Source organism: Plecotus auritus (assembly GCF_963455305.1).
Source record: "Plecotus auritus genome assembly, chromosome: 13".
NCBI lineage: Eukaryota > Metazoa > Chordata > Mammalia > Chiroptera > Vespertilionidae > Plecotus > Plecotus auritus.
Genome location: NC_137779.1, coordinates 28075196 through 28146216, shown reverse-complemented (window position 1 = coordinate 28146216; position 71021 = coordinate 28075196). Strand labels below are relative to the sequence as shown.

General features: G+C 45.7%; 2 protein-coding genes across 5 annotated transcripts; one reads left to right on the top strand and one right to left on the bottom strand.

Moving 5' to 3' along the window:
- Nucleotides 1–29673: 29673 nt before the first annotated feature.
- Nucleotides 29674–33918, bottom strand: TUG1 (taurine up-regulated 1; the record flags this gene model as incomplete). The annotated part of the gene is made up of 4 exons (XM_080649895.1): nt 29674–29975; nt 30752–30869; nt 31066–33398; nt 33798–33918. 2 exons carry the CDS (start codon nt 33916–33918, stop codon nt 32944–32946), a joined length of 576 nt encoding a protein of 191 aa, XP_080506021.1. The 3' UTR covers nt 29674–29975; nt 30752–30869; nt 31066–32943.
- Nucleotides 33689–70816, top strand: MORC2 (MORC family CW-type zinc finger 2). Of its 4 annotated transcripts, none has more exons than XM_080649841.1 (27): nt 33695–34884; nt 42020–42073; nt 45061–45095; nt 48695–48763; nt 49281–49371; nt 52521–52629; nt 56220–56379; nt 56489–56600; nt 57113–57238; nt 57792–57871; nt 58653–58735; nt 59254–59339; nt 60942–61082; nt 61179–61333; nt 61446–61574; nt 61970–62075; nt 62382–62514; nt 63934–64008; nt 64091–64462; nt 64963–65094; nt 65480–65534; nt 65928–66069; nt 66176–66415; nt 66513–66606; nt 68987–69175; nt 69912–69974; nt 70509–70808. In XM_080649841.1, the coding sequence occupies exons 1-27, from the start codon at nt 34817–34819 to the stop codon at nt 70575–70577; spliced, it is 3168 nt and encodes a 1055-aa protein (XP_080505967.1). In that variant the 5' UTR covers nt 33695–34816; the 3' UTR covers nt 70578–70808. The 4 variants fall into 4 exon arrangements, with proteins under 4 accessions (XP_080505970.1, XP_080505967.1, XP_080505968.1 ...); XM_080649842.1 differs by having other exon boundaries at nt 33703–34884; nt 68987–69166; nt 70509–70789; XM_080649844.1 differs by lacking the exon at nt 69912–69974 and having other exon boundaries at nt 33689–34884; nt 68987–69166; nt 70509–70816.
- Nucleotides 70817–71021: the final 205 nt, after the last annotated feature.

Below are 71021 nucleotides of genomic sequence, written 5' to 3'. Positions count from 1 at the left end.
ACGAGGCTCATTTCAGGCGGAGAGCATCCACCGGTCTGTGGTGTGCCAGGACCCAGAGGTAGAAGGGAAGGGCAGAGGACCCCTCTCTGCCTCTCCTCACCCCAGGTACTCCTCCTCTAGTACAGCAGGTCCTCAAATAATGTCATTTCACTGTAATGTTTGATGAGAAAAAAAATTGATTCCTGCTCTAACCGGTTTGGCTCAGTGGATAGAGCATCGGCCTGTGGACTGAAAGGTCCCGGGTTCGAGTCTGATCAAGGGCACATGCCCGGGTTGCGGGCTCGATCCCCAGTAGGGGGCGTGTAGGAGGCAGTCAATCAATGATTCTCTCTCATCATTGTTGTTTCTCTCTTTCTCTCTCTCTCCCTTCCTCTCTGAAATCAATAAAAATATTTTTTTAAAATGATTGATTCCTGGCTGGGATCACTGTGTATATTGAGTTTGCATGTTCTCCCCGTGTCAGTGTGGGTTTTCTCTGGGAATTCCAGTTTCCTTCCACGTCCCAGAGATGTACACGTGAGGCGAGTTGGTGCACCTACAGGGGTCCGTCCTCAAACTACGGCCCGCGGGCCACATGCGGCCCGCCGAGGACATTTATCCGGCCCGCCGGGTGCCGCTGCCTGTCCTGCTTAGCAGCCGACGCGTCCCGGGCCCGCAGTGCGCATAGGAATTTGTTCATAGTTTTTTTTTAAACTATAGTCCGGCCCTCCAACGGTCTGAGGGACAGTGAACTGGCCCCCTGTTTAAAAAGTTTGAGGATCCCTGTATGTCCCCGTCTGAGTGACTATGGGGGAGTGTGTGTACCTTGCACCCCGAGCTGCCAGGATAGGCTCCGGCCACCTTTGACCCCGCCCTGGAATAAGTGGGCTGGAAAATAATGATCTCGCTTGATTTTATTCACCTTTGTTAAATGTATGCATAGCTCACATTTATTTCAATGTTTACTATTAGAAGCGTTTGGGGGTCTTTATTTAGGCCTTCGGCGATGTTTTTTTGTGACCAGAAATAAGCCGTGGGAACGTCACTCTTGCTTCTATAGCTGAACCTGTGGTAAAATTTGGTTTCACCATACCGTGCATTGTGTGGCCTAAAACTGGCTTCCGCACACCTATCCATGGTGTTCAGTGAGGGCTTCCACTGCATGAGGAAACGGAGGCTTAGAGGGGCCGGTGACACCCCCGGTCACACGGCTCAGAAGAGGCCCTTGGGCACTGGATCCAGGCCCGTGGACTCCCAGGCCAGTGCTCTGCCCCCACCAACACACGCAGGGAGTTCTTCCCTGGCAGAGATCCCCGCAGGCGCCCTCCACGGAGCCAGCGTCTCCGTCTCCCGGTTGGAGAATGGGCTCTGACTCACCCCAGAGGGAGCCGCATGAAGCTGGGCCAGTCGCCAGCCCCGGAGGAGAATGTATACAAAGGGCGCCACACAGGAGGCCGGGAGGCGCAAGCACCCCAATGGCTGGTGCTTTTCCCTTCCAGCTTGACACGCATGGAGATGAAGGGGGAAGTCCCACAAAAATGCTCAGACCACAGCAAGTATGTTGGCAGCGGTCGGAGGTGTGGACGGAGGCTCTTGCAAGAACAGGCTGGTATGAAGCAGACGCCAGGGATGAGAGAGGGCCTGACTGTGGGGAGCATGACTAAGAGCCTTCCTCCTCCGAAACCCAGCGCCCTTTCCTTGTTAAACCGGGTGACTTTGCAGCCGGGACCCCACCAGATCAGGCCCCGGAGGTGTCTATAAGTAGGTCCTAAGTATGTAAACGTGTAAGCTTGTCCTCATAGAAGTGTGTCATCGTGTCAGTGAGTGTAGGTGGTTAAGTGTGTAAATGTGTAAGTGACTAAGCAGGTGAAAGGTTAAGCATGGTGGAGGGTAAACAGATGATGAGCAAGTGTGTGATTGTGTTAGCCTGTGCGAGTATAAGCATGTATAAGGCACATGTGCAAGGAGGTAAACATGGAAAGAGGTCCATGTAAGCAAGTAAGTGTATAAACATATCATTGAGGAATTAGGTCGGGGAATAAGCATGTGATTGTTCAGGCAGAACGTTTATAAATAAGTAAGCACGGGAGCAGGCACGCACATAGATGGGGCAGCGTGTAAGTGGAGACGTGTGCAAGCGTGTGAGCGTTTGGCCTGCTGCTTGAGGTGAGACATGCAGCTTCCACGCGCCGCACTGCCATGTACCAGGGCTGCTTTCAGAATTTCAACCTGATCACAGGTTAGGCCTGTAATAGGCTGAGGTGACGACATCTAAGACCCATACCAGAGTGTTCTTAGCACAAAATGGCCTTGGGTCGTCGGTTGGGAGATTTTTCGCTACTCACCACACTGTCAGGCAGGGCATACAAAGCTCCACGTGGACCTAGCTGGTTTGGATCAGTGAATAGAGCATTGGCCTGCGGACTGAAGGGTCCCGGGTTCGATTCCAGTCAAGGGCACATGCCCAGGTTGCAGGCTTGATCCCCAGAAGAGGGCATGCAGGAGGCACCGGATCCATGATTCTCATCATTGATGCTTCAATCTTCCTCTCCCTTTCTCTCTGAAATCAATAAAAAATTGATTCTATTTTGGCCTATTACAGGCCAAAACTGTGATCAGGTTGAAATTCTGGAAGCAGCCCTGGTACATGTCAGTGTGGCGCGTGGAAGCTGCATGTCTCACCTCAATGAAGGCACACTTTGAGGGAGGTCCGCAAAGACAGCAGGTGACCCAAAATAGCTTTTTTCCCCCACACATGGCCCCAACAGGGATTGAACAGGAGCCTCAGCATCACTAAAAAATGAAGCAGATCATAATAGCATTTCAAAGGCTCAGAAAATCTGTCATGGGAACTACAGCCCATAGCAATGGGCCAGAATCTACACCTAAACAGGGTGATTGCTAATATATAGGATTTCAATAGGATTAGGAATCTCCTGCCCAGCCAGTGTGGTTCAGTGGTTGAGCATCCATGTATGAACCATTCAGGTCAGGGCACAGGCCCAGTAGAGGATGTGCAGGAGGCAGCTAATCAATGATTCTCTCATTACTGATGTTTCCCTCTCCCTCCCTCTCTGAAATCAATAAAAATATATTGAAAAAAAAAAAAGAATCTCCTAACATAACCAAAATGTTCAGGATACAATTTAAAAAAACATCTATTATACCAAGAACTAGGAAAATTACAATTGAAATGAGAAAAGAAAATCAGCAGATGCCAATATCAAGATGAAGTCGATGTTGAAATTATCTGGCAAGGATTTTAAAGCACCCATCATAAAAATACTTCAACTATAATTATAAATTCTCTGGAAACAAATGCAAAAATAGAAAATCTCAACAAAGAAATAGAATTTATAAAAAGAATCAGATAACATTTATATAACTGAAAAATGCAATAACCAAAATAAAAGTCTTGCTTGATGGACTTATTAGTGTAGTAGACATGACAGAGAGTAGAATTAGTGAACTTGAAGACAGGTCAATAAAATGTATTCAGTATGTACAACAGAGAGATAAAAGAGTGAAAATACATCCCTAGCCAGTTTGGCTCAGTGGATAGAGTATTGACCTGCGGACTGAAGGGTCCTGGGTTCGATTCTGGTCAAGGGCACATCCCCAGTTGTGGGCTCAATCCCCAGTAGGGGGCATGCAGGAGGCAGCTGATCAATGATTCTCTCTCAACATTGATGTTTCTCTCTCTCTCCCTCTCTCTTCCTCTCTAATATATATATATATACATATATATATATATATATATATATATATATATATATTCAAAGAACAGAGTTAGAGGACTCATACTTCAGAGCATTATATTCAATATTGACAACTCTGAAGATGTGCCTGTTTTTATTAAAGCAACAAACTTAAGCTAGCTCTTGTTTATCAAAGATTACCCCAGATCATGTGAACTTGCTGTATTTCTGAGAGTACACTTAATTTATATAGTGCTAGTTTGTCTTTAATCTAAGTGAATAGAGCTCTTTACAAATTTTCCAACAAGAAAAATAACTTGAGATGATGGGTAGCTGTTTAATGTCTCACCCAAGCATGGTTGTTGAGAGTAAGTATTTTTAATTAATATAAATAAGATAAAAACTTACAACAAGTTAAACAAAATAATAGATATTCATTGAATATCTAAAGCATTTCCAAATATCTACTTTTGGTTCTTTAATACTTTTACAGAGAGACAAAAGAGATCAGGGTCTATTGGTAAACATGTTTTATGACACATTACAATTTTTTTACTATATAGGTTTACTAGTCTGCTATAGGATGCTGTAATATTAGCATTTTATTTTATTTATTTATTTTTTTTTTTAAAATATATTTTATTGATATTTTACAGAGAGGAAGGAAGAGGGATAGAGAGCTAGAAACATCGATGAGAGAGAAACATCGATCAGCTGCCTCCTGCACACCTCCCACTGGGGATGTGCCCGCAACTAATGTACATGCCCTTGACCGGAATCGAACCCGGGACCCTTCAGTCCGCAGGCCGACGCTCTATCCACTGAGCCAAACCGGTTTTGGCTTATTTATTTATTTATTTATTTATTTTTTTATTATTTTTTTTTTTTATATTTTATTGATTTTTTACAGAGAGGAAGGGAGAGGGATAGAGAGTTAGAAACATCGATGAGAGAGAAACATCGATCAGCTGCCTCCTGCACACCTCCTACTGGGGATGTGCCCGCAACCAAGGTACATGCCCTTGACCAGAATCGAACCTGGGACCTTTCAGTCCGCAGACCGACGCTCTATCCACTGAGCCAAACCGGTTAGGGCTTAATTAGCATTTTACATTTGTCTGCTTCCTAGTTTTTACTAGAAAGCAAAATTTATAAATAATTTTTAAAAGAAGAAGAGCTGAGATGAGAGAACATACGGTTTTCCGGTCCTCTGCCAGCTTCGGGGCAGGCAGACAAGGTGGAAAAGCAGGATGATAAGTTAGAGACCTTAGCAAAGTTAGGAAGGCACACAAGTTAAGACCCAGGCGCTCAGGAGATTATGGTGACTGGTGACGATGGGGATAAAGGAAAGTGACTGTTTATGAAACGTAGACTATATGTTTTGGCAAAAGAGGCATGAAGACTGGAGGTGCTTTTTTTTTTTTTTTTTCAAAAGGAAAAAAGTAATTTTGTCCTAAAGTTAAAATGATTGTTACCTTTTAAGTAACCTGCCTGGAGAACAATTTTGTGCCTTGTCAAGATAATTTCCTGTATTTCATTTCCGTTCCTTGATTATTATTATTTTTTAAAATGTATTTTTATTGATTTCAGAGAGGAAGGGAGAGAGAGAGAGAGAGAAACATCAGTGATGAAAGCGAACCATGGAATCGGCTGCCTCCTGCACACCGCACCCTGGGGATCGAGCCCTCAACCTGGGCATGTGCACCGACCAGGAATCACACCCTGACCTCCTGGTTCATGGGTCAGTGATCAACCACTGAGCCAAGATGGCTAGGCGGGCTCCTAAATGATTTTTGAAAATATGCCTCCATGATGTTTCACTTTTTGTGCAGTACAGTTTTAGCAGTTTTGAGAAATGCAATAATAACTTGTACCCAACATTACAGAATCATATAGAACTTATTGCCTGAAAATCCCCTCTGCTTCATTATTTATCCCTCTCTCCGAACCCCTGGTCCAATGTCAGCGTGCTTTTTCTAATACCACCAAGCAAGTAACTCCGTTCTGACACTACCTCCTGGGAGATAGCATCAGTTCCCACAAGTTAAGGAATGTCAATCAGCCCTAGACTGACCCCATTCCCCCCGCTCCCCGCCTGCAACACACACCAGTCGAAAGTCTAGGTTGTCACCTTTGCTTCTGAACAAGCTGCTATAGCTATGAGGTTCCCATGACCCCGTCCTCAGTTTCATTTAATTTGCTAGAGAGGCTCACAGAACTCAGGGAAGTATTTTACCGTCTAGGTCACAGGTTTATTGTAAAAGTAACTCTGCCCTCGCTGGTTTGGCTCAGTGAATAGAGCATTGGCCTGCAGACTGAAGGGTCCTGGGTTCGATTCTAGTCAAGGGCATGTGCCCAGGTTGCAGGCTCGATCCCCAGTAGAGGGTGTGCAGGAGGCACCGGATCCATGGTTCTCTCTCATCGTTGATGTTTCCATCTTCCTCTCCCTTCCTCTCTGAAATCAATAAAAAATATATATATATTTTTAAAAAGAATATAACTCATGAGCAGACAGATGGGTGAGATGCACAGGCAAGGTATGTGGGACAAGGCCCAGAGCTTCCATGCCTTCTGGGGGTGCCACTCTTCCCACAGTTCCATGTATCTACCCTTTAGACGCTCTCCAACCCCTATCCCTGTGGTCGGCAAACTACGGCTCGAGAGCCACATGAGGCTCTTTGGCCCCTTGAGTGTGGCTCTTACACAAAATACCACGGCCTGGGCGAGTCTATTTTGAAGAAGTGGTGTTAGAAGAAGTTCAAGTTTAAAAAATTTGTCTCTCAAAAGAAATTTCAATCGTTGTGCTGTTGATATTTGGCTCTGTTGACTAATGAGTTTGCTGACCACTGCCCTATCCTTTTGGGGTTTTATGGAGGCGTCATTACTTGGGTATGATTGATTAAATCATTGGCCATTGGTGATTGAACTCCATATCCAGCCCCTCTCCCCTCCCTGGAGGTGAGGGTGGGGTGGGACTGAAGATTCCAACCTTCTTATCACGGGGTTGATTCCCTTGGCAACCAGCCCCCACGCTTAGCTTACTTGGGGGCTTTCCAAAAGTTACCTGTTAACGTAACAAAAGACACGTTTTATCCTCTCATCGCTTGGGAAATTCCAAGGGCTTCGGAGCTCTGTGCCGGACCCGGTGAGGAGCACCAAATACCTAATTCTGGTTATACATCACAACAGCACGCCCGCCGGGCTTCCACCGCTTCTCCACGGTCTGCATGGTTTCGTGTTTTCCGGCTGGCATTGTGGGGGAAGAAGCAACTCTGTAGTTTCTTTGAGCTGATCTAACACTTAAACCTACATGAGACGGATTAGAGTAACAAGATAAAATAACCACATGTAATTGCACTTATACACATGGGAACCCTACCGACCCGAGAGGTTCAGAGACAGAAATTAAAATGAGGTCTAGGTGACATTCTGAGCTGAAGACAGATAAGGTGCCCTGGGGCTGAAGAGGGGTGGAAGGTCATTTGCAGGAGGATTAGAAGAGCAAAGCTTAAGTCATTAGATGCTTGCCCTCCCCCACAGATAGTCCTAAAAGGTGAGCTCTGGGAATCACTCTTAGGATTATGGGCAAGGCCCCACCTTCACATTCTTTAAGGGAGAGAGAAGTTTCTTGTGAGCTCCCAGCATTTCAACTGCCTTCAACTCAAAATCCAAACAATATAGAAGTGTATGTGGGTTAAGCTTTAAATAGAACAGCCTGCCGCCGGCATCTGTGAGGTGATGGGCTTTCATCCTCCTAGGATTTCTGGACCACATTTATATCTTTATAGAGTGAAGTCATGTCTTATGTGGTGTGAGGTGATGGCGTCTAAAGTCAGCCCATAATGTAAAATTTTATTATTGTCAAAATTACCCATATATATATATCTTTCTTTTAATAAGTCCATCCAGTTTTCCTACATCAGGAAACATATTACTTCTTTTTTTTTTTTTTGGTAAATAATCAGTTTGCATATACACATACATTTCTCTCTCCCTCCCCCCTTTTCCCTCCCTTCCTCCCTCTCTTTTCCTCAAGCCCTTTGAGTTATATTTTCATAATTTAAATCCTTCCCCCCCCAAAAAAAATGAGAACATATTTTTTTGTAATTTGCTTTCCTTAATCTTCCAAGTCCCATCACATAAGACTGCCTTCGCCCTGACCAGTTTGGTTTAGTGGATAGAGCGTCGGCCTGTGGACTGAAGGGTCCCAGGTTCGATTCCAGTCAAGGGCATGTACCTTGGTCGCGGGCACATCCCCAGTAGGAGGTGTGCAAGAGGCAGCTGATTGATGTTTCTCTCTCATCGATATTTCTGACTATCTATCCCTCTTCCTTCCTCTCTGTAAAAAATCAATAAAATATATATTTTTAAAAAAAGACAAAGAAAAAGACTGCCTTCATCTTTCCCCCAGCTCCTGTTTTGGGGAGCCATAATTTAACTTGTCCATTCCCTTGTTGACAGACATTGCAGTTGTCATGACTATTCTTTTACACATATATTTGGATTTCTTTTATAAAATAACTCTTTTATGGTTTAAAAAGAATGCGTATTTGTGGTTAAATTTTTGAAGAAAATTACAGAAAAGCATAATATTTTCATAAAAATGAAAAGAAAAAATCATCCTTATTTCCTTTTAATATATTTTACAATATTTTTATTGATTTTTAGAGAAAGAAGAAGGGAGAGGGAGAGAGAGAGAGAAACATGGAGTGGGAAACCCGGGCATTTGCCCTGACCCGGACTCGAACCCGCAACCTTTTGGTGCCCTGGATGATACCCGGCCAACTGGGCCACACAGGCCAGGGCCCTTTTCATTTTTTAAATCTTTAATCCCATCATCACGACCTATTAAGCCTCAGTTTTTCAAAATAAAATATTTCTTTTACTAGAATTTAATGGAAGAAAAAGAACTGAAGTGAAATTAGTCTCCCTTCACCCCGAAAGTCTTCTATATTTAAAAAGAGAATGTGACATGGTAAGGAGAAAGGGAGCATTGTGGTTCTTGGTTAAACTTTGTTTTTCTTAACAGGTACAGCTTTACATTTCCACGGACTGAAGTTTGTCACCTGCCGAATGAAAATCCGGACAACTAAGAGGGCTGAGCAGACAATAAACGCACACATGCACATCTTTAAAAGGTACTGGAAGGAACGAAGTTTAAAACCTGGACCCACCAGAAGAAAGTAATTGAGAAAGGCTGATTTCCAAGAAAATATCCAATAAAAGTGACAAATTGCTTATGGGGGGGTAGGGGCGGGCAGAGAGAGAGAAGACTCTTCCATCTGCTATGTATTATAAGACCTTCAGAATTAATCATGAATTCAGAATATTAATCTTCCTTCTCCCTCAACGTTTTTGTTCAATAGGGGTCGGGCACTGCTTCATAGTTGTAAAAACAACGACAACAAACACACACACGAAACCACCTGGCTAAGCTTGGGACGTGCACACGCAAGCACTCGGCTGAAGGAGCCGAGGCCCAGGGGAGTCTTTGATAACATGTCTTGGACTTGCTGGAGATCAGGTTCTGTGGGTCCGGGACATAGAACTTACAGGTGACCACCTGCAAAGATGACAACCTGCGTTGTGAGCCAACTAGAGGCCGCAGTTCGGAATATTTCTGTTTGGGGCACTCCTCCCCCGTATCTACTTCCTTTCATTTCTGTTCAGACAGACCGGTGGGACTTGTGTTTGGATGATACGGCTCTTTCTTGCCAGGGAAGCAATAAATTCCGATTGCTATTTGGTGCTTTTTGTTCCTTCCTATTGAAATCACTATCAGTTGTCCCAAATCATGTACATTTCAGCTTGACCATGATTTCCCAGCACAGCTGATTTCTCCCCCGAGTGTCTAAGTGAACTCTTTTTTTTTTTTTTGGTAATCAAAGAGTCTTTTGGCTCAGCCGAGGTGGCTCAGTGGTTGAGCGTCCACTTAGGAACCAGGAGGTCATGGTTTGATTCCTGGTCAGGGCACATGCCTGGGTTGCGGGCTCCATCCTGATGGTGCAGGAGGCAGCCAATCAATGATTCTCTCTCATCATTGATGTTTCTAGCGCTCTCTCCCTCTCCCTTCCTCTCTGAAATCAATAAAAATATTTTAAAAAAGAGTCTTTTGTGCTCTAACCAACTGAGCTACCCGGCCAGAGTCGGCCTTCACTCTGTCTTTAAGAACTTCCAGATTTTCATTTAGTCAATTTGTGCATTGACATCTATTTTATTCCTGGTGTTTTTGTCTCAGACACCTCTACCTTCCAATTCTAGTTTTGACAAATCGTGTTTTAGGTCTGCTGTATAGCTATCAGGTTGGGATTTTTTTTTTCAAGCCTTCTCTTAGTTTAGTTCTACTGTTTCTTGTCTCCCAAGTCTTTTTCCGGGACCCCTTTATCAGTTTGCTGGCATACGTTTTCAAGTAATTTTTCTTCAGCCAGGGTACATGAAAGGCAGTTTCAGAGTCCCTGCTTGTCATCACACGTCTTCTCTGCCCTCACATTCGCTCGACAGTTTGGCTGGCTGTGGACTTTTCATTCAAAATCATTTTCTCTATACAAATCTTAATGGAAAAGAGACATTTTGTTATTTTACTCTCTGGCACCAGAATTCATTTAAGGGAGGGGACTGTAAAGGATGTGAAAAATAGACTGACAGGCTCTCATGGGTATAAGGTGAGGGTAGGAGTGTTTGGGAGAGAGAGGTAATCAGCCATATTGCTCATTATGAGACAAAGGGGTGGGACCTACACTGGTTTCAGAAGAGCAGAGAACTGGAGGGGGTGTCTGATGTCCAATATGAGGTCGAATATGTTGTTGTGATAGTACTTTGGGGAAAACATGTCCATAAATACATCGATACTCCTCTCTTTAAGAGATAGAGCTTAATTCTCTTTCCCCTGAATGTGGGTTAGACTTAGTGACACACTATATACATATATATATATATATATATATATATAGAGAGAGAGAGAGAGAGAGAGAGAAGAGAGAGAGAGAAACATCAATGATGCGAGACAATCATTGATTGGCTGCCTCCTGTACCCCCCACACTGGGGATACAGCCCGCAACCTGGGCATGTGCCCTGACCAGGAATTGAACCATGACCTCCTGGTTCATAGGTTGACGCTCAACCACTGAGCCACACCAGCCGGGCTGATCACCTCTCTTGATTAAGGACGAGGCTGTGGCTTACAGGAACGAAACTCTGACAATTTAAAGCAGCGGTTGCCAACCGGTGGTTTGTAGATTACTGGTGGTCTCTGAGGTCCCAAAGGTTGGCGACTGCTGATTTAAAGGATAACGGCTTTGGGGATCTAGCTGCTCAGCTACAATATTTTGAGGAGTTTGGAGGGGGAATTTTTCTGGGTGATGACAGGCTATTCTGACCTCGGTATGTCCCCCCTTGTCTGGCCTCAGTTTCCTCTTCATGAGTTTCCCTTGCCAAAGCCCAGCCTGGGAAAAACCCAAGGTCAGCAAAAGTAGGGTCTGGCAACATCCCAAAATGCCAGGAACACATTCACCCCTCTGGTGCTTCAAATTCTTTAGAAAATGTGGGCTGACATGTGAAGAGGGCAAGTTACAAAACAGTCTGTACAGAACACAGCGTGTGGAGCACAGAGCGTTCTCTGCGGGTAACTTTATCTAGCCTCTGCACAGCACCAAGTTGGGGAAGGCTATTTGCCAAAGTGTTATCAGAGTGGGGGGACGACATTATTCCTGGTAAATTTGTTTAATTTTCCTTTTGGTATGCCTCCACATTTTCTACAATGAACATCTATTACTTTTCATAATTAAGAAATTAAAACATTTTTTTGTTAATCCTCACCCAAGGATATTTTTCCAATGATTTTCAGAGAGAATGGAAGTGAGAGGGAGAGACAGAGAGAAACATCGATGTGAGAGAAACTTATCTATTGGTTGCCTCCTGCACACGCCTCAACCACCCCGGCCTGGGAGGAGCCTGCAACCGAGGTGCATGCCCTTGAACAGAATCGAACCTGGGCAGGCCGATGCTCTATCCACTGAGCCACACCGGCCAGGGCAAGAAATTAAAACATTTTATAAAAGCAGGCAATTTGGCACAGGCCCTTTGTCATGCTCGGTAAGTATACACAACTGGCTTCTAGTTTGAAGTAAAAAAGAGAGTCATCATCCATGCAGTCTTGTTAGCAGAGCGTGTGGGGCTTTCTAATGCACTAGTTTTCCATTGTTTTGCAACAAATGACCACTGACTTAGTGGCTTAGAGCAGCAGACATTATCTCACAGTTCCTGTGGGTTGGGAGTACAGGCATGGCTTAAACTGAGTCCTCCTCCCAGGGACTCACAAGGCTACAGTCAAGGGGTTGGCCAGGTTGTGTTCTCATCTGGAGGCACAAATGGGGAAGAACCCGTTTCCAAGGTCACGCAGGTTGTTGGCAGAATTCAGTGCTTGTGGCTGTAGGACTGAGGGCCCCAGCTTTTTTCTGACCTTTGTTTGGAAGCCACCCTCAGCTCTTGGCAGCCACTCCCAGTTCCTTGCCATGTGGGCTTTCCCAACATGGCCACCTCAACAGACCATCAAGGGGAACCTCTAAGAGCCAGTTTTCGAGCAAGATGAAGTCTTATATCATTAATATACTATAATGACAGAGTGTCATCCCATCACCTTTGCTAGATGCTATTGGTAAGAAGCAAATCACATGTCCCACTTCAGGATGAAGTCTAACTCAAGGAGAAGGGGTTACGCAAAGGTGTGATGGACTCAATGTTTATGCCCCCACCCCTGAATTCATGTTGAAGCCCTAACTTCTAGTGTGGCTGTATTTGAAGGTAGGACTCTTAAGGAAGGAAGTAAGGTTAAATGAGGTCATGAAGATGGGGCTCTGATCAGATAGGATTAGTGTCCTTATAAAAATAAAGATCGAAGAGATCACTCTCTCTCTTCCCTCACATACACACTGAGGAAAGGCCATATAACTAGCCATCTGCAAGCCAGGAAGAGAGCCCTCATTAGAAGCCAAATGGACTGATCATTTTGATCTTAGACTTCCAGCCTCCAGAACTGTGAGAGAATAAATTGGTGGTGTTTGAGCCCCCCAGTCTGTGTATTCTGTTATGGAAGCCCGAGCTAAGATGGGTGTGAATTCCAGGAGGCACTGATCCTTGGTAGGGGCACCTTAGAATCTGTCTGCCATACTTAATATTGTGAGGTTGGCTGGAATTCCAAATAGAAATTCCACATAGAAATTCCAGAAGTGTCTAGGTAACATGTGGAATATTAAACAAATGCCGATTCTCCCCAGAGATTTTCATTCTGTCAGCCAGTGTGGGGTCTGGGAAGTCTCAATGAACTTTCCTGAGATGATTCCGGTGGTGGAGCAGGTGGCCCACATGGGAGGGTTTAAAGTCCAACAGCTTCAAATTCCAACCGCTTCTTAGCTATAAGACCTTACTTAGATCAGCGACGACTCCTTCCAGCCAAAGTTTCTTCATCTGATGCAACATGGCAAATTATTTAAAGAAAAAAGAACACCGTCTGGTGTTAGCGGCTCCTCTCCCCAGCCCAGCCCCAGCAGAGGGAGACTGGAACTGCTGCCTCATAGCCCCATCCCCGTGCCCTTAGCATTTGGTGTTTCAAGGCCATGGAAAAGTTTGAAATCAGGGATTTGGGAGATATTGAAACATGGAGGTGACCTGGGTCTTGCTTATCCTTATGCATCCTTCGAGGGGGAGGGGAGTGCTGAAAATATACCACTGAGGGCTGGAGAGAGTGAGGGTCCAGGTGTAGATCTGAGGTCAGGGCAGATCTGAGGCAAGGGTCAGTGTCCCTGGACACCAGTGAAAAAAAGCAGTCCTTGGCCATGCTGTCCATGAGCAGGTGGATCAGCCTCCATGTGGTGACCATCATGGGGGTGACTCAGTTTTCTGGACTCGCAGAGTCCCTGTTTGGGCATGTTGACTTCCGGGCAGTATTAAATGACCTATAAAGTATGGGATACTTAAGGCTATGGAATGAAATTCACACCAGAAATGTGTCAAATGTTGTATGTAAATCGCAGAGCACAGTGTCTGACACATGCTAAGTGTTTGATAAATAAAAGTTATCATGCCCTAGCCGGTTTGGCTCAGTGGATAGAGCATCGGCCTGGGGACTGAAGGGTCCCGGGTTCGATTCTGGTCAAGGGCACTTACCTTGGTTGCAGGCTCCTCCCTGGCCCAGGCCCTGGTCAGGGCGCGTCGGGGAGGCAACCAATCCATGTATAACCAATTGATGCATTTCTCTCACATCGATATTTCTCTGTCTTTCCCTTTCTCTTCCACTCTATTTAAAAATCAATGGAAGAATACCCTCGGGCGAAGATTGAAAAAAAAAGTTATTATTCTATTATGTCAAAATCTCCTAGTTTGCGTGCATATAATGCTTCTTTTATTTTTCCACTCTCACAGGTCCCATTGTTTTTCAAGTTGAAAGAGATCCATGGTTTAGAGCAGGGGTGGGGAACGTCCAGCCCGAGGTTCCACATAAGGCCCGCTAAATCCTCTGGTCTGGCCCTGCCCAGGAATTAGGGGCGAGTGAATTAATTGCTTCTGACCAAATACAGCAGGCTACTTTTTAAGTTGATAATTATGTATGGCCTGTGAATGATGTTATAAATATCCAAATGGCCCTTGGCAGGAAAAAGGTTCCCCACCCCTGGTTTAGAGGCGGGAGCTTTGGTGAGAAACGTGGGTAGAAGACCATCTTCAAGCTGAGGGTCCCTGGCTTTCCTCCTCTCTAATGACCGGAGTGTTAGGAGTAGTAACTGAGTTAGTCAAAGCAGAGTGCTTAGCTCTATTCCTAATTCTACTAAGTGTCAGTTATTACCACTTATTATAATGGTGCCAAATGCTGGCCGGAACTGGGAGACTGCGTGTCACAGACATTTCAGCCTGTTAAACAAAGGGTATTTGAGTGAAATATACCACCAAGGCCAGATCCCTGGGCATGAGATCTATCACACGGATCTTAGAAGTGTCACGTGATTAGGAGACCTATTGTTCTATTGAACTTCTTGGTAATTTTGGAACATGTTCATTTTGCACTGGACTCTACAAATTCTGTAGCTGGTTCTGTAATTATAAGAACATCTTGACTGTTCTCAGTAGCAAACCACACATCACGTTTCCAAATTTCTTACAGCCCTTTATCTTGCACGAGACCTTGATCTATCTGGATCACCTCCCTCCATGTGAGATTTTACAAGGCAGGGAAAAGAGAAGGTGGACACTATCCAGTGAGGAAAAGGAGGAGTCAGAGCTGGAGGAGGTGCATGAGGACCCTCTCCTGTAGACCTGGTGCCCACAGATGTGTAAAGGAAAGTGGTTTCCTGTAAGGCCCATGTGGGAGGCACAGGGAAGTTCGACTCAAGTTTTCTCAGTGGGAAAAAAAAGACCTGGGAGCGAGAGAAGCAAGGAACAGCAGGTTCTGCCTCTCCTTAGGCTGTCGGTCCAAGGACAAGTACAGAAAGTGAAGCCAGGGGTATCGTTACCATAACACTGGTCCACATAGGCAAGGCCAGGCTCTGGAGACAGAGTGCTGCTAGAGCAGGGCGCTTGGCCCTAAAAGAGGAAACGGGGAGAGGCATCCAGGCAGAGAGCCACAAGCCCAGCCTGAGCCCTCGTTCCCTTTTTGGGCGCCCCGGGCACGGGGAAACAGCAATCCATTTGGCCAAGGGCTAAGAACAACTTGGTATCAACTTGCTTTGCGGCCAAAGCCAAGGGTGCCTGTTTCTTGAAACTTTTCTCCATTCACTTCTGATTGCTGCAGATTTTCCCGTGGTTAGAGGGAACCATCTCAAAATGGTGGTGGGGGCTTGCCCTGGGCCAGAAGGTGACGGGAAGAATTCCTGTAACTACTCGTTTTCTCTCTATGACCCTCGAGGAAGTCTGATCCTCTTCCGCCACAGGCGGTTTCATGAAGATCCCAGGTAGGCCCTGCCTCTGGGCTGGCTTCCTGGGCTGTCCCCGCTCAGTGGTAGCGGTGACAGATGTCTGATAGTGTGTGTGTGTGTGTGTGTGTGTGTGTGTGTGTGTGTGTGTGTGGCCCTGGACTCTGATTTCATGCTTGCTTTGTCATATACTCTCCATAATTCGTGGTATAACTTCAATGATTACATTGGAAAATGGATATTGTAAAATACACAGAGAATATACTTTAGTATAATTGTGCTGGTCAGAAGAGAACTAGAAGATTTATTTAAAAAATTTTTTTTAAATATATTTTATTGATTTTTTTACAGAGAGGAAGGGAGAGGGATAGAGAGTTAGAAACATCGATGAGAGAGAAACACCGATCAGCTGCCTCCTGCACACTCCCCACTGGGGATGTGCCCGCAACCAAGCACATGCCCTTGACCGGAATCGAACCTGAGACCCCTCAGTCCGCAGGCCGACGCTCCATCCACTGAGCAAAACCAGCCAGGGCTAGAAGATTTATTTTTTAATGTTAATTCATAGTGTACTTACTACAAGTGATGTGTTCTAAAGATGAGATGTAAGTTGAATGCCATTTTAAAAAAATATATTTTTATTGATTTCAGATAGGAAGAGAGAGGGAGAGAAACATCAATGATGAGAATCACTGATTGGCTGCCTCCTGCACGCCTCCTACTGGGGATGGAGCCCGCAACTCTGGCATGTGCTCTGACCGGGAATTGAACCCATGACCTCCTGGTTCATAGGTCAGTGCTCAACCACTGAGCTTGAATGTCATTTGGAGGACTGTCATTGTTGCCTTTTGAGCATGTCAGCAAATCTTTGTGACTGGAGTGAAGTCTGGGCCTATTGGCCCCCCATCCTATCCCCACCCCAACGCCGAAGGCTTTGAAGCTGTGATCTGTGTATGTGTGTGTCTTCTTGAGTTCTGGGCCACCTAAACCAGCATCTGCATTTGGATACTTGCTCTTAGCAAACTCCCTTATCCTCAGCCATCTTTGGTTCTTTTGGTGTGAAGGACCAGGATTCTTAACTCTGTGACTTAAGCCCGTACTTAAAAAAAATCTTGTCATGGCAAGATGGTTGCCAGCGGTGCCAGGCTTACAGCCTTACAGGGTCTATAGTCAGTGGGTTAAAAACAAAAGAAAATGCCCTCTTCAGTTGTTTAAAACCCCCTGCCCGCCAGCCTCCCTGAATTAGCTGTTTGTATGAGATTGGTTTAGCTCAGATCACATACTCCTGACCCTGACCAAGGGGCTGCAGGCTCTGGTAGGTCAGTCTGGGGTGTGTGCTCACCCTGGAGTAACACCAAGGGGTGTTAGCTTACGGACAAAAGTGGAGGGTGGCTGGACACCAGAGGGCAATCGGTGTGCCGTTATCAAGACGTGGGGATGGATACTGGGAGGACAAAAACAACAGGTATCGATAGCAGTGGGGGTTCTAGGAGAATACAGGAGGGGCCCCTAGCTAATAACGCAAAGGGCCAATTTACTAATTTATGATGGGAGACATATGCCTGGTCATGACCCAACCAGTCATCCACCTAGGGCAGTGGTCGGCAAACTGTGGCTCGCGAGCCACATGCAGCTCTTTGGCCCCTTGAGTGTGGCTCTTCCACAAAATACCACGTGCGGGCGTGCACGTATAGTGCGATTAAAACTTTATGGCCCATGTGCAGAAGTCGGTTTTCGGCTCTCAAAAGAAATTTCAATCGTTGTACTGTTGATATCTGGCTCTGTTGACTAATGAGTTTGCCGACCACTGACATAGGGCACTGCCCTCCTGCCAGTGCGTCTAGCTAGGGCAGGTTGCTTCAGTCAGATAAAATTAGAACAGGTGGGATTAGATGTTCCTCAGAAATATTTTCATCAAGCTGCTTGTGGGAAAATTAGTTCCAGTTGTGAGGGAGAAAGAAAAAACTTCATGTACCAACCAGTAAAGAGGACAGACGTTTATCCATCTTGTAAATGAAGTCCAGAGGCAAACACTTCAGGCCTGTCTGGTGGCTCAACATTCATCATGAACGTAGGCTCCTCATTGTTGCTCCACCACCATTCACACGTAGCGCCTTCTCTTTCATGGTCCAATCGACATGCTCAGGTTCCAGCCATCAAGCCCCTGTTCTGCCAGTGGCAGGAGACAGGCACACACTCTTTTAAGGACAAGTCCCAGAAGTTGCTCATGGCCCGCTGGCTAAAATTTAGTTTATCTTCACTGGAGGCTGGGAAATGTGATATTTATCTTGGGAAGAACAGGTACAGGGACACAACCAGTCCTGGCCAGAACGTGGCGCCCTAATGGACAGCCCTTTCTCTGCCTTAATAAGGACCAGTCACCTGGAAATCAATCTTCTTCAAAAGGCAACCCTAGCCCTTTTGGGCTGTGGATAGAGCCAAAGGGTCCCAGGTTCGATTCTGGTCAAGGGCACCTACTTCGGTTGCAGGTTCCTCCCAGGCCCTGGTCGGTTGGGGCATGTGCAGGAGGCAACCAATCGATGTGTTTCTCTCACATCAGTATTTCTCTCTGGATGTCCCTCTCTTTTCCGCTGTCTCTGAAAATCAGTGGAAAAATATTCTTGGGTAAGGATTAAAAATAAATAAAAAGGCAACCCTAAATCTGTAAGACGTAACTGTTAAGTCTTTGTTGCCCTCTTTTTTGATCATCACTCTTCTATTAGCATATTCTAATTTAAAAATGTCTAGCTGTAATTTAACTGCCTCCTAAAAACTTTATCTTATGAGTAAAATTTCTTTTGAAAAAAAAAAAAAGGGGGGGGTGAATGTGCTTCCCATAAGTAGTGAGATAATGCCACTGTGTATAAAGTACTGTTTGTCCAAACTCAATCAGAACAGCCTGCTGTGTGTCCTTCCATCTTTCTTTCATGATCGTTCATTTCGACACATTTATAGGTTTTCACAAAAATGGGTTCTCATGATGTACATTACTTTGTAACTTTTTTTTTTTTTTTTTTTTTTTTTTTTGCTTAAATACATCACAGGTTCAGTGCTAGAGAGCTGACACACTCTATTTAGCAGTTGTATAATATTCCGAGTATAGCTGTTCTATAACTCGTCCAATCATTTCTTTTAGATGGACTATCAAGTCATTTCCATTTTTCTGCTATCACAGGCCATGCTGCAGCAAATTTCTTGTACTGATGATTTCTTGTACTTAGTGCTTTTAGTTCTTTGAGAGAGTCCTCGATGTAGAATGCTGGGTTAAAAGGAGCATTTAAAATTTTTTATTGATACAGCCAGATTACATTCTAAAAAGGATCGGAACAACCCACATTACCACTAACAATGTACAAAATTTTTCATTTACCTTCATTCTTATCAGCAGTAGAGGTCACTGCTTTTTGAAATTCTGCCATCTGATAGGTGACTAACGGTATTTTATTGCTTTGAATTACATCTCACTGACTATGTGTACACTTGATCCTCTTTCATATGCTTAGTGAAATGCAGAACATCATAATGGTTCAAAGCAGACTCTGGAGTCAGACCAGCTGAATTTGAGTCATAGCTCAAGATGTGTGACCCCCTATTACATGACTTGGGCAAGTTACTTTATTTCTCTGAGCCTGTTTCCCTTAGCTGTAAAATAGGGATATTACCTTTCTCAGAGGGTAAGTTGTGAGGATTAAATGAGATAAAACGTATGAAGTACCTGAAACCATGTCTAGCATGCAGCAAACAAGTGAATGATTAGTGTCTAATACTGTTGCTCTTTTAGATTTCCCCTGAGTTACCTACTGGGTGTTCTCTATTAGAGTGGTTGTTTTATAGTGATCAATTTGTGGGAACTCTTTGTATATTAGGGACATTAATCCTCAATCTGTCACTTGAGTTAGAAAAAATGTCCCACTCTATCATGTGTCTCTTATAAAACCAAGACTTTTGTTTTCCTGAATTTTCTGTGTATATAGTCAAATATGTATATAATTTTCTTTAGGGGATGTAGGCTTCCTGTTTTGCTTATGATCTCCCATCACGATTATAAAAAGTCTCATAAAAATCTTCAAATATTTCATTTTAACATTTAAACTTGTAATTCTTCTGGTATTTGAGTGTGTGTGTGTGTTGTGAGGTCTGGGCACCTTACTGTAGCTCCATTTATATAGTAGTTATACATATCAGATTTAATTTAGGAACTTCATGGAAAGAGAAATTTGGAAGAAAATAAGTACAGTATTCATAGTAACAGGTAGTAACTGGGTAGTTCTGAACATCAAAGGTTTTGATTTTTCATAACTGATTTGAGAGGGAGGGAGGGAGGGGAGGAGGGGAAGAGAGAGAGACACAGAGAACATAGGTTTGTTTTCCTACGTAAGTATTCACTGGTTGATTCTTGTATGTGCACTGACCGGGGACTGAACTGGCAACCTTGGCGTAGCGGGATGATGTTCTCACCAACTAAGTTACCTGGCCAGGGCCTGTGTTTCCATTTTTTTAAAAAATATATTTTATTGATTTTTTACAGAGAGGAAAGGAGAGGGATAGAGAGCTAGAAACATCGATGAGAGAGAAACATCGATCAGCTGCCTCCTGCACACCTCCCACTGGGGATGTGCCCGCAACCAAGGTACATGCCCTTGTCCGGAATCGAACCTGGGACCCTTCAGTCCACAGGCCGACGCTCTATCCACTGAGCCAAACCGGTTTCGGCTGTGTTTCCATTTTTTAAAATGGAAACTTCTTTTTAAAAATGTGAAATCCTTTTTTCCAAATGAAATATTACAGAAAACTCCAATATACAAATCTGAGTCATTATGTTTGATGTGGTGAAAGATGGGGGCTTCCGGAGTAAGGTAACAAAGAGCCCTGTAAACAAATTTTGAAATAAAAAGTTAGATTATATTCTGAATGATGGGGGAACTGCTAAAAGATCTTAGGCGGGAGTGACACAATTAGATCTGTGGATCAGAGGCTACGCTGCTCTGCAAAGAACAGTAAGACAGTAGAGGCAGTGAAACCACTAGAAGGGCATCACAGTCCTAGCAAGACACTGTTCTCTCGGACAAGGGTGATAAAAGTGAAGAGGTACGTCTACATGACACCACGAAAATTTAGTGATTATTAGGAATGTCTGGGGTGAGAGAGAAGAAAGGGAAGCATCAGGAATAATGGCAATGTCCTGGTTTGAGAAACAGTGAAGGGTGGTGCCACTTATCAAGAAGAGGGAACACCGGAAGAAGAGCAGGTTTTGAGGAGAAAATGATGGGGTCCGTGTGAAGTATTTGTGTTATCAAATGGGCGGATAGCCAGTGAAAGGTGGACATTCAGATCTGAAACTCAGAAAACACTAGTGTATCTGGGCTGAAGATAGGAACCTGGAAGTTAGCAACATGCAGTTGGAAACCAAAGCCATGGGAATGAAGTTTTGAGTCTATGGGGCAAGAAGGCCAAAGGCATGGAAGGAACACTGATTCAGTTGGGGCTGCCTGTAAGCAACAAAAATCAACCCTTGCCACATGATCTGTGTATGATTGTATGGCATACCCTCTGCAGCCATATGTAGAAGCCAGCCCAGCCAATGTAGTTTATTGGAAGAATTATGAGGCAGTTCACAAAAATCAGAGCAGCTTAACCAGGAACCTGGGCAACTGAAGAAATCTCAGTAACAAGAACTCATATGCCTCTTACATATTATCTTCTGGTAGCATCAGAGAGGGTAACTTCCCAGAGGGAAGGTGAGGAGCGATTCTCAAAGGAGGTGGGGAAAGATACTGGGGAGGCAAATGCTGCCGTCCATTAGGTTCTATCCCTTGGCTGCCCAGTACATGCATCCTTCATCATGAACAATTTTATAAATGCTTCCATTCAACATCCTGTAGAAAATGGACTCCTCTTCTCCCCAAGGGAGATAATTTAATTTCCAGTTATCACACCAAGTGTCAAGTCTAAGATTTCCAGGTGATATTCATTCTCCTTTGGTTTTTAACCTCATCTTGATAACCTACAATTTATGGTTTTACTGATGTATTTAACCATCACCAACACACCCATATACATGTGAGGCGGACACTGCCAGCAGAATGACTGTTCCAATAGAGGGGAAATCTGATGGGACTAACCTGGGTCATGCTCGCATTTCAGCCACGTGTGAGGGGCAAAGTACTGAAATGGAGAAAGAGGAGAGTGAGAGACCAGGCAAAGCTAAGAGATACGGATAAAGGCTATTGATCTTATTTCTGCAATAAATTACAGGGCTGTAGTTGGTACTTTCCGCCTCTTTCACTATAAGCTCTATATTTTTTCTTCAGCGAAATTGGTTTTTATTTTATTTTACCAATTGGAAGACCCAAACTTTCATTCCTGACATATACAGGGGTTGGGATTTTCCAGGTCTTTTGATTCCTCCCAGATATCAAAACTCTGCAAGTCTCTTTTCCGGTTAACGCCTTAATTCTCTCAAAAGAGATCTTAGTCAAGTTGCAAATGTAGAAGCATTGTGATTTTGCAACTCCAAGTTGTAGTTTTGGAATTAAGCAGATTCACTCATCCTGGGCACAGAAGGGCCTTGGCTTTTAGTCTATGCCCACAGGTAAGTTTCTGGGTTTGAGCTTGTTGTCTTAAATTACCCAATGTAAATCCAAGTAGCTAACCATCCTAACTCAATGGTCTTGGCCTTCCTTATCGACTTCCAATTGTCCTACTGTCAACAGCTACCTAGTTATCCAAACATTGCCTGCAATAGGCACGTGATTCCAAATGACAAGGGGAAGTATCTTTACTTGCTGTTTTGCCACTATCAATTGCTCATCACCTCCTCCTCCACCCAGGGACACAGAACAAGAGCTACTGCCTTTAATTCAGTCTCAGTGCAATACCCAATTCCAGGTCATGTTCCTGAGGGTCTGAAGCTTACTATTTAATGGTTATCAATTTCCGTAATTATTCAGTTATTTGGTTGCAAGCAATAGCAACCCTCTTTGGCTTACAAATAAAAAGGAAACATGCTATAAAGAGGATATATGGTACTCTACACAAAGAAAATCTGGATAAGCAGGCCTTGACAACAGGAATCGGCACCTGTGGGGATGTCTTTGCATGAACCCCAATATGCTTTCCTTGGGTCACTACCATCAGAGTGACTCAGGTCCTATCATTTTGTCTGTCACTTCTCTTAAGACAAAGTCCTGGTGGGAGGGGGATTTTGATTGACAAGTTTGGGGCACAGGATCTAACCACAGGTGGGGTAGAAGGCCAGGAAACTGTCATTTATAGTTCCATTAACACCACAGAATGGGAAGGAGCAGCAGGCCAGAGGAAAAGTGTGGCTCTATCTCTACAAGAAAGGGAAAATGATTTGGGGGAGGCAAAAAAATAAAGTCAAGAGATGTCTACTAATACAGTATTTAAATGATGGGGAGAAGGACCTACAGTGGATTAATAACCAGGAAGAAAATGATGTCTTCATACCTAAAGGAAGTATGTCAAGATGCTGGTGGAAATTGTCTGTGCTGCTGAAAGTTCAGATACGATGTATATGTAATGGACTTAGCAATGAAAAGGTTAACATTGATTGCAATGAGGTCAGAATATTCAGATTCCAAAGAAAATGGGACTTTCCCCTGTTTAGTGTGAAAACTGTGATAGAGGTCTTCATAGATGAACATCAGTTGAGAAGTAAAACTTTTGATGACTGAAATGATAAAGTTCTGATATTCTGAGTACACTCGGAAATTTAAAGAGATGCGCTTGAAAAATTAAGGAACTATTACTGAGCTCAGTTTCTCAAACAAAGGTGCAGCAATCTGTCAGTTTGAGTAATGGATGATGAATATGTTTATCAAAATATTCACGGAGATAAAGGAGGGTTATTTTAAATTATTTGATGAAACAGGCTCAGTGTTAACTTGCCAAGGTCAAACAGTAAGCATTAACTTAATTTTAAAAATGCTTTACTTTTATTTTTTTTATTTTTTATTTTTTTAAAATGCTTTACTTTTAAATAAAGTTTACAAGTAACCAGAGTAGTGAAAAATATTCAAATATAGAAATGTGTCAAGTTTAAAGTCTCATCTAATCTACACTGTTCAAAGAAAGCCATTAATAGACCTTTCTATGTATTATAAACAAAGACAAATTTTAAAATGAGTTCATTCTACATTTTTCTACCAATAGTTTGTTTCTCCTAACATGGCCATTTTTCCATGTCCATACACAATAAGCATAACTTGCTCTTTTTAATCCTCATGTAAGTTTTCTTAATATGGTTAAATCATGTTATTTAAGCAGTCCCTTACTGCTACCATTTAGGTTTTCTCCTATATTTTTCTATCATGTAATTTTTTGCTTCTGTCTTAAGCACTGTCAGTTCCTTTTTCACTGACTTCCAGTTTGGAAAGTGACTTCACTGTAACCATGACCCATAGTTTAATACTTGGACCTGTCATTTCAATATTGGGAGATAGTGTATTTGGACTCAATTTCAAGCAACAGAAACCAAACTCAAAGTAACTTAAACAAAAGGGTATTTATTGGTTCACAAAACTGAAAAATCCAGAGGATATACTAGCTTCAGGCACGGATGGATCTAGGAGCACAAACATTGTCATCAGGAGTCAAGTCTCTCCATCATTTGGCTCCGCTTTCCTCTGCACTGGCTTCATTCTCTGACTGGCTCATTTTATATGGTGGACCCTGCTGGTTTGAGCTTGTTCATCCTGCAAAGGTAAGCAACCTCAGTAAATACAGAGTTTCTGAGCTTTTCCTCTTCCACGGTTCAGTAAACTCCTAGGGTTGAGTATCACTGGATCAACTTGAATCACATGACCATTCCTGAATCGAATCAATCAATATGATCAAGGAGATGAACTATGCCGATTAATCAGGTCTGAACTACAGTATGTCCACACATGAACCCTAAGGTTAGGTCAGACTGTCTGGACTCTGTGGACTGAAAATAGGGAGATATGGTTCCAAGAAACATCAGGGAGTTGCTACGAAGAGATGGAATATATGCTGGTCAATTAGAAGTAACTGATATCAATGATAACATCGGATATTGAAAAAGCTTAATCTCTGCTCATAAAGTTGAATTGTAACAGCTGGCATTCTTTCTTGGTAATAAAAGTATTCCGAAACACACACACATCATTAGTATGTCCTGTCGTCAGGAAGCTTATAATCCATTTGTATGGAATAATCATGTCCAGTAACATACTCTAGATGATACAATGGAGTTTCAATATAAGAGTCTGAGAGCTCAATTATCTAGTTGACATAATGCAAGACAACTAGTCTCCCAATGGAAAGTAGTTCTGTGTGGCTATTCAAGTCAGTGGTAAATCTTTTGTGTTCAAGTCTTTTGCCAAGTTGAACATTTCTCATTTCTGTGCTGTTGATTCAGACTCAACTTCTGTATTACTGCAGAAGAGAGAAACTGACAGTGCTTTTTATCTGCTATACTCCTTCAGATCTGGTAGAAGGAGCTCCAGGTGCTGAAAATGATCAAATATATATAGGCTGAGGCTTCCTCTGCACTTAAAAAAGAGGACTGCTGCTGGACAAAAAGTATACAGCATGGTCCTTCCTGTTGAGAACATGAGGTCCTGGTGGAGTGAGGTGCAGGTTGCTTCAGTTCAAAACTCCTTGGTGGAATTGGGTATAAGATAGGCTGAGATCAGTTGTAGTCTGTTCCAGGACAGCAAGTTTGATTGCAGCAATGTATCAAAGAAGGCAGGCAAGGGCTGCGTCAGGTAAATAGGTAAGTAGGGTACCTTCAGCAGGGCCAGCTATCCCAATAACAAGGGTATAAGGAAGAACACGTAGTTTAATATTGAAGTTCTATAAATTAGTTTGACCTGGAATACTCCAGGGTTAATCCATAGTGTTTATTCTGGATACACTTTTCAGATCTTCAACAGCCAGTCGGGTACAGCAGCTTTCACTTTCCTGCTCATTTGCCCAACAAGAATTTTCAGCTCAGAAGGCTATATTCTCAATCCAGACTTGAGGTTCTGTTCAGGTGTCTGTTCCTACACCTGGGAATAACAGGGTTCATCGAGATTGGCACAACTTTCTTTGGTTATCAAAATCTCCATCTTCTATAATTCAGCACATCTCTGGGAGTCAAATACAAGTCAAGGCCTCAAACTGGTTGAACGGTGCTGCTGGACTTAGATGAGATCTGATGCATGGAGATAGTAGGTTAAGAACTTAGGTTTGAATTTTAGGTTTCTCTGCTTTTTCAATCATCAATTCTTGTACACAGTGTTCATTGGACTCTTGAAACATGATCATCCTCACCTTAAGCCCCTCATTTTGACTGAGTTTGACAGGAATTAAGGGAATGACTGGCAGTGTAGATCAATGTCTTTTCCTGTACAGAAGAAAAATCTAGCTGATATTTTGAAGGCAGTAAAAAAGGTGAGTTTGTAGATTTCTTCTTTACAAATAATAGTTGTATATACAAGCAGGATAGTCATCATTTTATTTTTATTTGTTGATGGTAAGCAGTCTAGAGTAACCAGGCTTAGGCCTAGATTGATGATTTGAAGACTAAGTCATGTTATCATAATTAGTCTAGTGGATAAGAGATATAAAGAAACCATTCCCAACATTTTAACCAGTGCATTCATTAAAGTAGTTGAGGACAGCTGGCCCTTAAGTCAACTGTGAAGTAAATAAGATTTCAGTCTACTTGTTTAACATGATTTGGTCTGGAAGTTTCATAAACTGAATCCTTCCTGCAGAAACAGGTAAGTTGTCTCAATGCCTGAGGAATGAAGTTGGCCACTCTGAATCAGTGTTCAAACAGTATTGAGACAGGTAAAATTCCATGAACATATCCACAAGGACAAGGGACTGTGGTCTCGTGACATTAGGAAGCACAACAGGAAGCTTGAATCTACTGACACAATCCTTAGCTGCAGGATCTGTAGATTTTTTTTCAAGTCAGTCTACATTTCCAGCAAAAGATTATACACAGTTTGATATTCTCAGCAAGTGCCTACCTCAAAATATTCCTAATAGCTACAGTTGATGGTACCAGACATCAAGACCCATCTTAAAACACTCAATGGCTAGAAGAAAACTTTCCAAATGGCCACATTTTAAATCACACATCAGAAAAGATGTTCAAAGATGGTCTCCTGTGGATTATGTCTTACATGTAGTTAGAGCAGAGCATTCATAATTTTAAGAGCAGAATATGCCAAGCAGATATGCCAATGATGGAGGAATTATTTTAGCGTATTAAATATTAGCTCATTTATCCTGGAAACAGCAGTTAAAAGTAAGTGAAAACCAAGCAGTAGTATTACTGCCACTGATTGAGTCATAGTGACTTGTAGTTTGAGAATAAGATGAATGATAAAACCAGGTACCCTTCTAGTTAATGTTGCCAGAATTTGAATTCTGCTTTCATAGTTAATGGTTATCCCTTGCACATGTAAGTAGAGTACCATGGTTGATGATGGGAGGTCCGATGAACAAGTTGGTCTACTATGGCCTCAATGAGGCATCAGCTTCAATACCTGGCAATTCAGGTATCTAAGGAGGATCAAGACTTCAGATTCACGTATTTCAAATGCCATCGGAGCATCTGGTGTTTGTTAAAGAAGTTGGGTAAGGGGGTTTGTCAGTGTTGAGTACGTATGATTTACTGTCTATACCCAAACCCAGGAATTACTGTAAGTCCATATGGGGGTAGAGCATGATTAATTTAGGTTCATTTGATACACTTTTGGCCCATATAACTACTTAGGGGCAAAGTTCTTGCACTTTTCTGAGTTTGTCCATAGTAAGTATTCCTAAGAAAGTTCAGCACCAACTGAACATGGACTGTGTTGGGTAGAGGTACAGATCGGAATATCATTCAGGTCGAACATATTGTTGTCTACAGTACTGTTTTTCAAAATGTGTTCTGAAGAATTCTAGGTGCTGTAAAGAAGTCTCTCCTTAGGTGTCACCATGGCGATAAAGGAAGATGCTTGTGGCAGATTTCAGGACCCCCACTCTGCTTCATCCAGAGCAACTTCACTTTTACTTTTGGTTTCCACATAGTTTTCGTTCAAAGGGCTTCATGGCCACAGAGCCTTTGGAAAACCAATGATCTAAGAATAAGTTGTTCACAAAATGCTGAAATACAAAAAATAGGTCACAGAAACCAGAAACTGTGTAAGCAAGGTCTTTGGTAAGCCAAGGTGTTTTCCTATTCATTCTTCCCCTAAGGTGGGCCACATTATAGAATTATGAAATTTAACATTCAAGTCTGTTATAAATTCTCATTTCCTGAAATTGGGCTTGTGACTATCAGAGAACAAGGTTTTAAGTGACAATAGCACTGGGGCTTTTGCAGTCAGAATACAGCTGCAAAATGCATTCATTTCTTTGTAAATATTATTCCAAGAAGTCCATGCTAGATGACTTCTTTTCAAGCACTGATAAGATCTCAGTGGGCCACAACTCAAAATTCTAAGAAAATATCTCCTCATCCCTCCTCCATTTTCCCCACCCACTTCCTCTTTTCCCTTCCCAATCTTTCACCCTTCTGAGATGCAATGACCTTGAACTAGGTTTAGAGCACAATTATAGGGTACAGAGAAATATATCACTGTATGTCATAGAATCCATCCAAATTTGGATGAATTAACTTTTCCCCCCTCCCCCTCCCTAATATTCCCACAAATCTTCTAGAGGTTCCTTTGACAGAAAATCAAGGTAATGGTCAAGAAAAAGATTCTAAAAAAAAAAATTCTCAGATGATGGAAGCATACTAATTCAAAGTTGTTATTGATAAGAAAAAAGGGATGTGTGTGTCAAAGATGCAGTTTATTCCTTGGTCTCCAGGGCAATCGGTTGGCATTCAAGAAGCACTGGCTATGCCACTCTTAAGCAGCTGCCTCATTCCATTGAAAGGAATGCTGCAAGAGAACATTCTGTGTTTGATTAAACTTAGAACATACCAGACTAAATGGCTAAATGATAGTGTTTTTTTTTGCTGTAAGCCTTATGGTATCCTTTAATACACTACACTGCATTATCAATTAGAGAGGGGACACATTTTATAGTATTTTTACCGCCTTACTGGACTACAGAAGCTCTATGTGTATGACATATATGTTGTGTATACAAATACACATACATAAACAGTACTGCTCAAAAATGGATGGTACAGATATTAGTTAGGGGATAAAAGAACCATCGATAAGATCTTAAGACTTAACAACATAAAACAAAGGCATGATATGCACAGGGATTCCCCAATCACTAGGCCATCTGTGTGAAGACCAAAGACAGACAAAAGATCTAACAGCTGCTTTGTTTCATGTTGGGTAGTGTTGTCAGATGAACATGTGTCTTGTTGACTGGACAATCTACCACCACAGAGTCTGCTCCTAAACCTTAGGGGTGTTTCCATGGAATTCTGGTCTAGGACAGCTATCACGGTATTACATTTATGACATCCTGGTTGAGGGCACCAGATCAGGAAGCTAGAACACTTTTCTGGGGTTCCCAACCTGCAGTTGTCTTGACAATGTGGGTAGAGGCTACATTAATCCCAAGGAAAGAACTGGACCAGGAGTCAGAAGGTTTGGCCTCTACCACTTGATAACCTTGGATAATCTTTCAAATCCCATTTCCTCACTTGCAAAACAGGATTATAGTCTAGTGTGTGATTTTGATATTAACACATGTAAAAGTGCTCTGAGACTGTAAAGTGCGATAAAAACATAAGGGATTACCATATAGGTTCTACCTGGATGTCTCAAGTGGCCTTTTCTGGAATCTGATTGAAGCTTTGTGAGATGCTGGGTAAAGGATTCCTTTGTAAAATTCCTTACATTTGTGTGAAAAGTTCTGGTTCCTGAATCATCCCAAAGAGGATGCTATGAGGACTTCACTAGGCCTTTGTTTTAATCCCAATGGGTCAGAATATCTGCTTTCTCGTTCAGTAGGCTACTACAGATTAGACGTGGAAAAAGAATAGTGTCCAGTGACCTGTATGGGATCCTCAACACTTCATAAACATTTGAGATTGTGGTCCACTGTTGTTCTCAAGATGTTACCATTCTTCAGACAATGTTGAAAACTAAGAATCCCCTGGTCCAAATTTATTGTGTGTCTCTGAAGGCTTTAACTGAAGAAACAAAATACACACTCATGGAACAAACTCAGCTTTTGTTGTGATGAAAACAGTCTCAGCTATTTGGCTTGAGGAGTTTGACTTCACTTAAAGGATGGCGCCCAATCTGGGTAGTAAAGGTCAGGAGTGGAGGTGAAGACCACATCATGATGGTTGACTGTCCCTTGGGTCACAGTGGTCCACTGGAATGGCATCATCTTCAGTAGTAAGGTGATAGAAGTCACCATGGACAGAAATCCAGGTACCAAATCTGTAGGCTGAGCGAACAACACAAGGAAGATGGTCAGAAAGTCCAGGGACAAAACAGTAAGATAACAAATGCATGGAATTACAAACGCAGGACTCGAACACTGGAGTGGCTCTGCGGTAAGCACACCAGCCGCCGGATGTGTGCTAATTCTTGATAAGGCTGGCTGAGAAGCTCACAGATGATAAATGAAAAAATGAGCCTTATAATCAACAATCAGTGATGATAAGAACAAAGAGTTCTCTGGCAAAGATTGTTTCCAGACTCTTGAGAATAACCATCTTAGGAACTGCCCTTAGTCTTATACTTTAGGGCAGTGGTTGGCAAACTGCTGCTTGCGAGCCGCGGTTTGCTGCTCTGTTGACTAATGAGTTTGCCAACCACTGCCTTAGGGAGTAATTTGATCGTATTCAGGCTGCTGGGCAGTGTTGGTGGGGAATAAAGAAGGCTCCACAGGAACCACAAGAAGAATTGAATTTAAGTTTACATACTAACACAAAGGCAAAGGAGATATTGCCCTTTTCCCTTTCCCAACTGTCTTATTCATTTTGACAAAATCTCGAATGGGAGAGAATAATGTACCTAGGTAATAAGGCCCTAAGCATGCACCCTTCTGTAATGCCCTATGCAATATATCAATTTCTCTCTGTTTGAAGGCTCCTGAAATCTTTTTAAATTCAGATTTTAATAACATGAGACAAAGGAAGAAACATGGCCCATAACTAGTGATCTTTTTCCTAATCAAGAGTAACCCGGTGATCACACAATGACTAAGCAAACACTTACTGAATGCTTATTCTGGGATAGCCTGCTCTCTAAATTCCTCTTTCCTATTAAAAGCTTCATCATATGTGGTAGTATGTGTGGGCAAAGATTCGAAGACTTTTTCCAAGGGGCTTGCTATCTGCAAGAAAGCAAATAAAAAAAGCATGCAAATAACTACTTTACAGGGCATCAGATACAAGGGTACAAGATATTGAGAAAAGGGCAGAGTTTCGGCAGGTGAAGAACCAGAGGGAGACATTTCAGGGTAGAGAAGGGAGTATGAACGAAAGTGCAGAGATGGTCAAGAACAAGTCATTTGGGAAAATGGCAAGTACCGTAGTTCACTTTGGATGCAGTGTCTCAGAGTTTGCACTGAGGTCCGGCAGAAACTCAGGTCTTCAAATTCCCAGGAACAGCGCTAGTGGCACTGCTTGCTTAGTCGTCGTCGTCTCTCTTCTGAAAGCGAGGTCAATAGTCCCCAAATGAAAACTATCCAGCTCCAGAGTTCCTGTCACATCCTCATAAACGCACCCAGGTCCCAGGTCTTGCAAATCTGGAGTCCACGCCGTGGCGACTGAGACATCTGCTCCAGCTAGTGCGAAACGCTGTAGTGAAACCCTTTCAACCCTCTATCCTGGACATCTAGTGTTGTGTCACAGAATTTCAAGCTTTGAGTTCCAGATGTTTGTGTCCCTCTTTTCTGCTGAGAAAAGCATCTTCTCACCACACTCTTAAGATTCTTTTGCAGTACATCCAGGTTTTATTACAAAAGACCAACGCATTTCCCCCCAAATAAGTTATTTCTCTGGAAATGAGATCATTTGTCTCTGCCCTTCAGGTAAAGGAAACAGTCAATTGATTTTTTTCTCCAGACATTTGTATGCAATAGCAGAACCGGGTAACACCTAACCAGACAAAATACACTTAAACGTGTGTGTTCGTTTGCTTAGAGTTGTACCACTCCACAAAACAAAAATGTTTGAAATCCAACTGTTCAAACATTTCTATAGTGTTTGCTGGGTAATAGCCTGGAATTAGATAAAAGCAGCTGACAATTAACAAAGAAGCAAAAAACGGGCATTTTGGCCACCTTAGCAACACACTTGCAAGCAAAGAGAATACAAAGCAGTCCAGGAAAAAAGTTAAGCTTGGCAAAACTTCCAAATCTACTGATTCTGAGGTTCAGCACAGGTTCGAATTCAATTTTTCAGAAAATGTTAACCTTCAATTAATAAAAAATAACCCCCCAACATCTTCAGGAATTCCATGCCTGGATCAGTGTGTTCCAGTTAGCCAGCTTTCGAAAAATCCACCTGCACCATTAATTAGCTAGCCTTGGCAGCACCATTTAAAAATAAGCCTGCTCACTATCAACCACATAGACTAGGGGTATAAAATAGGAGCAAGTAGCAGATGGCAAACATGGTCGTGAAAAATGGTGAATGAAAGAGTCAGAAAGGTAGGCACCAGTATAAGCAGCAACAAAGTGAATGGGCCAAAGATTAAATAGGCTTCCTGATACTAGAGAACACATCCACTCCTAGTTTCAGCTGCTTTATACTGGATGCCCCTGTACCATATGCATTAGCCACCCTTCAGGCACCCCATGGGGAAAGGAAAGGACTCAGGAAAAAAGCCAAGCAGTGGAGTGTTGTTACCCCAATATCCATTACGCACAGAAAAGCTCACATATCCCAGGGATTCAAACGGGGGCTTCAAATTGGTTGTGGAGGATCTCAAATGACATCTAGGCCTCAGTTTCCTCCCTGTGGCATTGAGAAATTGTGGTTAACTCTTTGGGGGGGGGGGGGGTGACGTCTCCCTTCGAAAACTTGTTGGCGATGGATCCTCATTCCCCTAAAATGCACATTCCCACTAATTTCTGCATACAATTTCGGGGAGTTTGGGAATTTCCAACTCCAATCCAAGGTTCCTAGGTTCAAAATCGATGGACTGGGAAACTGCTGTTATCTTACAAATCAGACAATTTTACAAATAATAATGATCCCTTATGTACACTGACGCTTTATAGTTTACAAAGCGCTTTTAATCCCACAAACAGCGACAGAGGAGGAAACTGAGGCGCAGATTACAGAGGGACTTGCCTAAGGTCACTCGGCCAGCTGGTGGCTAGGCCCGGAAGCAAACCCAGCTCTTCCGACTCCGGAGCCTGTTTCCCAGCCCGGAGCTGCCGCCAGAGCTCCCGCCTCTCACTAAGGCGGCATAAGGAGGAAAAGGCAAAGTAGAAAGCCCACCACCAACCATCCCCCAGCACCTTCCTGTCCCTCCAATTGGGTCCTTGCAGGCCCCGAAGGGTGGCGCCAGGCCTCCAGGCCGGCCCCGGCCGCCCCCGCTTCCCCGGCCGCGCCAAGTCCCGCCGCCGCCTCCCCGGGAGCGGGGCGGAGCAGCTGCCCGCCACCACCAACCACCCGGACGACTCCTCGTCGAATCGCAAACGCATAGGCCGCCGCCCGAGTTCTGCGTACGAGAAGAAAGACTCGGCGCGAGCGCCAACGGCCACCGGGCGCGCGCCGCGGCGGCCGGGCCTGCGCCCCAAGAGCTGGATGCCAGAGCAGGAGAAAGAGCCGCCAACCGATCGCTCGATCGACCGCGCGCCCGCTCCTTCGCCCTACCAGACCGGGGAGGGGGGGAGGGCGCGCCAGGGCTTCTTCGAGTTAGGGGCCTGACTCCCCGGCGACGAGACAAGATGGCTCCTCCGGTCCGCACCGCAGCTACCGTCCCGGCTGCGTCGCTCGGCCCGCCCCCGGTACTGTTTCTTTAAATGGCGGAGAGGGTCACGAAAGCAGGAAGAGAGGCGCTTTCTCTCACGTGACAGGGGCGGGCCCAGCTAACAAGATCCGGTCACGTGGGCGCACATTGGCTACCAATCAGGACGCGTCGTTTTAGGGCGGGGGCGGGAGGAGCTGCGGCTCTGTGATTGGCTGAACGCGCCGCGGAGACCTCGGGGGTTCGGGGCGTCGGGGAGTGTGCGAGGGAGCCGGGTTCGTGTGCATAGGCGGAGACAAAGCGGTGGCTGTGGTGGCCGCAGAGGCGGCCGTGAGGCAACCCTGAGAGCCGAATTTCGTGGTGCTGAGTCCGGTCGTCATCTCATTCTGCGCGGCGCACGGAAGGCTCGTGTCTGGGCGGCGGCGGCGGCGGCGGTAGCGGCGGACGCGGCGGCAGCACATGGTTCCAAGAGCAAGCTGCGGTTGTCGGGTTCCAATTCCGCGGGGAGGGACAAAGGCAGCCGCGAGCGCTGGGCAACGCCCCGTCGGGTGGTGCGTTTGCCATTGCCCTTGATCCGGGCTCTGAAAGCTGGGCCCAGCTCCTCGCTGAGGAGAGGCCCGGGAAGGGCCTGAGAGGCCGAGGCCACAGTCTGAGGAGAGTGGGGGGAGGGGCGTGCCCGTCTGAGGTGACTTGGGCGCGTTCATTGTGCGGCGCTTTAGTGGGTCATTGTGAGGTAATTTGACACGCTACCCTTCGGAGATCGGGGTGGGGCTCTGAACGCGGGAATCCGCCCTCAGCGGTTAAGAGATATTTCAGTTGGGAGTTCGTGAAGCCGAACTATCGCCATATAAACCCGAACCATGCTCACCAGTCCGGGGCCTATCTAAGGATCCTGGGATCATTGGTGGCGAAGACATGGGTGATTGTCCGGTTTTATAACAGAAGTTGGTACATTTCCGGGAGTGGTAAGTTCCCTAGAAGAACAAGGAAGGGCTCGAAGAAAACGAAGATGGAGCAGTAATAAAACCGCCAACTCCAGTACCATCTACTTCAAGATTATCCACATTTCGACTCATTGAACTATCTCACAACTTAACGTGAAAGCTCCCAAGACCACCGATGTAGGACAGTTCCATTCAAAATATGACGTCATAGTCTGAGAAGATTTAAAAAAATACTTAAAGGAGAAATCAATTGTAGTTTTAGACATCTCTGACTATATTTTGGATAGGTTCGCAGCAAACTTGATTAAGGAGCACAGACTTACCACCCTTTTCTGGAAGGAATCCTGGAAAACCTATTCCATTGTAAGGTTGTATTTCCCAGTTAGTAGGTAAAGGCCCGAGCCTCACTGCGATCATGGCTTTCACAAATTACAGCAGTCTGAATCGAGCCCAGCTAACCTTTGAATATCTGCACACAAATTCGTAAGTATCCTGTAGATGCCACTATAGTCACCGATAACTCATTTTTTGATGTTAGTATGGAAATCCTTCTCCCAGAAAATTAGGCTTTTTCACTTTTGGGGCTGTATCACTGGATGAGCCTTGAGCTCTGTATGGAAGAACAGAGATCAGTGAAATATTTCTTGCTAATCCAGAAGAATATGACCATTTATTGGATCAAAACTTATTTGTTCAAAGGCAAACTAGTTATTTGAGGTCACTATATCGAGTTGTTTCTCAAGTGTTTGATAGGAATCCAAGTACTGTTCTTTGGATCACCAAAAGTTGGACTATTCTAGCATATTCTCTTTAGTGACAACAGCAAAAACAGTTGGGCTATAACAAGTTTTTTCTTTCTAACAAGGGGGGAAAAAAAGAAGACATTTAAATGACAGCTTGTGAGAAGAAATTAATTTTTTTCCTCCAGCAAACAGTTGGCTTTATCTTCCTTGGGAAATTCGTCCCCACATCCGACATTGTTTTCATATGCTGAGCAGGAAATAGCAACTTGTTTAAACCCATGATTTAAATAGCCACTCTCCAAAATGTGTGCAGATCTCAGAACACATGGTGTTCGAGGTTCTTGGGTTCATGAAGAAATTACCATCACTCCAAATTGGTCTGGAATGTTTCAGGGTTAATCCTTATGTTCACTCTCTTGGAAGTATTCCTTTGGGCTCATAACTACTTTGTGTTTTAATATGCTAATTTGTCACTTTTGAGATAAAGGTAAGTATTCTAACATTTTAGTATGTGGAGAGGTGATGAGCAGCTAAATGATGGCCCAGAGATCTGAAGAGTCACCTTCAGGGCTGAGAATATAGACTGCAGTTATCCAATAATAGTATAATTTTATCCTTTTATGGGAAAGGATTTAGAAACAAAACCAAAACCCTAAATTTCAGAGTCTTTGTGATCATGTCTGTAATTTTTTTGTTTGCTATTTTTCCTATCAAGGAAATTTTTCTAAGTGAAGTGAATTGTCAAACTATGAGAACTTGGTTTTATTTAGGAAGCTTATTGAACTAGAGTGTTTTAGAGTAGGTACTGTAAAGGTTACCTAGGCGAATTCTTTTGGCGAATTGAAATCCCGTTAGGTAAGATTGCTGACTAGTTTATAACTTAGCCTTGGGCAAAACCCTTGCTATCCTTTATGTTGGAACTGTCACATTCGGAACCAGCAGTTGAAGGCCTCTAGAATGTTCACAGATGATCAGGCTTTGCAATGAGGGGCCAAATTTGGAATAGCAGACTATTTGATAATCTTGGAAGAACATGAATGGGACTTCTAAACTGGGTTCCTGTTCCAGCTTCCCCAGACTTTATTTGATTATAAATAATAGTAACAATAATTAATTGCTTCATGCCACTTACTAGTTTAAACATGGCTGAAAGTAATCTTTATAGCAACACTGTTGGGATTATTCCTATTTTGCATTTGAGAAAACTGAGGCTCAAAGAGGTTAAGTTACATGCTGAAGGTTACACAGCTGCTAAGTGGCAGATTTAAGGCACTAAGATTTATCTGGCAACAGTGGTTAGTGCTTTCAACCATTAGGCAGTACTGAGTTTAGTCAGTTTTACCATTTAAAAATATATATATTTTTATTGATTTCAGAGAGGAAAGGAGAGGGAGATAGATAGAAACATCAATGTGAGAGAATCATTGGCTGCTTCCTGCAAGCCCCACATTGGGGACTGAGTCCACAACCCAGGCAAGTGCCCTTGACTGGAATCAAACCCAACCCTTCCGTACGCAGGCCAACGCTCTATCCACTGAGCCAAACTGGCAAGGGCCAGTTTTACCTTTAAGAGCTTCTTTCCTTGTCTATATGGAAAAGGGTTTACTTCTCACTTTAAAAGTCTTCAGTTTGATCTCAGTGAGCCTCTAATTTGGAGATTCTGGGATATTTGTCTCTGCTTATTTGTTTTGCTATAACTTAATAACAATAGGTGGACAGAGCCAAAGCAAAGAATTGAAACTCAGTTAAATCACCAAATCGATATTGAAGAATTTTCTGTGAATTTGATTTACCAGTGTTGAACTGGAACCACCTGCTTGCGTGGACATTTGAGGGTTGGATGTATCATTTTGGAAGCTCTGGGATATCTGGATTACACTGAATTTGTCTGCTTTTGAATATGTCCACTTGTGCCAGAAGAAAATATGAACCTAGAACAACAAGATAAGTTTCTGGTTTGTAACTAATTTCAAGAGATTTCTTTAATGTGCTGACCTGACTGGAAGTTCACTTCTAGAGGAAACAAAATTTTAAAGTGAAAATTATTTTATAGTTTTAGAGAGAAACAGACACGGATATCGATTTGTTCCCCTTATTTTATGCATTAATTGGTTGCTTGTATATGGTCTGACTGGGGATGGAACCCACAACCTTGGCATATTGGGACAACACTCTAACCAACTGAGCTACCTGGCCAGAGCCTTAAATTTTCTTAAGCTGTGACTTGATTTGTGTGTTTTTTAAAAAATATATATATTTATTGCTTTCCGAGAGGAAGGGGAAGAGAGATAGAAACATCACTGATGAGAGAGAATCATTGATTGGCTGCCTCCTGCACACCCCACACTGGGGATTGAGCCCTCAACCCGGGCATGTGTCTTGACTGGGCATGTGTCCTAACCGTGACCTCCTGGTTCATAGGCAGATGCTCAACCACTGAGTCAAACTGGCCGGCCTTGATACTCTTCATGGTAGATGTCTCTCCTCTGTGTTAAGTGGTGCAGTGTCACCTTCAGATAAAGCGAAATTTGTCCTACCGTATCGTCTTTTTTGTTTTGTTATAATGTTTAAAAGATCTTTTTAAGTTGCCTGACATCTACAATATAGCCATATTGTGAATTATGAAATGGCCCTTCCTTACTTCCTATTTAATGTAGATTGGCAAGCAGAACCCAAACTAGAAGGATGGAAAACCATTGTGATGCAGTGGAAAGATCATGGGCTTGCCAAGCTTGGATTTGATTGCTTCTTGGCTGTGTCTTTGGGCAGAGGTCAAATTCTTGAGTCTTCATCTGTAAAATGGGGCCAGTTTGACAATGTTTCTGAGTATTATGTAAAGTAATGGTTATAATTAGTTCATACATGAAACCTGGTAAACATTGAATAGATGGTGATGATTATTCTATTTATAGTAGCTTATATAATCCCAAAGTTGGTCAGTGTGGTAGCAATTTGCTGTTTGGTGCTAGTCATTAAGCAAGTAAGTTTTTAGTAAATTCTGGACCATCTGTTAAAGATAGTAAGCATCTGTCTTGATTTTTAATTTTTTTTTGGTTTATGGTAACTAATGGTTATTCTCTTGGTTACTTACATTAGCATGAAAGTTTAAGCAGGCATGGGAAATTCTTAGGATACATGAAAGTCTTAGGATAATTTCTTTTAATACTGGATATTGCTAGTATGAGATGATAAAAGTTAGGTTTTTTAGATAAAAGGAGTTTCATGCTGTTACTGCTCTCTTTGGTGGTGGGTTTGTGACCGATAGTAAAAAGTTCATGAGCAATCTAGATGTACTGGTGGTAGTGATGGTCCTTTGGCGTAAGATGCATAGCTTAAGTCACTCTTTGCAGTACTGCTAAGTGGTCTGAGAGCAGAATGCTTAAGGCTAAGATGCCTGCTTTCTGTGTTCCTGTTGGCACATTTAATAACTTTTTATCTTGGCAATATGATATTTTTGGGTGGTTCTATCTATATTGAAAGTGAATATAGAGTAAACTGTCAATTCTAGAGACATTTCTTATGATTTATAATTCTGTGGAGTGTAGAGTTCTCACAGTAAATATATTAAAGCAATATGAATGTAAAATGGTTGCTCTAGAATTTCTCTAGATTATTTTCTTTTGATTAGGGCAATTAATTATTGTCAACATATCCAAGTATTTATATAGTTTAAATGCAGGATGAATATGAATAAGGAGACCATTTTCTTACATAATGGGTCGATTTACCTGTGAATTTGTCACTGGAAATGCTGAGCTGCAGAACAATTTCCTTCGCAGCACGAAAAGCCTTGATCAGTTGAAAGTGAGAGCTTGTTAAAAATCTTTCTTTTTCTAGATGGTTGATTTTTCTTGAATCATACGTAAGGAATTGTTAGGTCTGTGAAGAAAAGAATTTCCTTTGATAGTTACTCCAGTATCTCTATCTCAGATACTAACTAGAAACTAGTGTATCTCTTTGAACATTATTTGAAAAAAGGAGAACTTGTGCAGTTGGTACGTTTTTGGTTCTTACCATTTTAAGAGATATTTTGAACTCTGGCTTTAGTATTTGATAATAGGATCCATCATTAATCAGTTGGAAAGCTGGAGAAAATTCGAGTGTTGTCTTTGAATTTATCAACAATGAGAGGCCCCATGCATGAAATTCATGTAAGGGGCTCGGCCCTTGCAGCCGTGGTGGCGGCCTTGGCCCTCGCAGCCCCAGCTTCGTCCGGAAGGTCATCCAGAAGGACGTCTGGAAGGCCGTTCGGCTGCCCGGTCTAATTAGGATGTTACGCTTTTATTATTATAGATTGTCACAAAAGGCACCTTTTTTGATGTATTAATACATATCACAAAAGTATTCCTTAGTTATATTTTAAAGATATTTGTTAACTTACCTGAAATATGTAAGTGTGGAACAGCATTGATAAGTGTGGAACAGCATTGGTAGGTGTGGAACAGCATTCATATAGTGTGGAACAAGGAAGACCATTTGGAATGATTTTTAAAAATTCTAAATGTACAAGGCACATTTCTAAACAATATATAGAAAGCATTGAAAACAGCCAGAGACAGTTTGTGCTTGCTCTTTTGAGATCTTACTATTGAATTCTAAATGTCTCTCATTTTCATGTGAAGTGATCAGAAATATGTATTGCTGCCCTAGCCTGTTTGGCTCAGCGGATAAAGCGTCTGACTGCAAACTGAAGGGTCCCAGGTTCGATTTCGGTCAAGGGCACATTTCCCAGGTTGCAAGCTCTATCCCCAGTGTGGGGTGTGCAGGAGGCAGCCGATCAATGATTCTCATCATTGATGTTTCTATTATATCTCTCTCTTCCTCTCCCTCCCTCTCTGAAATAAACAAAAATATATTTTTTTAAAAAAGGAGAGAAATATGTATTGCTGAGAAGGCAAACGGGTATTAGAATAAGTTTTCCAGACTATTCATATTCAACATTTTCCCTACCAAAGGCCAGATACTTCATTCTTTAACTTAGAGTACAGAACACTAATTCACTTTGTAAATTCTAAGTCAGGAAAATGACTGGTTGAAAGCTTGAGAGCAAATGTTAGGTTTATTTTTAACATGTTGCCTTTAACAAATCACTTTAATTTTCTAGCTTATTACTTTTTATCTCTTTTTTTAGTGGAGTAATATACAGAATACTTTTTTAAAAAAAAATTCAATTGGTAATTTGAAGAATTTAGCCCAACTGGTGTGGGTCACTTGGTTGAGCATAATCCCATGTGCCAGGAATGTCACCAGTTCGATTCCCAGTCAGGGCACATGCCCAGGTTGGGGGCTCCATCCTCGGTATGGGTTGTGCAGGAGGCAGCCGATTGATGTTTCTCACATCGATGTTGCTATCTCTCCCTCTCCTTTCCTCTCTCTGAAATCAATAAAAACATTAAAAAAAAAGATAATTTGAAGAATTTAATATGATTCTAAAGACTTAAGAATTTTTAATAATTAAAGATATGGATGTTTTATACATGTTTTTCTCTTAGAAAATGTTTTTTTATGTAAAATAATTAAGAATTGGGTTTTAGAGCAATTTGAGCCCTACTTTCTAGTTGCATAGGAGATAAATTTTCTACTTTCTGTTAAAAGTTATTTGCTGCTGTGTCACTTTTGGATTAGCAATATATATTCACTGATCTCATGGGGGAAAGTTCTTCCTAAAATTCTCAGAACTGGTAGTTTTAGTTCAAAATTTGCATTTGTAAAAATTTGAATATTTACCTGAGGAGGAAAAAACCAGTGTTTTTAGCAGTTCAGTTTTGGGTATTTATTTTATAAACATTTTAAAATTTGTTTTAAACAATATAGTTAGTGATCAGAGATCCTAGATGCTGGTTATTTAATAATGGTTTATTTCATTCTGAAATATTTGAAAATTTTAGTTTATCTATTGGCTGAAACTTTGTATACAAAAAAAATTAGCTGGGATAATTTGGTTATTTTTATTTTATTTTATTTTATTTTATTTTAATTTTGGTTATTTTTGAAAAAAGAAGTCAAAGTTTCTAGGTGGTTCTGAATGGACATGCCCTACTTTTATATCTAATACCTAATGAAGACTATTACAGGAAATTAAAGAGAGTATATATGGAGGAATAAGTTTAAGGATAAATCTTATAATCATCTTTTTTTTTCTTTTCATAAATATAATTGTATACTTACCCAGCCCAAACTTTGAGCAGCTTCCAAGGAGTAGACCATAAACTTCTCTCCTTGAAGGGGTTAACTTTAACAAGGGCCCTAAGAGACCATACCATGCTTTTGTCCTTCTAGAAGGAATTGTCCTAGAGGTTCTTGCATTCCTTTAACGTGTAGAAAGTTCTTTTTTTTTAGCCAGAGTAAGAGAAAGGAAGTGGATTTTTCTCTCTTTTCTCCTCCACTTTCAAATGGAATATTTGTGCTCATAAATTGCACAACATTGAATGGATTTTCTTCTTTCACTAGATCATACACACAGGTATTAGTAAAGCAAAATGCTAATAAGATGTCCATTGAGCATGCTTAGAGATATGCAGAAACAGCTGGTTAAAGCAATGAAAAATAAATTACAGGCATTTTTCTAGGCGGAATATGAGTAGTAAAAAACACTACTTTTAGCAATACTACATAGGAATATTTTAACGCTTCGTAGTGGGTTTCTCAACATAGTAAGAATAAACATTTCTGTGTAGATATTAGGACTTGGTAGATTAATACTTGAAGGAGATTAGGGAGATAATGAAGTTTAAATTTCAGGAGTATAAATTGACAATGCTGATTGTGATTTTAGATTGTTTCCTACAAGCTTAGTATTTTATAACCTTGATTTTTTAAATTAAGAGTCATAGTTCATTCCATAATTCTTTTGCTGATTCTGTTTATCATTTTAGAACTACTCATGAATTCTTGTTCGGTGCTCTTGCTGAACTGGTTGATAATGCAAGGTACGTAGTCTCCTACAGACATGTAGTATGTGCTTGAAAACATTTGGGCCATTGTGACCTTTGCTTTCTGAAGACATGGGAGGAAGGCAATTCTGTAACAGCCACAACTCCTCAGAGGCTTGCTACCCAGAAGAGTATTTTTAATAGCACATCAGTTGATAACTTCCATTTTATTTGATTAACTTTAATCCATTCATTCCTCGGTGTTCTAGCATAAAAATAATGAACTTCTAACCTTCAAAGCTACCTTCCCATGTGTGTTAGAGCAAGATAATTGTAGTGAAACACAGGGAATTAAGATTGAAATTTAGGAATCAAATTAATGAGACAGACAAGCTTTGATTTAATTTGTGCTATCAGGAGAGTACACTATCAAATGTCTTTAAAATTATTCCAGAGTTTTGTGTCTTCCCAAAGTGTGTATTTTATTGTCAGATGACTCCAGTTGATCAAAGCATCTTACACTTGTGAGCAGCTGTGCTTGGAAGAAATTATTCTTTAGCACTGTGTTATATGGAGTTCTTAGTGATGGAAGCCTATCAATGTTACTGTATAAGACTGAGAAATTTAAGTTGGTTCAAAGATAAGCAAATAAAAATGCAAATCAACATTCTGTTTCTATTATGAAAATACTGTTTCAGTCTTGTTTCTGAAGGCAAACATGAAATTCAGACATTGGTTATTGACAAGGTGTTGATGACTAACAAAGGAAGAAGAGTATCAGAGTTGACAGAAGTACTAGCACTTCTAAACAGATCCCCCGTTAATGAGCTTGCTGATACTCTTCTATGTCTGTACTATAACACTATGCTATTACTCTTTCATTGTTATTCTCCACTGGACTGTTCATAGAAGTGTGCCAGCTAACAAGTTATTTTACCAAAAAAAAAAACAAACCCCAAAAATAAAACCCCTCCTATTTTGTTTCAATCCTGGTTGACTCATAATTTTTATGTTCTTTTTAAAAATGTTGTAATCACTTCTCAGCCTTTTGACTAAGATCAAATATAGTATCTGTTCTTATCAGTTTAAAAATATTGTAGCTTAATGGAACTATGCTTGAATTTACCACTTGTTAGCTTAGTGAGACCATGGTGTGTTGTGGCTGACTGCTTTTTTATATATCATGGTGAACTGGAGATTCCTGGGAGTATGTGTTCTTGCTTATACAAACATTTTGCCAATTTCTCATATTTGAAATGTTTTTATGTATTTGGGAATAGGTACATGTGGAGTTACATGGTTTTGAGTTGAATTTTTGCATTTAAAATCAATGTGACTTCATCATTTTCCTTGCTTGCAGTTGCCAAATTGGGCTACATTACTTCCAAACCTTTATGGAAGCCTTCTTTGATGACTGAACTTGCATTTCAGCTGATGGATAGAGTATAGTGGGTACCTCAACTTCCTTTACTGGTTGGGGAGGCTAAGGTTATGGGCTTGTGAATCAGTCTGCTGCCCGTAGTATGTATACCATAGGACTTGATTTTTTTCATAGGCCTTATAGCAATTTTTCTTTTTTTCTCAATATCTTGGCGAGAAGGGAAGATGCACAAGTTATTGGAACATTTTTATTTTTAGAGATTTCAGAGAGGAAGGGAGAAGGAGAGAGAGAAACATTGATGTGAGAGAGAAACATTGATTGGTTGCCTCCCACATGCACCTCAGCTTGGGATCGAACCTGAAACCTGGGCATGTGCCATGACTAGTAATTTAACCGGTGACTTTTTGGTGCACAGGACCGTGCTCAACCAACTGAACCATACCAAATAGGACTGGAACATTGTTGTTGTTAATCGTCACCTGAGGACATTTTACCATTGATTATTTTTAAGTTTTATTTTATTGTTTAAAGTAGTACATATAGTATTACATATGTCTCCTTTTCCCCCCATTGACCTCTCCTCAGCCAACCCTCCTCCCCCATTGATTTTTAGAGAGAGTGGGAGGGAGGGGGAGAGATAGAGAAACATCGATGTGAGAGAGACACACATCAGTTGGTTGCCTCCTGCATGCTGGGTCTGGGGATCGAGACTGAAACTGAGATACATGCCCTTGACTGGAATTGAACCTGTGACCCTTCAGTGTTCAGGCTGACACTGTGTGTACTGAGCCAAACGGGCTAGGGCTAGAATATTTTTTATGATTGGAACTAGAGGGCCGGTGCACGAAATTCGTGCACTGGGGGGCGAGGGTTGTCCCTCAGCCCAGCCTGTACCCTCTCCAATCTGGGACCCCTAAGGGGACATCCTCACAATCTGGGACTGCTGGGTCCCAACCGTTTGCCTGCCTGCCTGATTGCCCCTAACCGCTTCTGCCTGCCAGCCTGGTCACCCCTAACTGTCCTCTCCTGCTGGCCTGGTCGCCCCCAACTGCCCTCCCCTGCTGGCCTGATCGCCCCCAACTGCCCTCCCCTGCTGGCCTGATCGCCCCCAACTGCCCTCCCCTGCTGGCATGATCACCCACAACTGCCCTCCCCTGCCAGCCATCTTGTGGTGGCCATCTTGTGATAACATGGGTGCAGCCATCTTGTGACCACATGGGGGTGGCCATCTTGTGACCACATGGCGGACATCTTGTGACCACATGGGGGGGCCATCTTGTGCGAGGTCAATTTGCATATTACCTCTTTATTATATAGGATTGATTGAGAGAAACACGGATTTGTGTCAGTTCTTAGTATCTAAAGGGGAATGTTTTTACTTCTAGATGTTTTCATTATGAAATTTGTATTTAAAAATACATATCCAGTCTCTGTTTGTCATGTGATTATTTAAAATAATTTGGAGCTGCTCTAGGTGTTTCACAGTCAGAAAAGGAGGAAAATAGTGCTATCAGGTATAAAAAGTATAGCTAATGTATGTAGAATGACTGTATGAATTCCTGAAAATAGATTTAAAATAGTATCCATTTCATAATACTATGCATAGGTGGCATTTCAGATTCTCACTTGGATCTTGATTTTTTTTTTCCTTTTAATTTTGCAGAGATGCTGATGCCACCAGAATGGATATTTATGCAGGTAAGACAGACATCAGTCTTTTCTTCTAATGCCCAGTTTTTTTAGATCATTTATTGCTATGCCTGAGAAGAAATGAGTGTGAAATAACTGGTTTCTGGAGCCTGAGAGTATGGCACAATTACTCTAGGCCTTAGGTAGACACAGGCATCCTGGTGAGGCATGTAATAGAAACCAAGAGTTAGTTTACACCGAGAAACTAACACAGGGTGATCAGGTCTAGATCTACTCAGAAAGCCACCAGGAGATTTAGAGGGCCGACGGAATGGGGTAGTGGGGAGTGTAATAACAACCACTGGTGGTTTTATTGGTTGGAGTTAGCAGGTGACCAGGTTTATAGCATCTGCAGCCAGAGAGAGATCTTGTGGAGGCCAGTTTCTCCTTCCACCGTGGCGAAGACCAGTCCCAACTTTTATGTCAGTTGCATAAAACAACTGGGTAACTGGGTTGGCCCTGAGGTTTGCAGAGGAGATGTTTTCAAGCAAAGGTATCAGGTAGGAAGGAAGGCTGCTTTGCTTGGAATTTAAAGATGCTGAAGCAGGTACTGCTTTGCTTATTTAATTGGCTCTGTTGTTTGGCAGTAGGAGCCTTTTTTTTTTCCTAGAAAGAGTGCAAGGAAGAACTTTTAGTCATTATCATTGGCCCTGTTTTTTTTTTTTTTTAAATAGTTTGCTTTCTGCCTGTTTAGTGTTTGTACTAGCACTTCTTTTGGATCATTTGAATGCTAACAATCTGAAAGCAGAATAGAGGAAGACAGCTTTTAAATCCAAATTTGGATAGCATGATCTGTTTTTCTGAAGTCTTCTGAAAAGTTTGAGGTAATGCCCTGGCCGGTTTGGCTCAGTGGATAGAGCATCAGCCTGCGGACTGAAGGGTCCCAGATTCGATTCCGGCCAAGGGCACATGCCAGGGTTGTGGGCTCAGTCCCCAGTGGGGGGCGTGTAGGAGGCAGCCGATCGATGATTCTCTCTCATCATTGATGTTTCTATCTCTTTCTCCCTCTTCCTTCCTCTCTGAAATCAATAAAGAAATATATTTTAAAAAAAAAGTTTGAGGTAATATTTTGAGTAAAATTGACTAGCTTCTCAGAATGGATCTCTGATGGATCACCTGGGAGCATGCTAGGAATGCAGATCCTCAGGTACCACTTCAGACCCACACAATTAGACACTCTAGGGTGGAGCCCAGAATCTTTATTTTAACAAGTTCTTCAGGTGATTTGTCTGCATACTACATTTTGCTCCAGCTGATACTTTTCTTAGCTCCTGCTTTCCTGACCTGCTGCAGAGAGTAGAGTCCATTGGACTGTAAACTCCATGAAGGCAGTGATCACATCTGCATTGTTCACTACAGTTAGCTTCATCACAGAGTCAGGCCCAAAGGAAGTGCTCAGTAAATATTCATCGAATAAACAAGCGATTGGGATAAGCATTGTAGCTAGGCACAGATGCCCCACGGCCTGTTTACAGGATCGAAGAAGTTACTGCTGTGTTGGCTAGTCTCTCTTGGCCCTGATCATAGTTCTGGACACTGTTAGTTGCTTACACAGTGTCGGTCACTTTGTGGCCACATGTGGGTTTCTTACCCTCATAATCAAATGAAAAATCTTCGAAATGAAGTCCTTGAGCAAGAAAGGGATCTCAGACCCACTGTTAAGTGTTGATTGTGTGTTAAAACAGCCTGCAAGTCCTGTTATAAGAAACACAAGGGCCTAAAAGTAACTTCCTGGGTAGCATTCAAGAAATGCCACCAGTGATCCTTGGGGACTTTTTGAATGCACTTGGCTTGAGCCAGTTTCTAGGTTCCAAAGCAGTCTTCATGTACTGCTCACGGCTGAAGTGCACAGATTTAGCACATTGTTGCCATGATCTGTACCTGGCCCATTTCACATCTTCATGGCACTTTGCTCCTTCTAGAATAAACTTGGAAGCCGTTTTGCACGTTACTTGCACTTGCTCCTGCTCGTTAGATCTCATTTGGATTCTCAGAGACCCTGTTAAGAGGCGCTGCCATGAGGAGAAATTTTCTTATCTACCAGTAGTAGTTCCAGGAAGGTCCTTGCTCTTGAACTTTCAAGAAGCACTTGTTATTAATGTTTCAGCAAAGTTTAGCTTCCTGAACACTGAGTGATACTTGAAAATCTGTGGTTTAGAGTACTTCTGAAATAGCATTTTAAATTGCAATAACTAGTCCATTTAATGGAAGGCGGTCATGACTCACTTGAATCTTTAGCCTGAGGGGAGGACATGCATTTTAAACAGATTCCTCAGCTTGGATAATTTTATAAAGTGGGTGAGCTGCAGCTTAGGGGAGAAAAGGATGTGTTCACTTAGGAACTAAGCTGAGAGCAGCCCTGGGCTTGTCCCTGTAGTGCCTTACCTAGACCTTCTTTCAGTAGACGTGCTCTCCTGATTCCAGTGCCTGAGCTGGCCCTCCTTTGCCCACCTCGTCCTCACTGGGTCAAAAGGCAAACTCTTGGAAACCAGGATGGGCCCTTCCCCTCTTTGGGAATCTCTTCTCCAGTGTCTATCACGTGACCCAGCCTGCTCTGAGTAACCGCTTGCCACTGCCAAAGGCGGCTCCGGAAAAAAGAGCGTCGTCCACTCGCTGCAGTGGCGGTCAGAGTCCGTTGCATTCCCTGCATGTTAGCCAAGAGGCGCTCCGTGGCTGCTCTGTAACTTACCCTCAAAGGGCTGGTCCTTTGCGCTCAAGCCTATCCAGCTGGGAACCAGGCACTTGCACGGCATCCTCTATGTTTCGTTGTTGGGTTGGGGCGTCATTTCAAGGACCCACGGCAAACAGAGGATGGGATGTTGAATACAGATAGCCCAGAAACTGTAGTTAGCCGGGGATAGTCGCATAGCGACTTAGTAATTCATCTTCTAGATAGCAGCTGCCACCCCTTCACCCGCAGCATGACTGGCTTGATCACTTGGCCTGAACTTAACCCACAAAGGATGTGCCGTGTTGGTACGGTATATGTGCAGGAGTGTGAGTACTTCGGTGTCTTGAGGTTCCCGGCAGAAGGTAGCGTGGGAATAATCCAGATCAGTGGTCCTCAAACTTTTTAAACAGGGGGCCAGTTCACTGTCCCTCAGACCGTTGGAGGGCCGGACTATAGTTTAAAAAAAAAACTATGAACAAATTCCTATGCACACTGCGGGCCCGGGACGCGTCAGCTGCTAAGCAGGACAGGCAGCGGCACCCGGCGGGCCGGATAAATGTCCTCGGCGGGCCGCATGTGGCCCGCGGGCCGTAGTTTGAGGACCCCTGATCCAGATGGAGACAAGCAGAGGGATGATCGAGGTATGTATGAAATACATGTATAGTCAGTGGTCCTGGGTTTGGTTGGATACTGGGCCAGGTAGTCTTTGTCCTCCATATCGAGTCTCTCAAGCTTTGTCATGAACTAGAAGGAATTGGAGAAGCTTCGGGATTTCCACTCCCAAGGGCCTTATACCAGCTAGGTCTGTTACAAGGAGAAGCTAGGTTTGACCTGACCTTTTTGGACTAATCTTCACATTGATCCCCCTTCTTACCCTAACGATGCTGCTGCTCTCTGGAGGGTAACCACCCAGTAATGGTAGCCTCTTCTTTTACAGAAAGGCGAGAGGATCTTCGAGGAGGATTTATGCTTTGCTTTTTGGATGATGGAGCAGGAATGGACCCAAGTAAGTAATCATTTTTATAAATACTGGCTGTGTTCACTTGTTTTTTCTTGTGGCCTCACTTTTGTGACTCAAAGATCCACCAGGAGAGAGAGGAGTGTGTTGCAACGTCTTGGGCATAATTCCACACATGGATTTGCCAGGTCTTGTCCTAGCATGGGAGATAGCATCTGAATGGCAGCCTGAAGTCAGTCCGATTACCTGTCCCTTGACATTATATTTATCAGCTTGCACAACATCCCAGAGTTGAAACTACAGGACACACACACACACACACACACACACACCCACCCACCTTATTACCATGTTTAGGTAACAAAACAAGGTCATAGTGATGGCTAAACAAACTGACAGGCCAATTAGGTGTTGTATCCAATTGCCTCATGGTTGTGAATTTCCTTGGACAGGTTTTCAGTAGACTCACAGCCCTACTTGGGGTTAGCAAGGCTCAGACCTTGATTTTTGAGGAGCCTGGAAAAGAAATGCAGACTTTTCACTTCTCTTATGCCCGCCATTTCAGACGATGCTGCCAGTGTGATCCAGTTTGGGAAGTCAGCCAAACGAACCCCTGAGTCCACCCAGATTGGGCAGTATGGGAATGGGTTAAAGTCGTAAGTATCCCAAAAGCCTGTCCCAGGACTCAAAACAAAACCAAGCGATGTTCTCCTGCTTCTGCCTCATGAAAACTGTCTTGTCTCCATCACTGTAACTCTAACAGAAGGAAGTCAGAAAGGAGCGGGTTGGGGACTTACTGTTGTTCAGCCTTGTATACTTTACAGAACCAAAGTATGGATGCCCAAACCAGCTGTGATGGGAGAAGCTGTAGGTGTCTCTTGGCACTGTGCTCTGGTACTGGTGAAATGTTCACCCTGTAGTTGAGGTGTGGAGTGGTCGTTTTGGGGGATTGGGATGTATCTGAGATCGGGAGGACGTTGCTTCACGGCACAGCAGTGTTCCCTGAGCACCTGCCATATGTCACGCTTTGTGCTAGGCATTGGGGGTCCAGGGTGAGTCAGACCCAAATCTCCATCCTGGAGGACATGGTCTCCACTGCATGCCCTGCTAGGTCCTGTGGCAGGGACCTACCTAATGTCTTCAGATCCCTTGGGCCTTCTTTCTCAGACCTCGGTTCCCACTTGTTTGGTGTTTGGAATGTGTTGTTCTGGCGTTGAGTGAAGCCCCAAGAGAAAGGTTTCTATTTCTGAAATGCTCACTTCCAGCTGTATATACGCTTGGGTAGAATAAGATGCAGTGGAATTGGAGTTTGTACAAATGGAATTCTGAGTCATGTCTCCAGTCTTGCTGTGGAAACGTGTTGTTTTCTTTGAGAGAGAGTGGTGGTTTGGCCAGTCAGCAGCTGTAGCTGTCCCTCACTGCAGTGTGCTTTGGGGGTGTGGGGAAGAACGAAAGTGCTTCCAAAGACATGGCACCTGGACTTTTCGATTTGTCTCTTAGGACAGGAACCAAATGGTACGGATAGGCACTTACCATGCGCCAGGCACTGTGCTCGGAGCTTAACTGATCTCGTTTAATCCTCCCTGTGGTCCTAGGAGGTGTCGGCACTGTTCTGCTCATTTTCAGATGAGGAAATTGAGGTTTATAGGGTGAAATGATTTGCCCAAAAATATAAAGCTGCCCAAGTGTAGAGCACAGATATAAACCAGAATTTCTGACTGCAAATTGTGTCCATTTCACTGATTTAGTCAGACAAACTGAAATTCAAATCTTACCTCACTTAATTACTTCTTTGAGCCTCAGCTTCCTCCTTTGTAAATTGGGATTATATCATACATACCGAGTAGGTTAAAGATTAAATGCTATCATTGCTGTGAGAGCCCTAGCCAGGTTCTAGCTGCTTTTTTAAATTTCTCCTTTTTTGTTCTTTCCACGTCAGATTCCTGGCCTGAATCGTGGGTCTGAGGTAGGGCCTAGGAATCTGTGTTTTTCATAGGTTCCCCACGTGATTCTGTGTGGGTGATCTCAGTCCTCAATAACTGAGGTCTCCTAGAGTCAGTGTGATGGTAAATGAAACCCTGACTTCCCCTCTGGATTGTACGCCAGGTTTCTCCTACCTGTTTTATCAGTTCTCTGGCCTCAGGTAAACAGTTTACCTCTCTGATATCTATTTCCTAATCTAGAAAATAGGATTCTAATCTCTGATATTCTCCCTTACGGAGCAAGTTTTAGGAGCAAATGAAATATGACTCTAAAAGCGCTTAGAAGACTGGAAAGGAAAGTGTACAGAAGTTGAGGGTGTTGACATTAGCATATTTTTAGTAGAACAGTTGTAAAGGACCCATTGAGATGGAGCCATCTAGCGTTCAGAGTGAATTCATTTTGATACCAATTCAGAAGTTGAAAAGATTTTAGGAGGAAGTGATTTGTGGTGAGAATAGGGCTGAGAAGCAGGGAAGCCAAGAGAAGTGGCCTTTTGGGATTGTTGCTCTCAGGGTCAAAGACAGTGGGACGAAAGAGGCACAAATTGGGAGTTTTTTGCCAATTTAGGGCAAGAATAAGTTCTGACAGAAGGCAAGGTCGTGTGCCTCATTTTGCCACCCAAAAGCTTTAGGCAAGAAGGAGGACTGTGAAATCGTTGAGGAAGGAGCATTGCCAGAACTTCGGGAACTGGAAGAGGAGAAACAGAACTTGGCAGCCCCCAGGGTGTCTCTGGATAGTGTCCTGGGAGTTTCCCGGAGCATTTAGGAAAATGGCACATGGCATTCGTTTGTGTGTTTGGCATACCAGTCTGGTTTGTGTTTGTACATAGATGAGAGTAATGAGGCTCCTTGTTGCCATCACCTCCCTAGGGCATGACGAGGACTAATGAGATAATAGCCATAAAGTCCCAGGAGCCGCTCAGAAGAAAAGAACGAAATAGCCCCATTGTTCAGTGGGCAGGCCTCCCGTCGGTGCTCATGCTTCTGCCGGACAGCTGTTCCGTGTTGCCTGGGAAGGCCTGGCCTGGCCTGTTCCTCAGATGGTTTAACATGGCCAGACAGGAAGGAAGCAGTCGATTCCTTGAGGCACATTTCCCAGGAACTAGTTGCATCCAGAAGCAGGGACCTGCCTGTGTCATAATGAGCTTGAGGTGGCCAAACAATTCTGAGACAGGAGATGGTTGTACTTACCGGACCTGAATCAATTATAGGCCCCCTCGAAAGCTGTGATCAAGAATTATATTTTCTATGGTTAACCTTGGGATCGTACTGTTGTGGTGGTGGTGTATTTTTTGAAGACTGGTGAGCATAGGTAGTGGGCTGTTCCCTTGATGCTGCTGCATTTGATGAGTGGATGCTAGGGGAGTTTGTGTCGGTGAAGGAAGGACAGGATGGGAATTGGTTGTGGTTAGCATGGACGATGATGTGTTAAAGGTATCAGTTACTGGAGTGAAATCTGGAGGGTATAGCAGCCCTTGTGTGGCTGGGATGAACCTGGCCCATGGGCAGCAGGGTTACATTGTGGCAACGCCTGGGGGTGAGACTAGCGCTGATGATGAGCAGTGAATGTGCCTAGAAGGGTGGTGAGAGCCCTGCACGGCGGGTAAGTGTGGTCGAGAAGGTTATAACGGAAGAGCAGAGGGAGGAGTGTCAGATGGGAGGAGTGGGGACGAGGCTGTGGAACTCAGCTCAGAGCCCTGAGACGCAGGAGGCCTTTAGGAGAGCGCTCCAAAGGCAGGTCAGTCACGACGGGTAGGGTTGCTCCTTTCTCAGATGAGCTTTTGAATCCCTGGGAGAATAACCCAGTTCTGCTTCCCTTTCAGAGGCTCCATGCGCATCGGGAAGGATTTTATCCTCTTCACCAAGAAGGACGACACCATGACCTGCCTCTTCCTGTCTCGCACCTTTCATGAGGAGGAAGGCATTGATGAAGTAGGTGCTCTCTGCTCCACATTCCTGGGTCTGCCCAGGCTGTTCTCAGGGTCATTTGCAATGGGGGTTGCAGGATTGCAGCCATGCACCTATTAATTGGGTTAGCTGGTTGAATGAATCGGTTGAGGGGTTACGGCAGATATCAATGTGAGAGGAAGCAAAATGTCAACGCTTCAGGCCATCAAGTGGCAGGAACCAAGATTTGGATATGCAGCTCCCCTACATCTGCAGCTTGAATTCAGTCTGATGGGGTGTCAGTGTGGAAAGTTGTCTTATCAAGGGGAGGCTTCCATGACTGGGTGGAAACCACAGCTGGCAATAACAATAGGAACAGTACCGTCTTTCCCATATTATGGTGATTTTGTGGAATGTGCTATGAGCACATTTTTTTCCCTTTTTTGTTAATTCTCACCCAAGGACGCCCCCCCTCCCCCATTAATTTTTAGAGTGTAAGGGAGGGAGAGAGACACATCGATTGGCTGCCTCCTGCACGTGCCCCGACTAGGGTTGGGGATTGAGCCTGCAACCGAGACCCTTCAGTCTCATGGCTGATGCTCTAATCACTGAGAAAACCGGCTAGGGCAGCACATTTTTCTTTTGAGGAAATGTGTTTGCTCTACCATCTATGTCAGAAGCTCCAAGTCAGATACCTATAGGGCCTCAGTAGGTGCTAAAGCTGTGAGCATATGGAAAAGATCGGTGTATGTGCTTTGCTAAATGGCAGCGGGCACTCAGCCTCAGCTGATTACTGCTGAGCTGGAGGGAAGGCCTAAAGAGCCCACAACATTCTGATTTCAGGTATCTGCTGAGCTGGTGTGGTGAGGCCTTTGCCCCCTCATGGGATTGGGGGTGGGGTGGGGGGAAGGGGGACTTGGATTAGGGAAGGCCTTGGTCTTCCAGCCTTAGACTAGACTCTGATCTCCTTTCATATGTGAGAAATGGAGGCAGAGTTTGAGAGAAGGGGCTGAGGGGACCTGTAGAGAGAAATCCATGGCTGTCACATCAACAGATAGGTGAATTCACAGTTCCAATCTAATTTCTTTCTGTTGGTTAACTGATTAGATTAAATTTATACTAGCCCTGTTTAGATGTGAGCCGAAATCATCACAGATTAATTCATGTTGGGAATAAAGGCTATCTTTTTTTTTTTTTACCATCGAGTTAAGCTTGCCTTTTTGGTGAGTGTCAGCTCATTCAGCATACCTGAAGTGAGGGGAGTCTGCAGCTGGAAAGAGCGGGCTCCTGGGAAAAGGCAGGCCGGAGAGCTTAGCCCAGGCTGGGTCTTCAGGAACAGTCTGCTCAAGGCCCTGAGGGCTGTGGGAAGGCACTTGGTAGAGGGGCCACCTGAAGGAAGGTGGTGGCCTCTAAAGAGCAGGGAGGCCAGGTCAGGCTTGACCTCAGGGCCTTGGTGGGACTTTTATTAAAAGCATCCATTAAAGGAAATTTACAGAAGGATGTGGCAGTATTAGGTTTTGGGTGTTTTTTTTAAAGATCACTTCGGTTACTGTGTAGTGATTGGACTGGAAAGATTGGGGTGTTGGCGTGGACCAGTGAAAGGCCCTGGCTGCGTGTAACCTGAAGGGACTCGCAGCAGGGAGGGAAGAACCAGGAGCAGTCTTCCTCTCTAGCATGTGGGACCACAGATTGGTGTTTGGTGCAGGGAGGAAAGGGGAAGGAGGAGTCTGGATGGCTCGGTTCTGGTGTGGCAGTTGGCGTGGTAGGCTGTCCAGAGCCGGGGAAGAACGGCAGAGGGTGCAGCTGGGCGGGGAAGGGGGTTTGTCCTGGACACTCAAAGTTAAGTCTGGGTCTGGAGCGTGGGGGGATTCTTGGCAGCAGATAAGCTCAACGAAAGGAGCTCGTAGAGTGAGAAGAGGACCTGGGATCTCAAGCACACGGACATTTAAAGGCTGGGAGAGGAGAAAGTGCCCGAGGAGACAGGAGTGGCCAGAATGGTGGGAGAAACCAGAACGGAGGAGAAGTGTTCAGACGGCAGGGGTGGGTGCCAGTGAAAATGAATGAATGCCCACAGGTTAAATAATGCCATTGTCACCTGGGACTGCTGTGAAGAGTGGGAGGTGCAGAGTGAGGTACAAATTCACAGAACACAAATGGAACTCAATTCCCTGGTGAAAGAACTAGGTTGAAATTTTTTCCTTACTTGGTGCTAGAAGGTCACTGTTTTGGATTGTTACTGCAGTGCGAACTCAGCCAAGATTTCAAAATAAACATTTTTGGCTGCATAGGAATGTGTGCAAACCAGTCCTAGGGCTGGATACTATAGGCAGGAAGCTTCTCAGAAACCAGCAAAACGTCTCAGAACTCTTAACAGTTCATCACCCTGGCACGTGTGAAAATGCAGAGCTTTTTCCTCACAGTGGGCCATACGATTTGAACTTGTGAGGGAATCCCAGCCGTCACCCATCCTGAGAAGCTGTCTGCGGGCGGGGGGTGGGGGGAGCACACAGGCCTCTGGGGAAGTGGCATTTGAAAGAGTTTTTATAGAAAGAGGAGGATTTTTCCGCTGCTTTATTGAGGCATAATTGACAAGGGTAGAATTTTCTAAAACATTATTTAGACATAAGATTAAGTTCCATACGTAAAGAAGAGTGCGTTTACATTTATGTACAGTTTAGAGAACAAGTAAAGCGAACACCCAGGCAGCCACCAATCAGATTGCTTGTTGCACGTCTAAGGAACTGCCCTAAGGTGACTTGGTGATGATTATGTCCTTGTTTTTCTTCATAATGTTGTCACTTGTGTATGCATTCTTGAATAGTTTAGTTTTGTGCATTTATGAGTTTTATATAAATGCACTCATCATAGGTTTTTTATTTTGCTTCTATCTTGTAACATTGTGAGATTCGTCTGTGTTGATGGTAGTAGCTATTCCTTTGTTCATTTCCATCACTGCACAGTATTCCATTGTATAAAGATGCTACAGTTTAATTTATCCACTTTGTAGTGACTATTTTGCTGTTCTTAGATGTTTGCTGGTACATATGCACAAAAGTTTCTCCTAGAACAGTGGTCAGCAAACTGCGGCTCGCGAGCCACATGCGGCTCGTGAGCCGCGGTTTGCTGCTCTGTTGACTAATGAGTTTGCCGACCACTGACCTAGACTCTCGATTCCAATAATTACAGGCTGTTGTTGTTCCTTGTGATTAAGCCCCTATCCCAGTGGTCGGCAAACTCATTAGTCAACAGAGCCGCAGTTTACCGACCACTGTCCTAGAATATGTACCTGGGAGTGGAATTGCTGAGTAATGTAAGTTATGTTTATGTGTATTTTCAGTGTCACTAGATAATTGCAAATATACTTTCCTTAGTGGGAAGAGTAGAATTATTACCAAACTAGGAAAATGGCCAGAGACATGTCAAGCAGGGAGCTGCCTTTGCAGAGGCCCCCAGGGCATAGCCAGCGTGCCCCAGGGGACCTAGTGATGTGAGGCTGAATCCTGGGAAGGGGCAGAAGCCACAGAGCCTCTGGTGCAAGGCTGTGGCGCTTGGGCCTCACGTCTGGGCAGTTGGGGCGGGATAAGATGAATGGATGCACATTTTAGGGGAAATGTCTGCCTGTGCTCACTCCATAGGTGATAGTCCCATTGCCCACCTGGAATGCTCGGACCCGGGACCCTCTCACAGACAACTTGGAGAAGTTCTCCATAGAGACAGAGCTCATCTACAAGTATTCTCCCTTCCACAACGAGGAGGAAGTAATGGCTCAGTTCATGAAGATTCCCGGGGACAGTGGTGAGTAGGCTGTGAGCCCGCATCACCTGGAACCCTTAGCTCCGGAGCACGGGTGTTGTGGGAATGTGCAGGGGGCGCCTGGCGGAGAGAAGGAATCTCTGTTCCCTAGGAACACTGGTGATCATCTTCAATCTCAAACTCATGGATAACGGAGAGCCAGAGCTAGACATAGTCTCAAATCCAAGGGATATCCAGATGGCAGAGACTTCCCCCGAGGGCACGTGAGTATGGCTGGGAAGGGCGGGAGGTCCTGGAACTGGTATCCATTTGCTCAGTTGGGAAAGCTCAGGAAGTGACTTTAGGGAGAGAGCGGAGAGCTCATTCCCTGGGTTTCCCAGTGTTAGAGTCCATGAAGCTGAGAACGCCACATCATCTTGCCGTAGGCAGAGGGCTGAACAGGCCAGCAGGGCCTCAGCTAAGCCAAAAGGAGAGATTACTGATCCCTTGCTCCAACTCCTTGATTTGACAGAAGAAACTGAGGCCCTAGAGAGGGGAGAGGAGTCGCCGGGTCCATGGTGGGGCAGTGGTAGGGCCGGGGCCGGTGTCTGTGGGTGCCTGTGTCGGGGACGGGAGGGGGCAGGATGTGGTGCCAACACTGAGGGGGTACACTTTCAGGGTGGCAAGAGAAGTAGAGATGCGAGGTGGGAGCCTGCCGCGAGTCTGTCCTGCTGGACCCTGGGTGGGGCTGGTTGCGGTGCGGGTGACCGCGCTCCTTATTTCCCGCCGCCCTCAGGAAGCCGGAGCGGCGCTCCTTCCGTGCCTACGCTGCCGTGCTCTACATCGACCCCCGAATGCGGATCTTCATCCACGGGCACAAGGTGCAGACCAAGAGGCTGTCCTGCTGCCTGTACAAACCCAGGTAGGGACCTGCCCGCCCTGCCAGGCTTTCCTGGGGCGTTTTTGGAGAGATGCTGGACGACAGGTTCTGACAGTGTTGGCTGTGTAGGCCTTTGAGCTGCCTGTCATTTACTGTGGGTCCTGGGGGAGGGATAGAGGTGGCCACGGGCTGTGGAGAGGGGCTGGCAAAACTCTTTGAGTGTGAGCGCCCTCTGTGACGTGGAGGCTGCCCCACCTGGCACAGTGAGCGGTTGGAGCCTCTTGGCTTCAGGGTTGAGGGGCCTGTACACACTACACAGGAGAAAAGCAAAGACCCTGCTGATGGCTGAGGTTGTTTACGCGGTGGGATTAGTACCATCGAGGGAGCAGTGAGCTTGCTATCAAACTGCGTCTGGAGGCCAGCGGCGAGTAGAGTACGGGATTGAGTCTTTGGAGAAATCAGCTTGGCTCTGATCTCCCGAGGGGCCAGCACAGCGAGCTTGGGAGGAAGCGGGAAGTCGGGGTGCTTCCTGAGCTGCTGGGGTTGCCACCCTGCCCCCTACTCCTCGGACCCTGAGGCTGCTTTTCTTGTTCAGGATGTACAAGTACACATCCAGCCGCTTCAAGACCCGAGCAGAGCAGGAAGTGAAGAAAGCTGAGCACGTGGCACGGATTGGTAATGTCCCCCAGTGCGGGCGGGTTTAGTTGGGAGTCCCCTGGGGACACGGCTTATGGCCAAAAGCAAGATGTAGGAAAAAGCTCCATCCAACACTCCGGGGCAGCTCCTCCTGCAGCCCTCCCGGTGCTGGTGCTGGTGCTGGTGCTGGCCAGTCCTCGCAGCAGTTTTTCTCCCCTCCCGGCACTTATCTATGACAGTGTCAACGGCTGGGCTTGCCCAGAGTGAAGAATCGCACACTGCCCTCTGGCCCCAATGTTTGTGAAATTGGTATTTATGACTCCAGGGCAAAAACCTCAAGGTCTGTGGGGATAGCAGGGCTTCCTGGCTGCTTACTGGAGAATGATTGGATGAGGACTCCGATAGCTTCTGCCAGGGTTTACCTTCGGTTGCCTTGGGCAGTTTTTGACCCGTTTTGATTCATTTGGAAAGTTTGAAAAGCATGTTTCACATGTAAATAGTACAGTTTCCTTGAGTCCTTGATTTCCCTTTTTGAACTGACTATGCAGTCCAAGCAGGGCAGTTGCTCACCGGCTCACCTGTTCCTCAACAGTGTGAACGTACACACACACACACACACACACACACGCGCGCGCGCACGCACACACACACACACACACACACACGCGCGCGCGCGCACACACACACACACACACACACACGCGCGCGCGCACGCACACACCACCACCCTTGTCCAGTGGGAACTGCACTATGGGATCCAAGAGGATTACAAGGGTTTTGAGCCTTTGAATTCCTTATCATGGTTTCTTCTGTGTTTCAGCTGAAGATAAGGCCCGGGAGGCGGAGAGCAAAGCGCGGGCCTTAGAACTACGCTTGGGTGGAGACCTCACGCGGGACTCCAGGGTAAGGCTCCAGCCCTGTGCCGCTGTTCGCTAGCATTTCTGGCCGTAGGATCCCACAGCTGGCCCTGCTCAGCCCAAGACAGTCAAGAACCCCTCGTCCTAAAGCTGAGAAGTGGGATGAGGTTTCCATAACCACTATTGAACACACTGTGTGGTAAAATCTTGGCTAATCATTTCACATCCCAAAACCATATGAGGTATGGACACTGTTAGTATCCTCAGTTTATGGAAAGAGAAACTGAAATGAAAAACAGCACTTGTCCCAGGTCACACAGCAATACGGGTCAGAGCAGTTCTCTGATCTCCCAGTCTGACACACCTCTGTAGACTTTCAGTTGTCATAAGCCCAGTCAAGGGAAACACAGCTTTTGAGTTTGTCCCCATTTTCTGTACAAAATAAATAAATCTCCAAGTGTGTTGCATCCATGTGATTGGAAGTGGGAAGTCTTAGATGTGTTACCATGCTTCCTGCTGAGGCCGGAGCCCCGCCCCTCACCTGGTGCTGACGTTTGTTCCCAGGTGATGTTGCGGCAGGTGCAGAACACAGCCATCACCATGCGCAGAGAAGCTGATGTCAAGAAGCGGATCAAGGATGCCAAGCAGCGGTGAGTGCCAGGACTGGCCTTTGACCTTTTAAAATTATGGAACTTTTGTACTGATTGTTGACAGAGAGCTTGAGGAATCCCTCCCCACCCCGCAAGGTTGCTATTCTGTCACAAAGATTGCTTTGAGAAAACCATTAATGTTGTAATCTTAAATGCTGGTCAGATGTCCCCTGCAGGAGAACAGTTTTTTCCTCGCTCAGTTCTTTTTGAGCTAGGAAAAGGCAGGGCAGTGCCAACACCTTGAATTGAACACCAAATTTTTCTCACTGGCACCTGTCTATCTGTGTCTCTCTCCTTCCCTCTCTTCCCCCCTCCACCCTCCCTCTCTCTCCTTTTTGTCTCCCTTCCCTATTCCCTCTCTTCCTTTCCTTTCCCCCCCTCTTCATTTAAAGAGTACATAAAATGCTAATTGTGTGAAACTTGGAATAGATAGGACATTAAAAATGTTTTACACGTGCCTGTACTTTGACCACCTGGTGCTATCTACTCTTAATTTTTTCATCCCTGGTTACAATTGTGGAATAACGCTGCAGGTTGAGTTTTGGATCTTTTCATGTGGAATGGGCATTTGTGCTGGCTCACTAGATTCTCTCTGCCCCACCTGTGGATGGGCATTTGTGCTGGCTCACTAGATTCTCTCTGTCCCACCTGTGGATGGGCATTTGTGCTGGCTCACTAGATTCTCTCTGCTCCACCTGTGGATGGGCATTTGTCCTGGCTCACTAAACTCTCTCTGCCCCACCTGTGGATGGGCATTTGTCCTGGCTCACTAGATTCTCTCTGCTCCACCTGTGGATGGGCATTTGTCCTGGCTCACTAGATTCTCTCTGCCCCACCTGTGGATGGGCATTTGCCTGGCTCACTAGATTCTCTCTGCCCCACCTCTGTGTCTGCAGCCTCTCTGGGCTGTGGGCCTTGAGTTCATTCCTGGCTTGTTTGTTGGCTCCTTGGCACAGGCCTAGGGTTCAGGTTTCTTCCTGAGTGAGCCCACTGCTCCTCCATCTGCTTCGCAGCTTCTCTGATACTGCTGACATTTATCACATGATGGTCTCTCCTGTCACATGCCTGTTCATTGTGAATTTTTGCCTTTTCAAAGTTACTACTGTCACATTAGTGGAGTAGGCATGCAGAAAACGTGTGTTTATTCATCATGGAGCAGCAGCTTCACAGTGTCTCACTCACAACTCTGTTTTGTTCCCAAAGGCCAAAGTCGTGTGCTTTTCATAAGGGATGCTTAGAGTCCCTGCACAGTGTTGGTCCCTGTCAAGGCTAGCAGGTTACACATTGGATGAAAACACAGCCCGACCAGCGTGGCTCAGTGGTTGAACACTGACCCATGAACCGGGAGATCATGGTTTGAATCTGGGTAGGGCACATGCCCGGGTTGTGGGCTCCATCCCCAGGAGGGAGCATGCAGGAGGCAGCTGATGGATGATTCTCTCTCACTGATGTTTCTATCTCTCTCTGAAATCAATAAAAACATTTTTCAAAAAGAATGAAAACAAAGCTTTTTGCTAAATATGTCTCAAGTTTAAGCTTAACATATCTTAAGCACCATGGTATTTGGGTCGTTCTACTAGAATTTATCTTTTTTCTTCTCAGAGCGCTTAAGGAACCTAAGGAACTGAATTTTGTTTTTGGGGTCAACATTGAACACCGGGATCTGGACGGCATGTTCATATACAACTGCAGCCGCCTGATCAAGATGTATGAGAAAGTGGGACCACAGCTGGAAGGGGGCATGTGAGTACTGTCCCAGGAGAGCTTCCAAGCCCAAGGCCGATGCTGGGAGGATTTCGGCCAGTGGGCTGAAGGGCTTGGTCTTCTTTCTCCCCGCAGGGCGTGTGGCGGGGTTGTTGGGGTCGTTGATGTGCCCTACCTGGTCCTGGAGCCTACACACAACAAGCAGGACTTTGCTGATGCCAAGGAGTATCGGCACCTGCTGCGGGCGATGGGCGATCACCTGGCACAGTACTGGAAGGACATCGCCATTGGTAATGCCGCTTCTCTTCACCTCCAGCCTTAGGGTACTCACTGCCCGAGGGGGAGAAATTAGGAAGAGGGAGAGGCTGCCTTCTCACAAGATGGGTGGGTGTTTGCTTCCAGCCCAGCGGGGAATCATCAAGTTCTGGGATGAATTTGGCTACCTCTCTGCCAACTGGAACCATCCCCCGTCCAGTGATGTGCGTTACAAACGTCGGAGGTCTATGGAAATCCCTACCACCATCCAGTGTGGTGAGTCCGGTGATCAGAACTCCCTCCTGACTCCTTCCCGTCATAGTCCATGACCCTCTGTCCCCATGCTGGCCTTCTGGCTGGACTGACATTCATGGTCTTATAGTCCCACTGGGGATATGAGTCTGTTCAGTGATGGCCTTGGGAGCTAAGTCTTAGGGCTGTGCTGAGTTCTGCCTGGAGGAGGGAGAGGGGCTGGGGGCGTGGCGAGTCCACGATAGGAAGTTTCCATCCTTGCTGGTGTCACTGTCCAGTGTTTGGTACGAAAGACACAGTTGGAGCCAGAATGAAACTCTGAATGGCAAGTCAGGGTCATCTGGGCTTGGGCCTGGCTGGGAGGAGCCGGACCACAGGTACTGTTGTAGGCGTGGCTGACTGTGATTTCTGTGTCACAGATTTGTGTCTGAAGTGGCGGACCCTCCCCTTCCAGCTGCACTCTGTGGAAAAAGAGTATCCTGACACCTGGGTTTGCTCCATGAACCCTGATCCTGAGCAGGACCGGTGAGCACTTTTCTCTAATGAGATGTGGTATCTCCATCCTCTCACCATGTTTTTCCACTCTTTGGGTAAATAACTCGCTACGCTTCTTGAGATCAGTGCCCACATCTTTCCATCTGTCTTGCTGCTCGTAGTAAGTGTCCAGAAATAAGAATCTAGGTGTGTCCTGCAGTGAGTACTAACTCCTTGAACTTGGGAATTCTGAGGTGGTTGCTCTGATGAAGGCGGAGTGAGTTGGCTGAGGAAGAAGGGCCCTGCCCTGCTTGGAGCCTGTTTTCCCACGGCCTCCTCAGCACCTTCTCTATACAGGTGTGAGGCTTCTGAGCAGAAGCAGAAGGTTCCCCTGGGGACATTAAAAAAGGACCTGAAGACACAGGAAGAGAAGCAGAAGCAGCTGACGGAGAGGATTCGCCAACAGCAGGAGAAGCTGGAGGCTCTACAGGTGCGTGGTCCTGGGCAGGGGGCTGAGCGAGGCCGTGCATGTCTGTCTGGGATGGGACAGGGCCTCAGTGGCTCCCCTGTCCCCTCGGCTCAGTTTCACTCCCACTCACCCAGGAGAACTGCCAAAGCTTTTCAGCCCCAGTCGCCAGGCACGCTGGTTCTCAAGTGTGCCCTGATTATTCTTTCAGACACTCGGACTGTTTTATTTATATATCCAAAGTGGTCCAGTTCACTTATGAATGTTTTAAAGCTCCAGAGAATGAATAGTTTACCTTAGAGGTAACAATCATTAACTGCATATCCTTCCAGTTTTTTTTTTTTACTGCCTGCATACACATAAATACATATACGTGTGTGTGTATGTGTGTGTGTATATATATATATATATATATATATATATATACTTATTTATTTATTTATTTATTTATTTTTTTATTTTTTTAATATATTTTATTGATTTTTTACAGAGAGGAAGGGAGAGGAATAGAGAGTTAGAAACATTGATGGGAGAGAAATATCGATCAGCTGCCTCCTGCACACCTCCTACTGGGGATGTGCCCGCAACCAAGGTACATGCCCTTGACCGGAATCGAACCTGGGACCCTTCAGTCCGCAGGCTGACGCTCTATCCACTGAGCCAAACCGGTCAGGGCGTATACGTATATATTTTTAATAGAAATATGAAGATTATGATGTCATGATGTATATACACACACATTTTCAGTGGATAATTAAATTCTTTGGCTTTCAAAAACTATTTCTAAGTTATTCTGAAGATCTATTAATTTTGAGGTTGTTTATTTTTTTTTTACCAGCAGTACATTTATTTTTAAATATTCCTGCAAATTTGATTGGCAGAGGTATACATTTTATAATTGGAGTTTCTTTCATATTTTTAAAATTGGACAGTTTTTCCACGTGTCTGAATTTCTTTTAGAATTGCTTATGCTTCTCTCACATTTCTGTTTTTTTCCCTGGTGAGTTGTCAGGGTGTCTTAGGTGTATCTGTGGTATCAGCCCTTTACTGTATGTATCACAATCTTGCTTTCTGGCTTCTGTGTCTGTGCAGATGCTCTCACTAACTCCGACGTCTTAGGCGTGCCTCCCTGCATGCTGGACCCGCCTGTCCTTTCTTGGCCTCATTCATCAGGCCTTCCCCACCGTTGTTTTTTTTTTGGCTGCTTTAATAGGAGTTTAGTCCAGTCTCTCAGTTGCTTGGTTAATCATAGAATCCTGCAATTTGTGGTTGGTTAGTGTCTGTGTATTTTTTGGGTCTTCCCAGTGAGAATGGGAGGCTTGCAGTAGTAGGGCTGTGGCCCCGGTTTTCTTCCCCACTGTCCTGGACAGTGCGGAGCCAAAGAGAGTTTGCCTGAGTGTACCGAGAGAGGTGAACAACTCGATCCGCACATTTGTCCTGCAGAAGACCACACCCATCCGCTCCCAAGCTGACCTGAAGAAGCTGCCGCTGGAAGTAACCACTAGACCTGCCTCCGAGGTAAGGCCCAGGGCAGGAGCGGCTTCTCCTCAGGCGTCGTGTGCTAGGAGCAGGGTGTTCACTCTCTCTGGGCTTCCTTCAGGAACCTGCACGCAGACCTCAGCGTCCTCGCTCACCTCCTTTACCTGCTGTGATCAAGAATGCCCCGAGCAGACCCCCTGCTCTTCACCCTCCCAGGCCAACCAGGAAGGCTCCTGTCATCAGCAGCGCCCCAAAGCCTCCTGCCCTGGCAGCCCGGGAGGAGGCCTGTACATCCAGGCTTCTCCAGCCCCCCGAGGCACCCCGAAAGCCTGCTAACACTGCAGTCAAGACTGCGCCTCGGTCCACCCCTCCGGTGCAGCCGCTGACGCCATCTCTACTGCCCAACTCCAAGAGCCCTCGGGAGGTCCCCACCCCCAGAGCCGTCAAGATGCCAGTGGTCAAGAAGCCAGAGCCACCCAGTAAACCTCCCCCGGTGAGATGCTTTTTCTCTCCAGCCCCGCCCCCTCGGGGGGAGGAGTGGCGCTGGGCAGTCAGTGTCTTCATAGCTGAAGGGACTTGCTCAGGGGCGCAGAGCAAGTGGCTGTTTAGTGAGGGAGCGTTTCACTGCGCCCTCGAGGTGTGGGCTGCCACAGGCTCGAATCGCCTCCTCCGGCTCCTCATGCTGGAGCGTAGGTGTGGTCTGGTGGCAGACAGTCTCGCTGAGCTCAGTAGTGGGTGCTGTGTCTCAGGGAGGTCACAGCTGGCCCAGGATGGAGTGAACTGAGAGCCTTTCCCGGTGACAGCTCTGAGCTCAGGTCCTCAGGGGCACGGGGCCAGGAGTTGCTCTGTACTGAGAAATGCCAGGTGTACCTTGCCCTGGTGGAGCTGGAGAAGCATACAGGCTTCGGGCTGAAGCTCCTCTGGGCCAGATAGAAGCTTCCTGCATGTCAAGGACTGACGTGGCTCCTCCTCTTCCCCCTCTTCTTGCTCTAGGCCACCCCCGGTCGGAAGCGGGCTTTCGATGCCTCTGACGAGGAGGAAGCTGAGGAAGAGGCCGAGAGGAGGAGGGAGAGACCCAAGCGGGGCAAAATTACTGTGAAGGAGGAAAAGAAGGACTTGAGTGAGGTAGGTGGTTGAGGAGAAGTTCTCAGCAGTCTGCTCCGGCTCCGTTTGCGCTGTGACGTGAGCCTTCCAGTTTACAAAGATGATGGAAACGTGTGCCAGGTAGGATCCTGAGGGAGACCGAGTCCTAGGTCTGAGGTCACGTTGACACAGAATCAGGGAGGTTTAAAACCCTTGCGTTCTGTGTCCATGACATTCTGGCTATCTTGTTTATAAAGGTGACAGAAGCATAGACACCTAAGCTAGGGGTTTAACGAGTGGCACTTAGCAAGTCCTGGTGGTTTAACCTGCCATGTGAACCAGCGTGGCGGTGACGGCTGATGACTCTGGGCAGCCGGCCATGCAGAGCCTGCTCGTCAGGGGCTCTAACACTCTGTTCCCCTCGCAGCTGTCAGACAGTGCTGAGGAGGAGGACTCCGCTGACCTCAAGAAGGCTCAGAAAGGTGAGTGGAGGGAGATGCCTGGCCGCCTGTGGGGGAGACGGGAAGTGGGGCGTCTCAGCCAGCAGCCGCTTACCCTCAGTGCTCATGGAGGCTCTCCTGGCGCTGGGCTCTGGAGCTCCAGTGGTTTCAAGTCCAGTTCCTAGGAGAACTCTGAGGAAAGCACACCCTTGTGTGCATTTGAGCATGAAATCCTTGGCGTCACCTCTGGCACTCCTCTGTGGAGCTCTAGGACAGATGGGGGAGGAGACCAGGGCCACTGGGCCCCTGTCCCTGGCACAGTGGGGACAAGCACCCGGGCGTTCTTGTCCCTGCAAACCCTGGGATGACCTTTCTCGAGGTGTCTGAGTGGGGACTCCAGTCAGTTTTCTGACTTCTGCTCCATCCCGTTCTCAGATAAAGGTTTGCACGTGGAGGTGCGTGTGAACAGGGAGTGGTACACCGGCCGCGTCACAGCCGTGGAGGCAGGCAAGCATGTGGTGCGGTGGAAGGTGAAGTTTGACTATGTGCCCACAGACACAACACCAAGAGACCGCTGGTAATGCCCTTCGAAGAGGCGGGGTGGACAGCGCTGGGCAGGGGGAGGCTGTACCCCATCCTGGGAGCCGGGGATACACATGGCAGACACACGGTGTCCTCTCCAGGGTGGAAAAGGACAGTGAGGATGTGCGGCTGATGAAGCCCCCTTCCCCGGAGTACCAGAGCCCGGACACCCAGCAGAACGGTGGTGAGGAGGAGGAGCCCGCAGGGGCCCCGCCCGTAGAGGCCCAGCCGGCTGTGGCCGTGACAGACGCCTCCACTTCTGACTGCATCCGCATTGAGCCTGACACCACTGCCCCGAGCTCCAACCACGAGACCGTCGACCTGCTCGTCCAGATCCTCCGGTGCGTGCTGTCCTGCTCCAGGGCCAGCAGCGGCTCTCCGCCTCTCCGCCTCTCCGTGCCATTCTGACTCCTTGTCCCCACCTGCTTTCTTGTTCAGGAATTGTTTACGGTACTTCCTGCCTCCAAGTTTCCCCATCTCCAAAAAGGAGCTGAGTGCTATGAATTCAGATGAGCTGATATCCTTTCCTCTGGTGAGTCTGGCCTGACCTTTGACCTTGCACACTGCGTGCCCCCTTGGTGCTTGTGGTGGTAGCCAGCTCTCAGCTGTGTGCCTCCCGGCCAGCTTCCCCCTCTTACACTAAGAGACGGGAGAGGAGACTTGACCCTGTGGGAAAGAAGGGGCTTAGCTGGACATGACTCTGGTGTCATGAGACCCTGGCCTGAGTCCTCACGACGGACAGTAGGCCTGGTTTGACATTTTACGATGAATACATCTCTTTTCCTCTACCTGGGCAGAGGGGCTAAACCTGTCACGGGCGACAGCGAAGAACTTGCGCTCCAAGTGCCTAAAACTTGAGTCTCAGAGGGATGTAGAGCAGAGAGAAGCTCGTGATGTGGAAACGAGCACTGAGTCTTATTTGACCCAGCGGATGCTGATGTGGCGCCTCCCCTGAGGGGCCCTTGCTGGGAGGGAGCAGCAGGAGTCCTGCTTCCACGGGGCTCAGAGTCCGGGGAGACCTGAGTTTTTGCCGGGCACCTGGCTACGAGGCAGAGTGGTAAATGCTGTGGAAGGGGCAGTCTGGGGGAGGCGGAGCATGGCAGGGAGGCTTGTGTGAATAAAGGCTCAGGGTGAAAGGGCATGTGGGGAACATCAAGGCAGCAGATGGCAGAGGGGAGTATTTAGGGAGGAAGGGGGCCCGAGAGCAAGGGTATGATACGTCCTGAATGTCCAGTCTTAAAGCACAGTGGCTTACACTCTATGAAATGGGAGAGCCAGCCAAATGGTTGAGCTGATGAAGTTGTCCATCTAAACCATGTCTAGGGCACGGGTCAACCCAGTTTTTTGCAGAGGGCCAGTTAGCAAATACTTCCATCTTTGTAGGCTACATAGTGTCTGGCAGCTACTCAACTCCACTATTGTAGCCTGAAAGCCACCATAGACAATAAGTCAAGGAAAGGATATGGCTGTGTTCCAGTAAAGCTTTATTTACAAAAACCGGCAACAAGCTGACTTAGCCCATGGGCCGTCGTCTGCTGCTCCTGCCCTGAAGAGGGTGACAGCACGTTGGGTAGGACGGTGGTGGGAGATGCAGGGCAAGGAGGCTGGTCCAGTTGTGAGGATCAGAAGTGAGGGAAGGGAATGGAAGCCAGAGTGGTGGAGTGACCAGCAGGTGAAGGCCATGTCAGTGTGGACAGACTGGTCATTGCCTGAGGCAAGTAGGGGGAGAAGTCACATGCCTCCTGTGTCTCAAGTCTGAGGGAACTGGAGGTTTATGACAAAGCTGTTCCCTGGGAGAGAAGGCAGGGCTGTCAGCAGAGAAAGGTGATTAGTTGAGATTTAATTGTGTTGGGCCGAAGTACTGGCACTAGAATTTCTGGTGACGGCCAATGGGCAGGTGGAGACTGGGGACTAGCATTTGGGGGTGGGAAGGTCAGGGCTGGAGATGGGGATCTGGGAGTGACCCTTATCAAGTGGGCTGTTTCATGGTGGCAATAGCTAAGTTTTCTGGACCTGAAACGGCAAGATGGGTATATTCAAGATGTTGGTCCCTCGTGTGGCAGCCATGTTCTTGATAAGCTTTTCCAAAGTTAAAAAGATGGGGCTTAATCGCCATCCCACTTTAAGAAAAGGAAATGAGGTTAGGACTTGAAGACACCAAGCCTTCAGGAGGCGAAGTCTGTCGTGGTACAGCCCAGATTGGAGCCAGGTGCTCCATGGACAAGGGTCTCCTCTTCACCGCGCCGTCCAGCTTCCCTGTGAGATGAGGGGCGGTGCCCACGAGGAGGTAGAAGATGCTGACACTTACGAAAGCCTCCTGGGAGGCTCCATGCCTTAACTCCTGCCCTACAGATCCCAGGCCCAAACAGCCCGTAGGACCGGCCGGGTTGGCCCGACATCTTGTCAGATTTGTTGTTGTGGAAGTGCCAGGGGCTCGGGGAGGGCAGGAAAGACTGATGCTGCGTAAATAGGCTGCACATCGGAGCTGCCTGCTGGTGCCTGTTAAACGGGGAGGAGAGAACTTTGGTCCGACATTGTGGGGTGTGGCCTGGCGCGGATTGCCGACGGGGCTTTGGTGAAGTTGGAGACACGATTGAGCGGGGACGGTGACCGTGTCCTTTCTGCCCCCGGGAATGGGAGGAACCCTCCCTCCCACCCCTCACGGCTTGCTGTGGGCGAAGGCACTGCTGAGTGCTTCCCCTGGCCATCCCGTCCTTGTCCTCATGGCGGCCCCACGAGATGGCATCGCAGGCTTTCTGCCCCGGAGCTGGAGACTGCCTGCCTGCCCTTGTCTGACGCCCCTTCCGGTCCAGAGCCCTGTGCTGAGCCAGCTGGGGAACCAGTGCTCGTTTAGAAGGGCCCTGGGGACCCCTGTGAGCTCATGCGCCCCCCTCTGGCTTCCCCCCTGACAGAAAGAGTACTTCAGGCAGTACGAAGTGGGGCTCCAGAATCTGTGCCATTCCTACCAGAGCCGCGCCGACTCTCGGGCCAAGGCCTCGGAGGAGAGCCTGCGCACCTCCGAGAAGAAGCTCCGCGAGACAGAGGAGAAGCTGCAGAAGCTGAGGACCAACATCGTGGCTCTCCTACAAAAGGTGCAGGAGGTGAGCCAGGCAGCGCTCCCATTGCAGCTGGACCACCTGGTCTCGGGGGAGCGGGGGGCCTGGGCACCTCTCGCTGCCTTCTCCCCACTCGCAGGAATCTGTGGTTTCAACCCTGGCTGCACAGCATCCTGACCGGGAGGGCTGAGGTGGTACCGCTGCCTGTGCCTCCTCCCAGCCAGACCACGGTATCATACTTTGTCCTTGTTGAGACATTTTGATGGACAACCTCGTTTGAGACTCCTCCCAACCATGGAATAGAAGTTCTCACTTTCCAGATGATGCCCCGATGGGATTGGGTGGCCCCAAAGTGGAAAGTTCCCTGTAGGTGTCAGCCCTTCCCCCAGGAGTGAACTCTGAGGGAGGGCCAGGGCCTGCTCTGCCTGTGCTGAGGGTACTGGGGCAACCCAAGAGGCCAGAGAAGGTCCCTCCCTCACAGCCCGACACTCCGGGGCAGGAGAGAGCGTTCCTGATGCAGGAAGTGCCAGGCAGGAGACAGACTGAGAGGGCAGACAGGGAGGCCACCTTCCCAGGCCTTGAGGGGTGGTCTCTCAGAGGAGGTATTTGAGCTGAGGTGGAACCGGTCAGGCAAGAGGGAGTGTGAGTGCTGCTGGCAGAGGCGGACCAGGCCCCGACCGCAGGCAGCAGCTGTGGGCTGTGGAAGTGGTGGGGCCTGCAGAGGTGGGAGTCACTGGCATCGTCCCGTTTACACTGAGACACTTACTCTGGTTGGTTGTAGGAGGGCCTGGCATGGCTAGAGGTTAGAACCCGGGACGCCAGTGAGGTTCCCACAGTTGTCTGGGTGAGAGATGCTGGCGGCCTTAACCTTGGATGATGGCAGTGAGGAGGGAGGGAGTGGGCCAATCTCTAATGTCTGAGGGAAAGGGAGGAAACGGGGTGATTCCTGTGGTTCGTCCGGAGCCTGTGGGCGGAGGGAAGGTGGTGGCCTGTACTGAGACGGGAACAATTTGGGGGGGGGGGTGTCTAGCTGTGTTGTTTTGGGTTTATTGAGCCTGAGAAGCCTGTAACATGTCTGCGCAACCTGGAACTTGGGGTGGAGTTGGGGCAGAGGGAAGAAATCCCGGCATCATCCGTGCACAGAGGATTGGGGTGGGGGGATGATCAAGAGGGGACAGGGCTAACAGCTGGGGGTGGGGGGATGATCAAGAGGGGACAGGGCTAACAGCTGGGGGTGGGGGGAGAGGAGGGGACTCTCAGGGCTAACAGCTGGGGGTGGGGGGAGAGGAGGGGACTCTTCAGGCCCCACAGAAGGGTGGGGAGGCAGGCCCCCCACCACCTTATGGCCCCCAGCTGACGCTGCCCTGCTCTGTTTCAGGACATTGACATCAATACAGATGACGAGCTGGACGCCTACATCGAAGACCTGATCACCAAGGGGGACTGAGGGGCTCAGAGCCAGAGGCCAGCCCCCCCGCTCCTGCCTCAGGCGGAGTTCCCGGCTGGGCTGGGCGGGGCGGGGCGGGGCGGGGCGGGCTGTTGCCTTCTTGGCTGGTGGACTTACAATGGTTTGGCTCACTTGGGACATTTGTGCTTTTGGAGGGAAAATACTCTGATTCTTTGAATCTTCCTCCCTAAGTTTATAAATATTTATTTTTTAAAAGAAACGAGATGCTGGCCTGCTGTGAGACTGTCCTTTCTCCGTGTGGCTCTGGGCAGAGAGAAGCAGATTGTGCAGCCTGGGCCGCTTCTCGGCTCCTGGCTCTCGAGATGTGCAGGTCCCGCACCGAGAAGCCGGGGGCTCCGGGCAGGGCTGGCTTCTCTCCTGGGACATGAGCCGTGTGGGATCGGAGGGAGAGAGCCCCCCAGAGTAATGCTCCCCTAGGGATTC

Bases quoted from the DNA above. Each gene is read 5' to 3' on its own strand.
- MORC2 (XM_080649841.1), top strand. From the start codon at position 34,817: ATGGCTTTCACAAATTACAGCAGTCTGAATCGAGCCCAGCTAACCTTT. The intron at 34,885-42,019 runs GTAAGTATCCTG...TTATCATTTTAG, and splicing joins GAATATCTGCACACAAATTC to AACTACTCATGAATTCTTGT. The intron at 61,083-61,178 runs GTGAGTACTGTC...TTCTCCCCGCAG, and splicing joins CCACAGCTGGAAGGGGGCAT to GGCGTGTGGCGGGGTTGTTG.